Source organism: Patella vulgata, chromosome 5 (genome assembly GCF_932274485.2).
Source record: "Patella vulgata chromosome 5, xgPatVulg1.2, whole genome shotgun sequence".
Taxonomy (NCBI): domain Eukaryota; kingdom Metazoa; phylum Mollusca; class Gastropoda; family Patellidae; genus Patella; species Patella vulgata.
Window position 1 is genome coordinate 54923530 of NC_065883.2, and position 58867 is coordinate 54982396.

At 36.1% G+C, this 58867-nt stretch overlaps 3 protein-coding genes across 7 annotated transcripts; 1 reads left to right on the top strand and 2 right to left on the bottom strand.

Annotated features, from left to right (window-relative positions):
- Positions 1 to 4991: 4991 nt before the first annotated feature.
- On the bottom strand, positions 4992 to 24112 carry LOC126821117 (triokinase/FMN cyclase). 4 transcript variants are annotated; one of them, XM_050549444.2, is made up of 16 exons: positions 23843 to 24104; positions 23080 to 23190; positions 22668 to 22852; positions 22164 to 22242; positions 21903 to 21992; positions 21774 to 21808; positions 20465 to 20549; positions 19982 to 20074; positions 19755 to 19871; positions 18059 to 18199; positions 15396 to 15530; positions 14849 to 14967; positions 14275 to 14378; positions 13426 to 13459; positions 9449 to 9535; positions 4992 to 5545 (listed from the first exon to the last, which is right to left on the bottom strand). In XM_050549444.2, exons 1-16 carry the CDS (start codon positions 24048 to 24050, stop codon positions 5384 to 5386), a joined length of 1785 nt encoding a protein of 594 aa, XP_050405401.1. In that variant the 5' UTR covers positions 24051 to 24104; the 3' UTR covers positions 4992 to 5383. The 4 variants fall into 4 exon arrangements, with proteins under 4 accessions (XP_050405401.1, XP_050405402.1, XP_050405403.1 ...); XM_050549445.2 differs by lacking the exon at positions 23843 to 24104 and having other exon boundaries at positions 23080 to 23211; XM_050549446.2 differs by lacking the exon at positions 13426 to 13459 and having other exon boundaries at positions 5328 to 5545; positions 23843 to 24108.
- A 6065-nt stretch (positions 24113 to 30177) lies between these two features.
- Positions 30178 to 35960, top strand: LOC126821118 (uncharacterized). Of its 2 annotated transcripts, none has more exons than XM_050549448.2 (3): positions 30178 to 30396; positions 30724 to 32103; positions 34374 to 35959. In XM_050549448.2, exons 2-3 carry the CDS (start codon positions 30783 to 30785, stop codon positions 34685 to 34687), a joined length of 1635 nt encoding a protein of 544 aa, XP_050405405.1. In that variant the 5' UTR covers positions 30178 to 30396; positions 30724 to 30782; the 3' UTR covers positions 34688 to 35959. The 2 variants fall into 2 exon arrangements, with proteins under 2 accessions (XP_050405405.1, XP_050405406.1); XM_050549449.2 differs by having other exon boundaries at positions 30183 to 30318; positions 34374 to 35960.
- A 673-nt stretch (positions 35961 to 36633) lies between these two features.
- On the bottom strand, positions 36634 to 53466 carry LOC126821120 (5'-3' exonuclease PLD3). The gene is made up of 10 exons (XM_050549452.2): positions 53310 to 53466; positions 50367 to 50609; positions 48296 to 48479; positions 47085 to 47208; positions 46591 to 46724; positions 45956 to 46156; positions 44770 to 44909; positions 43948 to 44137; positions 43361 to 43463; positions 36634 to 40017 (listed from the first exon to the last, which is right to left on the bottom strand). The coding sequence occupies exons 2-10, from the start codon at positions 50582 to 50584 to the stop codon at positions 39842 to 39844; spliced, it is 1470 nt and encodes a 489-aa protein (XP_050405409.1). The 5' UTR covers positions 50585 to 50609; positions 53310 to 53466; the 3' UTR covers positions 36634 to 39841.
- Between the last annotated feature and the right edge of the window lie 5401 nt (positions 53467 to 58867).

Genomic DNA, 58867 nt, shown 5'->3' on the forward strand with positions numbered 1-58867 from the left:
ACAAGATTTCGTAACAAAGGCGAATAACTCTGGAACTGAAATAATACAAATTTCAAGTTGCTAACAAGATCGGATAACAAAGGGACTAGCCTTACAGTAATCTATAAATATATATATAGGAGTCTTCCTATAACGGATGGCCGTACATACAGCTGGCGGCAATATCACATTAAATTTTTTGGCATATAAAGATTAACTATTCCTGATCCCTCATCTTCTCCACCCCAAACCAACCGGTTCGATCCTACCATTGTAAATCTTAGATCGACGGATGTCAGGGGCGTGGCGACCACTGCTTGTGAGGTTTGGGGTCTGGAATTAGTAGATATGTTAAGTTATGCTTTTGGCGACACCACCTGTATCAAAATGTTCCTTGGGTTCCCTAGTGACAATATAAATCCTTCTGAGTAGTAAATTTGGGGGATAAACCCACTTCTGTGTAGGTCAAAGGTCACAATTGATCGACCACTTCCAATCCACCTTAAATGCATATCTTAGTACATACCTTTAGTATAAGCAGAAAATAGGTATCAAGCTGTACGATGCGTCCACCTGGAGAAATATAAATCCTCCTGAGTAGAGTTCAACCCACTTCTGAGTAGGTCAGGGTCACCGAACGCCTAATCTACCTTAAATGCATATATCCCAGTATATACCTTCCGTGCAAGCAGAAACGTGTATCAAACTGTTCCTTGATACCCCCTGGTGGAATATAAATTTGGGGGATTAACCCACACATGAGGATGTCAAAGGGTATCATTGGTCGACCTCTCCGAATCTACTCCCCAAATAGGAGACATGCCAAGTTATTAATTCCCGAAATGGGGAGGTGCATTAAAGATAAATGGGTGGGGCCGACCAATGATGACATTTCCAATGTCCACATTTGACAACTCAGACGGGGTCGCAAGGTACAGTTTGATATCATAAGTTTTAAAATAACCAAGGACAGAATCGGCGAGACATTACCCCCCATACCATAAGGAATTGGTTATCAGAATTTAGGATAATATTAGCACTATTTTGTAACTTGGTATTTTATGAGAGAAATAAAATACATAAACGACCAAAGGACGTCTGTATATAAATGCCACGAGAAGTCTGATAAGGGTACTTTAGTTATACCCGGAATACGTTTCTTGCGCGAAAAGACATGTCCTATGGAAATAGAGAAAAGACATCGAGTGTGAATAGCTCACGGAAGCTGAACATTTACGTCGCTTATGAAAATCGATGTTTATGCCTTCTAGTTGATGATCGCTCATTACACATCCCTGCTGGGTATGTGGAATTCTGTTAATACGTTGGTCATATTGGTGAATGAGCGAAGGTCGACTTTTACTATTAACAAACAAGTAGATTGAACACTTTTAGACGCGCATAGATCACAAATAATTATAAAGGGGCCAAAATCTTCACAAGAAACCCTTGGGCTAATTGACCAATGTGTGTATTCTTCTCATTATAACTAATTGTGTTCCGTTATTCACATAAATCTAGTTAGATTTCCGTTCTGGGCATATCAGTAATGTAATTTTGATGACGTCATAGTGTCCAGAAAGTTTACTTCTGTACTGTTGAACCGAATAATAATTGTCTTATGACAAAAGCCTGTCTGAATTTATTAAGTATGTTTCAATTTTTATCAAACACGACAACTTAATATATGATTACAGTTTCCTTTAAATTCTGATACCACTTTCTGAGAATTATTGGGATTTTTTGCTCTACTGGGTTCGTTAAACTTTGTATTTTGACGATAGTGTTATATTTTTGTCATGTATACTTGTTAAAGACATGACATTTGTGAAGGTTAATAACCCATGTTTGGCGATAATAATATGAATCAAATAACAGAAGGTTGATTTTCTTAAACGCCAATAACAAATGTCAAGATAGCCTTGGTTGGCATTCTACAGATACATTAAAGTATCTGTGTCATATTAAATTTTCCACGACTTAATCCATTCTAAAATATACCAGAATTGATTATTTAGAAACCAAATTAAAATATCAATGGTAGATAATGCCACGGATTAGATACGGTGAAGTTTATAGATCTAGAACGAGACATTAAGTAATATATTAATATTTTTGTAAATACTGAACGGATTTAAACCATTTTGGTACTGATATTCCTTTCAGAGATTTAACTTTCACATTATTGCCGTGGATTCTTCATTCCCTCAAATGACGTCCAGGTAATAATTTTTCAAAGGATCCACAGTTTAATCAGTGTCTGATTAAGCTAGTGCGGGGCCGAAAGCATGTGTTATAAAGAGGGGCTTGAATTTTTAAAAAAAAAATACGCATATTTATTAGAACGCATATTTTTTAATTGTATAGTGAGGTAATTAATTATTTTTCATTTACTATACAGCCAGATAATAAGAAACAAAATAATAACCGCAAATGAAGGAGACAGTTGACTAAAATCACTAACCCTAAATACCCAGTATGTTTATAAAAGTTACAAGTAGCACAGCACTATAATAATAGAGCATGTGCAGTAACAATGAATCGGGATTAATACCTTTCAAGAATTTAATACGAATCCCGTATGCTACTTTTGCTGCTGGTTAATTCATACAGATTTGGGAGCTTACAAAGAAAGTATTTCATGTTCAGAGGTTCCCAGTCCACCCCTGGTTCGGAGGTTTCTGATTAAAGTCGAATCATTTAGTTTTCCAAACGTGCATTTTCGATCTTTCTATGACTTACTCATCCAATTTGAGTTATTCATTCTACCATAATAGTGCACATTTCCTATTCAAACAAAATGTCAAGCTTGACAATGTTTCGTCAACTTATGTCTTCTATAACGATCGAGTAATCGACGATCGCAAAGTTAACATCTTTCATGTGGCATATAGCAGATCATGGCTCGTACTAGTATTACAATATGTTTTTCTCTGGGTTATGTTAGTTTTCATTTTTGAATGAGGTTTGTATCACTACAGGCAGCGGTTAGCCCCCGGATCCATTCACTTAATATGTTTGTGATTTCTGCGTATTGTGTCTTGTTCGTAGATTTGTTTTGTATTATTATGTGTGGTGCAGCCCCCCTGCACTTACTGTTAGACCCCCCCACCCCAAAAAAAAAAAAAAAAAAAAAAATCCACGTGTTTACGGTTACCCGACGGACATTTTCATGCGGACGTATTATGCTATCGCCCCTGTCCGTCCGTCCCTCCGTCCGGACGTCCGTTCGTCCACAATTTGTTTGTGAACACTCTACAGGTTACAATTTTGTATCCGATTTTGACGAAATATAGGTCTATCTTCCAAAGATTTCGGATTCTTTCGACATTGGCATGTATCGGACCATAACTTCATGGATTATGACCCCCTGATTGTACAAATAATCACGTTTGAGCTCGTGGACACTCTAGAGGTCACAATTTTCATCTGATTTTGGTGAAACTTGATATGCATGTTTATAACCCAAAGATCTTGGTTCCTTTCGATATTTTCGCATACCGGATCGTAACTACCTGAATTATGGCCCCTCGGCTTGTGGTCCCCCTAGAGGTCGCAATTATTATCCGATTTAAAAAAAAAACGTCCGAAAATATCACCATTACACCGTTATGTTGGTTGAGTTCGAATTTCGTGCAAATCGGACCAAACCTGCCGGACAAAATGGCGCATATCGGATCGTAACTTCCTGAATTATGGCCCCTCGGCTTGTGGTCCATCTAGAGGTCACAATTATTATCCGATTTAAAAGAAAAACGTTCGAAAATATCACCGTTACACCCGTAATGTTGGTTGAGTTCGAATTTTGTGAAAATCGGACCAAAACTGCTAGACAAAATGGCCGCCCCTCGTACGCAAATTACTGTAAAATATGGTATATCAAGGTTGTGGACCGTCTAGAGATCACAATTTCGATCCGATTTTGATGAAACTTGGAATATATGTTTATAACCAAACGATCTTGGATCTTTTCGATATTCACGCATATCGTATCGTATACTGAATTATCGCCCTTGACTGTACGTAAAATCCTGTTTTTAGCGTGTGGTCACATTTTTTATCCGATTTAAAGAACAATTCGAATATATCACCGTTACAACAAAATATCAGTGTAAAAGTATGTAATACCAGGATTGTGGACCCTCTAGAAGTCACAATTTTTATCCGATTTTGATGAAACTTGAAATGTATGTTTATAACCCAAAGATCTTGGTTCCTGCATTATGGCCCCTGATTGTACGAAAAATTGTGGATTCTCTAGAGGTCACAGTGTTTATCCGACTTTAAAACCCGTTTAAATATATCACCATTCCACCATAATGAAGGTTAAATTCGAATTTCGGAAAAATCGAAATGAAACTGTCCGACAAAATGGTCGTTCTTTGTACGCAAATTGTGTAAAAGTATGTAATACAAAGGACCCTCTAAAGGTCACTATTTTTATCCGATGTTAATGAAACTTAAAATATATGTCGATACCCTTTTCGATATTTGCGCATTTCAGGCCATAACTTTCTGGATTATGGCTCCTGATTGTACGAAAAAATCGCTTTTGTTTTTAGCCATCTCTTGCAAAATGTGGGCATATCTTGCCTGGCAACCACTGGTTAAACATTAAGTCAGCGTGTGAAGATTTCTCTGGTCTGAACAAATCTGTATAAGCACCATTCCGGCAACAGCTGTGGTCAAGCATCGCCCAATCAACATACGTAAAGAAAATGATTGAAATTCATCAATAAGTTTTGGAGAACAAGTCGTAATTAGCCCAATTTGTTCAGTCAAGTCGCCATGTCTCAGCTATTTGCTCCTCTGGGATGCCCATAACCTGTTTTCACCTATATGGGATCCAGTCCTTTTATTGTGACAAATTTTAATCTTGAACATCCTCAGAAGATTCATACAAAATTTATGAAATCAATCCTGCCATTCGGTTTAGTCAAGACGACTTATTAAAGCACATTAGGAGAAATCGGATTGGTTAAAGGCTCAATACCACTCTAGTTGTAACTGAATAATATGTACCAATCTTTATTCTGGTCAACAAATTGCACTATTTTACAATATTCCAATTAATTGATGATACAAATTTCATCTTAACACATCTAATTTAAAAAATTGGAAAAATTCAACTAAATGATTTGAAAAGCCTGACGTAAAGCTTTTCAAATGTAACTTTGATTTAAACATATTTTTGAACCCTCTGGACAAGTAAAATAAGATTTAATGGATAATTTAAGCAACAGGTAGGACACTAACACATCTAGTACTTAGAATAAGGCTATTTTTTATTTTCTGGAGCTGTCAAGCCAGCAAGAGTGTTATTGTCCCTTTAAGAAAGACAAATGACGGACGGAAAATATCATTTTAATGTCTTCAATTTCAATATTGCACATTTGGTGTTTGTTCACGAGTAATATTTTTCGATAGTGTCTGACATTGCTCTCATCCATAGTGCAACAGCCACTGCTCCTGGGTCTGCTTCCTTCAATCTGTCAGCACTAACGTAACTTGCTCGCCCGGCCCGTGCCTTCATGTTAGCAGTCTGGCGGGCTGCAAGCTCGGATGCCTGAAAAGATTATAAATAATTATCTTTATTGATGAATGTTATGGTTTCAAAAACTAAACCTGTTATTAGTTGGGGGTTTTTTTCTCTGTAACGTTGCATGTAATATAATAAGAAAGAGCAAATCAACAATGTTGTGTTATTATGAATGTTATAGCTCTACTTAGAAATCTCATTCAAAGGTATTAGTGTTATTATTTAGGTAAATGTTCTTAGTTTTCTTAAATTGCATTTTTCTTTTTTGTTACACTACGTTGTAATCTATCATATCTTCTATCACGTAACCTTACTACTACTACCACAACTAACAACATGATCCATGACCCATGGATAAAGTTCAGGGCCTAAAATAACGTACCCAGTGATTACGTTTCTAGTGTAAGGAAAGTTTTGTAATATAAGAATCTTCAATGAAAAAAATGGAATTAAACAGTTAGAAGGTTTAATGGATCCATGTGATTTAAAGCGTCGACACATGGATCCAAAATTTTCACAGTCTACAACAGAATACAATACAGAACAGCTGTATTCATCCGCAAAAAAAAATAGTACCTAAAATGCATGTACATTATATAGGTTTAAACGTCAAATGAGGTCAAATGAATAGAGACGTCTTTAATATATACTAAATATTCGTATCATCCCAAATCGACAATAAAACACTGAGAAAAAAGAAAATCTAAGTAATGGCAATCTAATTCACATAAAATTTACGACATAATGGATTCTTCAATGTTTTGATGGTGATCATGAAGAAAATAGGCCTACATCTGTTCTCAGGAATCCGATAAGATTTTTAAAAAAAAAGATCAGTAGAATTATAGATTGTTATTCCACAAAGTCGAAAGGTATGTTAGATTTTTCATTCAGTCAAGTTAGAGCGAGTTTATTGCCGTACTTTGAGCTCCAAACCCGATAGAAATGAAGGCGGAAGTGGCCATAATCACTACGTGATGGCGCTCCTGCGTCGCGACAAACGGGGCCGATTTGTCTAGGAGTACGAACGCTTCGAAATGAAAAATCCGTGCTTCGAACATAAGTAAACCGGGCTCTGAAAAAGTGTAATGTAGCTATGCCTCCTGACCCCTATAGAATGAGTGTTTCCTCTGTGGTGGAAAGATCAGATCAGTTGGCGCTCGATCGACTCCCCAGGATAAGTCGAATGAGTGCCATCCGCATCATGTTGATGTAATGATAGAATTTGAATTATAACTCAAATATTATCGTAACAAAAGTGGTGTGTTATTTTCCTAGTGCTGAGTTTTCAACATGTTGACGAACTTTTTACTCTGTATAAATCAAATCAAATCAAATGAAAATGTGTTTAACGTTTTACTGTTCTGCTCCTACTGGGCATACGCCATGCAGTGTGCTATGAGGGAAATTTTGCCTCACTCTTATTTCGAATTCCAACTGTCAGGGGTTCTTTTACGTGCACGCCAATGTGTACACGGGACGTCGGTTTTTCGTTCCATCGGAACGACTATATATTGTCCCTTGCCGGGCACTCCGTCCTACACCACTGACAAGGGAGAACCACACTGGAAAAAACCAATGACATTTATCTGCCAACGCAGCTTAGAGAGCCAACGTTCTACCCAATGTTACCGAGAAGTATTGGATACATATAATAACTTTACGCACTAAGCCATGTTCATTCAGAAATTCTATTTGCAAAGCCTGTGTCACACGGGTGTAGGTAGGGCGTAAGGTGACTCCGTGGTGACGCCACATTGATGCAGTGTAACACTGTAACACATACGCAGCTTGTACTACAGATGACGTAACCATAGCGTCATCCTGGGGTCGGCGCAAGTGGTTTTTGGTTGTCATTTGCCACAAAAGACCAGGCAAACCTGCACAAGTACTGCCGTAACAGATTGCTCACAGCTCACAGAAATATAAATATTTATATATTTCTGTGGCGTTACTATTTGCATCACTTTCGCGGTAATGCTGATTTGGGGCGAAATTTTCAAAAATCGAAGCAGCTTTTGCGACACCTCTGTGGTACTTTTACTCTACCCAACTACCGACACACGCTACCTTGATCTCACACAGCGCACATTGACCTACGCATAGGTAACGCAAGGAATTTACGCAGAGAGAGAGAGAGAGAGAGAGAGAGAGAGAGACGGGGGGGGGGGGTTGACGTCCACTCGACACAAACTAATTCGCTTGCGCGTAGGGGGCTTTAGCAGTGGGAGGAAACCGGAGGACCCGGAGAAAACCCACGAGGTTGAACAGAAGAGAGAGAGAGTTTAACTTCTCGTTCACCGTGCCTCTCTGATGCTTGAAACTAACATGTATGTATACAGAGAGAGAGGGGGGGTTAACGTCCACTCGACACAAGCTAGGTCATTTCGGGAATAACATATGGTTCAGTTTTATTTCAATAATTCGCTAGCACATAGGCGACCATACTCCCTGTCACGTACAAACGGGGAATTGAAACCACGCCATTGACTTAATGACAGACCTTAAACCCCCCTTCCACACACACACACACACATACAGAACAGTGGGCCAGGCTTTAGATGATGACTCATTCTGCACAATATACATGTAGAACTATCTATACATTGATAATAGATCTCTGTCCTACAATGTCGCCATTTTAAGAAATCAGAATAAATACTTCTGAAAAGTATACTTTGTTTTTCGACTAAAATGCCGGTCAGCTAGCCCTGTGACTATTCTCAAATCGAGCTAATTGTGAAAAGTCAGTGTAAGTTTCGTATGAGGATTTCTTTGCGTTTCATTCGTCCGATTTTTCAAGCCTGCTGCCAGTGTACGGGCGTAATGGTGAGATCAGACCTAGAGTTCATAAAGCAGTCTCAGAATTAAAGCGGCATTATGGAAGATTAGATAATTTCTCGCTATAATAGTTAAAAAAAATAGATCAAGTAATGGGGATATGCTGAGATTTTCAGTAAAATTACTTCACTCTAAGCCAAGAAATCCTCATTTTAATAACACTATTGCCTCGATTGTCATTGTTTCAGTTGTTACGATAATAAACAAACTCTCGATTATCCAATTTTACTGTTAATAGTCAACGGCCATTAAAGCGCAGATCGGATTCAAATCTGTGGAAAATCGGAACCATCAGATGGCATCGAGCATTATTGATGGTCTTGACATGATAATAAATATCTAATTAATAATTTAGATAACATTTCAGGCCTAAAGAGAGACCTACAATAGGCAGATTTAGCTCTTGCATAATGCATGTTTAAGTTAAGAATTTAATCACTGTTTAAGAGAAATATCTTTGACCCCGAAACATAAAACTTTGTACATAGTTTCTTATTCGAGTCCCTTGTTACAAATGGCGCTGAAACGCATTATGGTTCATGATTCGTCTACCAATGGTAAAATGTTTAGTTTGTCTTAAATATTGGATACCAGAAACCCATCTTTTCCCGGTAATAATTTGTGTTTTCAAAAGTCAAATACTTTGGATGATATTGAGTTAGAGAATTGGCTACTTTAAGTCTGGGAATGCTTTGCGAACTCGGGGCCTGATTTAATAGCTAAGAATAAACCGTTCTAATCACTTTACTAATATATTCTTTTGTGTTATTTGCTATTCAAATTTGCATATTAGCTCTCGGCAGGTTTACATAATTAGAAACTGTTGATAAAAATAGCCAAAGAAACCATAATTAATTGTGTTTAAAACAATGTATTCTCTACACGAGTGTTTGCTATTATATTATATTATAGCCTTCAAACTATTTCTTTTCAAATATTTCTCCTCATATACTATAGTGAATACGAACTTATCTGTTTTTGCTCACATTAATTTCAGACCTATTAACAATGCAGAAAAATTGGACGTCAAACCTCATATTTTCATTTCCCATTAACAAATTAACTATAATAATTTCATGAAAAACTTACCTCTGCTGCTCGTTTTAAAACTGATACAATGGAATCTTTACCCATCCTTTCTTTAATTACTTCACTGGCTGCATAAAGTGGGTCCAGCTAAATATCATAATTGAAAAAAAGGTAAATTATAAAATATTACGGAGAGACAAATGAAGCAGATGTTTGTATAATTAGTATATAAAATTTTTTAATGATTGTCTCGAATTTCGCAATGTTTCGTTATTTTGTATAGGTTTCTTTAATTTGTCATTCGATTTAGAAGAATCTAGATATAATTCAAATTTTAGTAGAAATGTTTCATATTGTAAAAATAAGCTATGATGAGGCTGGAGTTAAAGTAACGGTTCCAATAAAGCTCAGCTCTAAATCATCAATCGACGGAAAGTGGTCGCTAGATTTGCTTTACATGGTTGGGAATTCTCTTGTAATCATGATGGTTAATTGCCTTGTGCGTCTATATATTCAGACACGAATATCCAGGCGCTTGGAAGTTACATCGAATTTTGAGGAATTCAAAGGTTGTATATTTTGTGAAAAAGTACCACGGCGCTTCATATATAGATGCACATGCTGAGGATAACGGTTTCCAGGCATTATACACGCCGGATTAACTTATAAAAACCTGGGAAGGCCCCTTTAAAGAATTTAAAGAACGGTCAACTTTATTTATCTGTGAGTTTCGCATGCCATCAAGTGTTACAAGACGACATTTCCTGTACATAGTACTATTAAGGACAAGGTAAAGTGACACCGTCTTGTTGCAAACTAGTCTCGACACCATCAATGCTGAACATATTATATTTTTAACACAGAATAGTGGCCCTTGGATACAAAGGGCCAGAATATATACTCACTATACACTATTTCACCTTCAATACCCCTTTAAATCGTACACCCGCGTGTTATCATGTAAACGAATATTTCAATTTTATCACTTTCTTGCCCAATCGCGATTACACCTAGAGATAAAACGATAGAAGTTGGGGATAGCTATTATCTCTCTATTGATACCCTGGTCTATGTAGTACAGTAGTCGAGTCTTAGATTTTCTAATTGCTTTCCTGTTTCCATGAAGTGTGAGATTTCCACGTCCTTGAAAATGGCCCTTCATATCTTTAGACGAGTGATGCGAATAATCGTTAAACTGACAACGCTTAACGGATCATTATATCTATATGTAAAAGTTTCCTTTACTTCACCATACATACAATTATGCCGTATTCCGTTTACGTGTAGTAATAAAACACTTCACCGTTGTATAAATGTAAACACTGTTTCGTAGGTAGCTTTCGTCTCCGAATATTTAGTATGCCCTTGACCTTATGCTAATATCAATGAGCAAAGTGTTAGTTTTAAATACAATTTTTTTAATTTAAACAACTGCGGATTAAGATTAATTCATATCAAAATACAAATGAGGTATCATTTACGGGATTTGATAATATTAAAAAATAAGTCATGCGTGAACTTATTGATGCGAGCAACACTTTCGGTAAAGCGGTAACCGACACAGAAAGGTAAATAAATATACAGTAAATACTTTTTGACTTATACTATCACAATTATCGATACACCGGGTGGTAAAATCGTAATACTATATAATATAGACTTTGCGCTTCATTTGCAAGTACTGTCACATCTTTTATTATCAACATTATTCATATGGACTGTTCTTTAAATTGATGAAAGCAGAACTGTCAAAATCTAAGCTATCATGTCTTCTGTTGTCAAGTGATGGTAAATGTTAAGGCCCGGTCCCAGTGGCCGATGGATACAAAACGTATGCAAAAAGGACACAGCGGACGAGCAAACTTTCGGGGGTGGCTCCATCCGTTTTCATCCGCTCCAGAAATGGACAAAATTGACGAAAATTTGCGAAAGCAGAACGGAAAAGAACGAACGTGGGAAGTATGTAGCGGGGGTGTTAAATGGATGTTCATCGGAAGCCTAGCGGATGAAAGCGGATGGAAGTGGATGACAACTCCGACATCCTTCAATATACCAGATACATCCCAGATACAAACGCTTTGTCCGTTTTGATACCTTTATATACGAGATGCATACGCTTACACCCTTTCTATTTCCGTGCTACTAACGATGTATAGACGTTCCATGTACCTTATCTTTCCTCCCTCTTTCCGTTTTCATCTGGAGCGGATGTGAGTTTCAAGGATGCCCAGAGGATGCAGAGAGGATACAGTGGACGTTTAACGGATGATAACGGACATGGAACGTTTGGTGATCGTATATGTCGCGCATTTACATCGTACACGGCAGAAAGTTCATCCGTTATAAAAGTTTTGTGCAGCTCAAAACTTTTTGCGCGGATGAAATCAAAGTGAACGGATGCTCGATGGATAGAGCGTATGAAACACGTATGCAATGAGTACACAACGGATGCATGGCGTTTTCAAACGGAGGGCACGTTTTTCTCTCCCCGTTTTACATCCTCTTTGCATCCGTAAGTGCAGTGGGACCGGGCCTTTAGCAAAAAGGCTTGTTTCTAAATTTTGGATAGATTATTATTCATTTATATTAGAATAATAATCATTTTGAGGGTTTGATATAGAATATGTTACCTAGATATAATATTTGTGGGACAAATTCTTTTCTATCAAGTGCCATTTGCAACACATCGTATTTTCCAATCAATATTCAGCTGGACCTTTCCACATTTAATAGTGGAATATTAGAGTACAATCTAACAGTAAGTGCAGGGGGACTGCACCACACAAAATTTACACAAATACACGGACAGGACATCATACTCAGGAAAACACAAACATACAGACAATATAAAAAAAAAAGTGAATGGATCCGGGGGCTAGCCGTAAGATTAAACAATGTATTGGATGTGAATAGATATTGAAAAAAATTTATAACAAAATATTTTATGTAAAACTTTACTTAGTAAATATGTCCAATGTTTAATTGTTATTCTATCTTTATGCTCCAGGCACAAAGTTTCGAGGGATGAATTAAGAATGTATATTCATTATAAAAATTGCCGAAAACAAAAGCAGTTTCAAGGAAATATTGTGATTCAGTATTTATTATTTTCCATACTGACCCGAAAAATTTGATTCAAATAATGTTTATGATGGTACTCCATACAAAAAGCCCGAAAGAGGTCTTTTGAAAGAAATGGAGGATATTTCAAACAAAAGAGTTTGATTAAAGTTCATAAAGTTATTTGAAAAGAATCTACATGTGTGACAAATAATCTATATGGAGGTGAAAATTGGGGGCGCTCTTCCAAATGGCCGCTAAAATCTATTCTAAATTAATAATAATATGTCCAGTTATACAGCGCCAAATCCACAAATCGTGCTCATAGCGCATACAGCAAATATACAAAAGTCTTTTGGCTGTACGTGTTTGTGTCATTAAGCTTTAAATAAGCATTACAAAGTGTAATATGTATGTCCAGATAGTAAGTTAAAATTTTGGTAAGTTGTTTCTATATGATCACTGAATAGATGTTTGACATGTCATTCTTGAGAGAGCTTAAAGGATAAGGGCTTATACTGAATTGCCCTTACAATGTATCCTGGTATGAAAAATCACTCAGAATGTTATATTATTAATTTTCAAAGTCGCTCAGATCACTGAATTCTGAATTGTCCTTGCCCTTTACCTTGTCCTTAAATGTCGGTTATGTACAATGTACAGTTTATGTAAAAATCGTATTATGTACAATGCATTGAAATATTTTCTTCATATTTATGTTCTTTTTGCTTATAAACACAATTTGCCTAATTCTAATCCATAAAATGGTTTTGTTAAACACTAAATCTCAAAACTTTCACTAGATGAAAAAAAAATATTAGATATAACTTTTAGTGACAAAATGAAATACGAAAGGTTAGTAAACACAAAAGTATACGCCCGAAAGATACACAGTTCGCAAAACAAAGCAACACATCAAATTTAACTAAATCAACATTTTAAAACGAAACGAGGGATGTTTCACGTATTTAACATACCATGGTTCGATCACCAAGCTCTGCCCCGCCATATCTGAAACATGGAATTAGTTCGACTTTAGCCATCATACAATGGCTTGCTGTTTTCAATGACATGACATCAATCTATTACTACTATAAGTGTGTGGTTTATTGAGAACCCCCGTACAGGTTATCGTTTATTTGGAAAGAAATTTTTAATGCAGTTTCCGAGACCCACTGGTAATATGAATATCTTTAAAGACGACTATTCGATAGCAATGAATTCATACATAACCAGAAAGAACAGTCTCGCAGTTGTGTTAACATTTAGGGAGACTACATTTTGTTTTAGGTGATTAAATGTATACTTAGACGATCGCGATGGTTGAACTAAATCAGGTTTTGGCGAAATGTGTATGATTAAATTGTCAAAGGGGCGCATCTATGCGTGCGATGCTACAGTAACTGTACAGAATCGCTTTTGGGTTCAAGGTCGAATTATTATATCCTCCAAATCTGTCACTTGGCATTAAAAATCTGCTAATATAATTAGCGTATAAAGTAAAGTAAACAAAAGGTCGCGGTAGTACAAATACGTGTTCAGAAATATAATTTTAAAATGTTATGAGTGAATGCAGTTGGCTTTTAATTATAGCTGTTGGCCATATTTGTTTAACATTCGGGTCAATGAAAATTGTCACCCGCCATGGTTTTGTCAACATGTTTACTGGTCTTAAATAAAACGCAAAAACTACGTTTATTCAACTCATACGGTTAGAGTACATTCTCGATTGTCTAACTTCACAAACAAAATGCGACAGTCTAAATTTTGCTCTGTAATAACAACGTGTCAGAAAATGAGGTTGATCAATCCTAATTTTTCGTTACCTTTTAATAGTATTGATGGCCGTATGTAAGGCTTGGTGCCATGAAGTTGGTGATATGATGTCTTTAACACAATTGGCTCCAGATGTTAACATCAGGCTATATAACTGTAAATAGTAATATAGCTTGTAAAAAAAAAAATAACTTCACATTCTAGGAAACCAATCATCACCCCCCCACCCACCATCACCACACACACACACACACACCCACACCCACACCCACACCCACACACACCCACACACGGTGCTCTGTTTTATCCACCCGTGTAACCTATATTGTAAACGATCGCCAATGTACAGGTCGTTCACATAATTATCTCAGATGTAAGAATAATATACTATTTTAGTATGCAATAACCACGTCCGGCTATAAACAATACCTCCATGAAGAATGACCCGACATCGAAAACGATAAAATAAGTATTATTGTTCTATGCGATCTAAGACACAAACAGATTCCTGTGTTTAATTGAAACCAAACCCTTTTTCTTTTTTTAAATAAATATACTCTTGATTGCACATCGGTTTAAAATCTATATATAAGCTTTAAAGTTTATCTGGTACGTAAAACTCACTGCGCCTGAAGAACCACCCATATAATTTTCTGCTATATTAGCTACAGATAAAGATAATAAATAAGGGCAATGTACAGGAAGTCCGGGATTATCTTTGGAACCAAGCATGGTTAACAAGACTGAAAGACATAATATAAAAAAAATGGCATTTATAGGCTAAGTTTATTCTAGTTTCCTGAGTAATTTCATGTTAATGATTCAACAATTTTTTGCTTCTATTGTCGCGAATGAATCGAAACGTTATAGTGTTAAACTCGGCGTAAATTTGTGCTGACCAATTACATCCGAATCTCGGTGATTTTTTGTATAGCAATTATGAATCTCTGGTTAATTAGGTAGTTGGTACCCTATTAAATGTACTACGGTCTATAGGCGTAAAAGAGAATCATCGGTCGAAATCGTTCATCATTAACTAAAATCACACTGTTTTTGTTTATGAGAAGTAAGCTTATATAACAAACAAATTTGTCAATCATTAGAATTCTTCATACTTTGATATTTTCGGTGTTATTAATCTGAGTGCAATAAAAAATAGCTTTTTGATTACCTTGAGCTCCTTTAGATAATGTACTACCACAATCACCATCACCGCCTTCTGTATCAAGAAGGTTTAACCTAGCTTCTGATGATATCAAACTCTTGCATATATTATTTATAATATCATACATCAGATAACTGTCATCTGTAGCACAAAAGGCAAAGATATAAACTGAGGATTAAAATAAAATATATCAAACTACTGTTTTCTAAGGACAATAAGATGAAGAAAGTCTTAAAAGCGGTAAAGGTAACACCTGCTTCATAATATCTCCGGTGATATGGAAGTATAACGTTGCCAATATTATTTCATTGTTCACGGTGCAAACTGCAAATGTCAGTAGTTCAAAATACGTATTTTAGTTTTACAATTTGCAATTTCCATTGCTCAACAATACCAATGCCACGGTGTTAAAATACAGAATACACTTTTCAATAATACAAAATACAGTAGAATAGTTATTTTGCACATTACACTTCTGCATTCTGCATTTTGCATAGTAGACGAATGCATAATAGAACCTTGCATAGTAGAACATATACCTTATATGGGATCTACGACGAACGTCATTTGCATACGGAAAAAAGTCCGGACTATGACTGAAATTAATGATTTACGCGGTAAAGCCATCAGGTCACCTGGATACGAAATGAAGTTAGCACACATATTCCTAGCGCCAATAAAAACCTAGATATAATTATCACGAAAATAATTGTTACCTTTATATTAGAAAACGACATATTAATGCAAAGTATATATGTAATAGACCCCCCCCCCCCCTCCTCCCTCCCTCATGAAAAAAAATATTATTACCGTAAACATACTAAAATATCGCACACTAGGCTAACTGAGCACACAGAAAAGGCGTGCGCCCACGCTGCATCAAAAAGGCACCGAAACCAAGTTTGGTGGCAAAATTTTTGTTTGTTTCACAAAATCAAGGAATGAATAAACTACTAGACAGCACAATTTCAGAAGCCTCCTCCGTTGGCTTTTCGAGATATATTACCGTAAACGTACTAAATATGTGAGGGAATCGGGATAGGGTAGGCTCGCTGCGCACACAATAACTTCTTAATTAACTTTGGTGGATCCAAGATCTTTATTTCACCAAATCGACAGATGCATAAGGTGTGAACATGCCAAATTTCATTAACTTTCTATGTTGGGGTATCGAAAAGTTCTCAGCACCGGATTCGAGGCGGGGTTCGTGGGTACAATAAACAAGGGGTACGCCCACGTTTCATCAAAAAGCACCCGAACCAGCTTTGGTGGCAACATGTTTTGTCTTTCACAGAGTCAAGGGATGGATAAACTACGAGAATACAAAAATCCAGAAGCCTTCTATGCTGGCTTTTGACGATATATTACCGTAAACTTACTAAATATGTGCGGAATCGAGTTAGGGTAGGTTCACTGCACACCCAATAGCTTCTAAACTAGCTTTGGTGGCTCATCATCATCATCATCATCATCGGAGAGGCCTTTAGATAGGTCAGCGACCTTTTGGCCGATCAGATTTTCTAAACAGGAATTCACGGCATTTATTAGATCTTTATTTCAGCAAATTTCTTTGGGGGGAGGGGGGGGGGTCTATTACACATTATTATATACTTTGCATTAATATGTCTTAAAATGCTATTTTCTAATATAAAGGTAACAATTATTTTCCTGATAATGATATCGAGGTTTTTATTGGCGCTAGGAATATGTGTGCTAACTTCATTTCGAATCCGGGTGCTGGAATACGGGTGAGAGATTCCGCTCGGTTACTATAAGATTCTTTAACCTTACCCAAAAAAAGGGTTTTAGAGAGCTGTCAATTAAATAAGATATTCAATTTAATTTTTAACAAGAAATTGATTCACTTGAAATATCTGGGGGTTTTTTACCGATGAGAACAAATAAGAATAGTCTCGTTAAACCAGACTATTATCTTTCAGAATCCTCTAATCGTCGAACAGATTACATTATAGAGTCTGGACGTTGAAGACTAACAAAATCGAGAACTGCCCCCCCCCCCCTTCTAATGACCTCGGTCTTATGGCTTTATCGCGTAAATCATTAATTTCCGTCATAGTCCGGATTTTTTCCGTATGTAAATGACGTACGTCGTACATCCCATATAAGGTATATGTTCTACTTTGCAAGGTTCTATTATGCATTTGTCTATTATGCAAAATGCAGAATGCAGAAGTGTAATGTGCAAATAACTATTATACTGTATTTTGTATTATTGAAAAGTGTATTCTGTATTTTAACACCGTGACATTGGTATTGTTGAGCAATGGAAATTGTAAATTGTAAAACTAAAATACGTATTTTGAACTACTGACATTTGCAGTTTGCACCGTGAACAATGAAATAATATTGGCAACGTTATACTTCCATACCGGTGTGTCCTATAAGTGTAAAATTAAGGGACTTCTGGGTGACATCTTGATATCGGTGGGTATAATAGTAATATCTAGTAGTAATCTACTGCTTATCGATCTAGCCGTTGCTCGAATAAGCTTAAATACGTGACTATCAAGCAGTATGGTCTAGCGTAAGTGGTCTCTTGCCCACTTGGTGCCTTGGATTCCCGGAAGAAGGGCAAAATAATCTTGGCGAATTGCATAAAACTGTACGAAATAACAAATGTTTTAAAGGAATAAACCTGAAAAGCAAACCTGGTGTTTTGAATACTATGGCGTCAATATCTCTGGTTTCAACCTCGACATTCTCCAGCTCAACATTTATTGGTCGCCGATCATCTTTCTTCACTGACGACAAGAGATGATGCGGCCAGATAGGAGCGTCAGTTCTTGCATCTTAAATATACACATTGTTGACAAGCAACGAATATAATCCAACAACAGCAATCTGTGACGCTGAATTTCGATACGGCTAATCTTTACAGCTAGCATAAAAAGTTAATCCATGGGAGTTTATTGTTGTCCGGGCAATTAATAAAGGTTGTCTCTATTTGAATTAAGATATTTTTCTAGCTAATAGTCATTTGAACAAATTTAAACAATCGCAGTAAATTTTGAAAGAGAAGTGCTAGAAATTATCATCTTCAAAACCAGGAGAGAGAAAAAACGTGAATGTCTGTCGAAGTATTGTCTAGTCAAAGTAGCAATTTTGAAAAGAAAATCAGATATCTACACCTCATTACTCGGTTGAGAACTGTCCTCATTGTACCTCGAGTGTGTACGAGTATGGCAATTGACCTTTGATCAAAGGGATGGGGGGTGGGGGGTGCTCCTGAAGTGTGAAATATTCAAAATCGACAGGCACCATCTCTATCGCTGAAATTCAATCAATAGCTTAACTTTACAGAGTTAGTAGAACAATGTGTTGACGGACGGGCGAGCAACATTTCGTCAGGTCATAATAAATGACCATTTTAAGCTTTATATGAACATGACATCAAGAAACGCCCCATATGCGAGACGATCCTCTCACTTGTCTGCGATATCACCCTAGGTGGAAGCGGGCGTTAAACCTTAACAAACGATCGAACGAAGAAACATCATTCAACAGACAACCACCATCAAGACCGGTCGAAAAATTCTATTGTGCCTTTCTTATATTCAATACCAAGTTTTTTTACTCTGCTTTATTGTGATTTTGTTATATACAATTGGAGTGAAGCCTGTGTCAGTAAAGGCCCGGGACTGTACAGGACAGTGGACGATTACGCCTGACCCATTCATTTGATTTGATTATTTTGTTATTTTGTCTTTCTTTGTCCGCAGGTTTGTCTAATGGATTTGGTTTACGTGCAGTGAAGAGGTTCCAAATCTGATGGTTATCCTCCTACTCTATTTGGAATTCCTAAGTTTCTTCTTTTTTAAATGAACTGTCAAATGTGTAAGCTGTTTTTACTTTCAGTTTGAAAAGCTAGACACCTAACCCCGTTGTTTCCACTGACATTATCCTCGCCGTCATTGATCGGCTTTGAAAAATGCTAACGGTTCTGTTGGATTAATGCCGGGATTTTTTGTACCTTAGAACATTACCTATTAACATGACTTTCATTAAAAACGACGTTTTTTTTTCTATCAAGACAGATACAATATTGATTTTTTTTAAGGTATGCGTCTGGAGTATTCTTGTCATATGGTATTTTTGATTACTTCCCCTTTTAAATAAATACTGTCTTGCTTGCATCTGAATTTGCTTAAAAATATTCGAATTGTGATTTTCCTGAAATTAAAACCCATTGTACACTTGAAGTCCGAGTTCTTTGTGTGTTTTAGACTATCATTATAAATTCTGAATGAGTGTGTGAAATAGCTTTATTTAACTCCCGCTTCCACCGAAGTGGTATCGCCGACAAATTCAGAATGGATGAACTTTTTTTCTTTAAAATATTCTTACCTAACAATCCAATAAGAGTATCGTCAACATGAAGAAGCGTTACGATAAATCCACACATTTCTTGTGAAGTTACAAAACTACCAGAATACGCTCTCTCTACAACAACCCCCATTGTATCTTGAAAAAAAAACAACATTTTTTTTCTTTTTTTTTTTTTTGCATTATACAAAGAAGATAAAAATCAGTTAAACAAGATTTGTTGTAAATAATATGACACTTTAACATACCTTTAAGATAAGTTAAAATTTCTCCAGAAATTATGTTCATCTCCATGTTTGTAGTACCACCAAGGTTGTTTATAAAACACGCTATTCTATCACCTGTTTAAAAAAAACGTTGAAAGGGTGCTAGTAGTTACGGAATAATAGAGTATGGATGGTGTTTAATGTCGCTTGAACACAAAACGTTGGACATCTTGACACTAACATATGTGTGCAATGCTAGGGAAAAGGATTTTGATCCTGATCGTCGTTTTTCTGTCTACTCCAGTTTTTAATTTTGTGTGCACTCCAATGGGACCCATGTGGATAACAGTGGTAAATTTCTATGCAGATTGCGGATAGGAACAGCGTCGTTTAAGCCTGCTCTCCTTTGAATTCAAACGATCATACACCGAAGGTGTTCTCGGGTCATGCCTTCATTCGAATTCGTGACAAAATCTGATAGGACTTTTCATTGTCGATTGTTAACCAAATTGACAACAGACTTACGGTTTGATAATTTAATATGATATCTGTTTTCTGGGTTCGTCATATGCTCTATCACTATTTTGACGGATTCTTTAGCGGTTTTCAACTGCAATAGTTTTTTGAAAAAATATCAAATATTAAATTGTACGTCAATTATCATAGTCATTAAACAATGGTGGTGATTTTTAATTGGTCAATCACGTTGGGTTGCCAAGTAATCAAAACCAGGAGACAAGGAAACATCCAGCGGCTGCTAGGTAGATACGCCCACATTTTGCAAGAGATGGATAGAGAACAATCTAAACAAAAAGAGATTTTTCGCACAATCAAGGGCCATAATTCAGGAAGTTACGATCCGATATGCGCGAATATCGACAGGAACCAAGATCTTTGGGTTATAAAGATATATATTTCAAGTTTCATCAAAATCGGGTCAAAATTGTGACTTCTAGAGGGTCCACAGCCTTGATATACCATATAATTACACTAATTGCGTACAAGGGGCTGCCATTTGTCGGCAGTTTTGGTCCCATTTTCACGAAATTCAAACTCAGCCATTATTCGGGTGTAACGGTATTATATTCCAACGTTCTTTTTCAATCGGATAAAAAATGTGATCTCTAGAGAAACCACAAGCTAAAAAACGCGATTTTTCGTACAATCAAGGGCCATAATTCAGGAAGTTACGAATATCAAAAGGAACTAAGATCTTTGTGATATACATGTAGTTATTTTGTATGGCAGTTTTGGTCCGATTTTCATGAAATTTGAACTCAACCATCATTAGTTTGTAACGGTGATATATTCAAACGTTTTGGTTTTTTTAAATCGGATAATTCAGGAAGTTACGATCCGATATACGCGAATATCGACAGGAACCACGACCTTTTGGTTATAAACATGCATTTCAAGTTTCGTCAAAATCAGAGGAAAATTGTGACCTGTAGAGTGTCGACAAGCTAAAAACGTGATTTTTCGTACAATCAGGGGCCATAATCCATAAAGTTATGGACCGATTTATGCCAATATCGAAAGGAACCCTGGTCTTTGGGAGATAGACCTATATTTTAAGTTTCATCAAATTCGAATAAAAATTGTAACCTGTAGAGTGTCCACAAACAAATTGTGTAAGGACGGACAGGGGCGACGACAATATACGTCCACGTGAAAATTTGGGCGTATAAAAATGAAATTGGTCTTAACGGCCTGCATTTGTCTACCAACCAGGCCAATGAATTGTGCATAATAATATACGTCATGCAGTGTGCAACTTCTAAAATTTGTGATTAGGCCAATTTTGATTTAAGGTTAATATCTCCATTATGCTCACCTTAAGCGTTTTAATACCTGCTTCTCCGTGCACACCTGTGAAAAGATATTATTGTTTTCTGAATGATACAGATTTATGATACACATTTATATTTATAATGATATAATATAGATAAATTAGTGTGCATACCTAGCCCAAGCTCCATTTCATCGTCTGCTACGGTAAATGTAGCACCAGATCCTGGGATTGTACAGGCTGTTAAACTTAACCCCATCGAACCTAAAACAAAATGATGTATCTACAATTTGGGTATGGTTGGTTGAAAGGCCAAAATAACTCAAATGTCAAAATAGTACATGACCGTTGAGAATATTTTGCTCGATCATATTAATTAATGCATAAACATGTATAATAAAAGAAACATGAGCATTAAAGAGCACTAAATATTACCCATGTTACAGATGATGTTATTTAATAGAGGAATCATTTCTTCTAAACTTCGTCCTTCTTCTGACAGTGCTCCAGCCAACTTCAACAGAAAGAAATCAGTGCCATAATATGATTGTAGATGTTTATTTATGTAAAACTCATCGCAAGTAGTAGGGTAGTGTTAGTAAACATAAATACTTGTACCCATTATGAACCCGTTGACGTTCACAACATGTATGGATCACGAAATATTCTGAATTTTGACGCCATTTTTCCTTTCCCCTGAATGACCGACATTATCACTTGGCAATTTGTCCTGTAGCACATTTTGAATGTCAATAGGGTTTTTCCTTATGACAAAATACACAACCACTGCAAATTGGAAAATGTAGGGCGTTTACAATAAAAGTTAAAAGGACCAACGGACGGCGGTCATAGGTGATGACAATATGGTCAATAGAAATTGAAAGGAAAGAATGACGCAATAGTGTCAGTAGATTTAAAGAAGAAGATTGAAATAAGAACCTTGAAAGTTACACTGACTCCTACTAAACCACGTCTTCCGGCTGATTTATCTTGTGATACGAGTGCACAGTCTTCCCCTACAGTAACAGATCCGACTCTTATACCTTCCTGTCTAGCTTTCTCCATAGCTACACCAAAATTCAACTTATCGCCAGTATAATTAGATATAATCAACAAGCAGCCAGCTGAAAATTAAAGCCAATTGATATATTAATAAAACATTTTGGTCGTATATATTAGGCAACAGAAGGCGGTAGCCATTCGACTGTGACATACCCTAATCTTATCTTTGTCTTTTCGCGCAATGTAGGCGGACTAGAACCGTATACAAACGATTTATAGAAAAGAACATAAATTATTCTAGTAATTCAAGGTTTTAATGCAGTAAGGCGGCCAGTTAAATATTACTAACCTGGATTGTGTTTAGCTACTAATCTAATAGCTAATAATATTTCTTGTGATGGTGGTGATGCAAATATAGATCCCATAATACAGGCGGTTAACATTCCTTTACCTACAGAACCTTCAACAAATATTATTATATATAAAACTGTTCGACTAGGTGTACAACAATCCCGTGATTTCCAGAAAGCTGTGGTCATCTATGAAAACAGAGAGAGAGAGAGAGAGAGAGAGAGAGAGAGAGAGAGAGTTTAACGTCCAATCGACACAAACTAGGGGACTAACATACGGTTCAATTTTATTTCATTAATTCTCTTGCGCGTAGCTGTCTTTAGCAGTGTGAGGAAACCGCAGGACCCGGAGAATAGCCACGAGGTTGGACAGGCGACTCTAATCCTAATCCTTGTCACATATGACCGGGAACTCGAAACCACGCCAATTGACTCAAAGACAGACCTTATCCTTATGATGCAACGCGCACGCGCTAACCATTGGGCCATCCCACCCCACCCCCAACTACTTAAAGAAGGTAAGTCAACAACTAGAGAGCATTTAACATCCAATGCAGAACAACACAGCGTAAGATCGCCCAGAGTCGACACTATAGAATCAGAATGTCAAAGTGGGCCAGCTATTACCAGACAACATTCTCTTCACGGATGAGCATTGTGGCAAAATGTCCTTGTCATCTCCATGATGCTGAGCCGTGTTACAAAGAGTCATATATGTGGGGTCTCTGGATATAAATTTCACAATTTATGCAAGGAACATACCTGTAGTTTGTGGTTCATGTCCCGATCCACCTCCTGACACAATACTGACCTTGCCTTCTTTAATAACATCTTGATAATCTTCTCTGACCATGATACGATGACCAATAACACGTCGTATCCCAGTGTTTATACTTACAAAACCATCTAAATTCTCATCAACACAGTCTTGTACCGAATTGATCAATCGTTTACTATGCGACGCCGACATTTTGAGGATAGAGACTTGGTAATATAATATGTATCCTATTCTACTTCAGTATGGTTAATTAGGGTTTCACACTGCGTACTATTGTTTTTGTTAAAATTATTATTAGGGTTTCACACTGCGTAGCTTGTGTGAAACACTATTGTTTTTGTTAAAATTATTAGGGTTTCACACTGACTTAGAGGATAAAGCTATTTTGAACGTTCTGCGACAATGCGAAATGTCCGAAATCACCGAAGCTATCGTTTTTAGAAATATTGCAGTAATTTTAACAATAATCATTGGATTTTAACTTTCGATGCATTTTGGCATAGCCGGAGACGGGGCACATAGCTACGCTACTTTTGATTTTTGATTTTCGGCAAATCTTCGCAGATATTAGGCGCTAAATTTAGAAAATTTAAATTTTTACAAAAAACTTTTTTATTTATGAATATTTTTTAATCGTGTTTTACACCTTCCTGACTTGGGCAAAAATGTGAAAATTTTTTGTCTCGGTAATTTTCCTTGGCCCCCATTGGCTAATTCAGTTTTTCAGTCCTAGATTAATTATTTATTGTTCGATTTGTATAAAACAAAGTTCATATGCCCCGTTGTCTCAATTGTCATTTTTTTTGTTACGAATAGTGTTATCTGTCGGCACCGGAAGTGGCGTAAATTGACAAAAAACTACAATTTTGACAGTTAGGTACCATTTTTCGAAAGCAAATATTATTTTTTTCAAATCTGGTATAACTGAAATTGTGTTATCTGTGTTATCTGTCGGCACCGGAAGTGGCGTAAATTGACAAAAAACTACAATTTTGACAGTTAGGTACGATTTTTCGAAAGCAAATATTATTTTTTTCAAATCTGGTATAACTGAAATTGTGCGCCCTTTAAAGGCGCACAAAATGTTGGGACCATTTTTTTTAATTTCGATTCCGTTTTCGGGCTATTTCGATTAAAAGGTGAAAAAAGGTGTAAAATTAAGCTATTTACAACCCATCCAGCGTTTTCATATTTTAAAATATTACTTCGTAACTTTCATAAACTCGTAGCAATAATCTATACGGAGAGAATGTATGTGAAAATTAATTTGTAATATGCGCAGTTGCCGAGAAATGGGCAATTTTGCATGAGTCACTTTTTACGCTAGTTTGCCTGTAAAAGAGTCAATTATTATTCGATTTTCATAAAAGTGACACCATTTGATGTGTAATGTCAATTTTAACTAGGTCAAACCAATTTAACATTTTCAATATCACCGGAAATGACGTAATTTGGGCAAAAATTGTATTTATAGCCTTCGAAACCAGTAATTTATTCAAATGAGTCATATTTGTTATTTGTTTAAAATTTTGATATTTGATTCAAATCAACTAATACAATGAACCCTTACGATCATATAGATATCACAAAATGGTTTCTAACTTGTTCAGTTGCGGAGAAATAGGCAATTTTCAACAGGTCACTTTTTAAGGTTTTTTTGTCAATAAAAGTGTCAATTATTATTCGATTTTCATGAAATTTTCACTGTGTGATACATAATGCCATTTACGATTTCATACAAGTAATTTAAGATTTTCATTATCACCGGAAGTAACGTCATTTTGGCAAAAACTGTATTTTTAGCCTTCAAAACAGATATTTTATTCAAATGAATCAGATTTGTAATGTTTTTAAAATTATGATATTTGATTCCAATCAACAAATAGAATGAACTCATTCGATCATACAGATACCTCAAAATGGTTTCTAACTTGTACGGTTGCAGAGAAATAGGCGATTTTCTACAAGTCATTTTTCAAGGTTTTTGGTCTATAAAGGTGGCAATTATTATAGGATTTACATAAAATTTTCAACATGTGATGATGCTATTTCTGATTTCATAAACCAATTTAACATTTTCATTATCACCGGAAGTAATGTAATTTTGACAGGATCACTGACATGTAGCAAATGAATTGATTGCTGGATTTGGTTGTTTCTGCGTCCATTTTATTTCATGTGTGCAATGCTTATGTGGAAACCTGTTTAACGGTTTCATTGGTACCGGAAGTGACATAAGTTCAAGGGTAACGTGGCACCGGTGAAACCCGTCATTACTGCTTCGCAGTTCTAGTTATTCTTATTATTATTATTCTTCTTTTGTTTTGAGTAGATCTCAGCAACTGATTGTCGGATCGTTACGATTTCTTCGGTTTTATCGGAAAAGTGGGTGTGACTTAGAGGATAAAGCTATTTTGAACGTTCTGCGACAATGCGAAATGTCCGAAATCACCGAAGCTATCGTTTTTAGAAATATTGCAGTAATTTTAACAATAATCATTGGATTTTAACTTTCGATGCATTTTGGCATAGCCGGAGACGGGGCACATAGCTACGCTACTTTTGATTTTTGATTTTCGGCAAATCTTCGCAGATATTAGGCGCTAAATTTAGAAAATTTAAATTTTTACAAAAAACTTTTTTATTTATGAATATTTTTTAATCGTGTTTTACACAAATATAACGAGTCCTCTGACTTGGGCAAAAATGTGAAAATTTTTTGTCTCGGTAATTTTCCTTGGTCCCCATTGGCTAATTCAGTTTTTCAGTCCTAGATTAATTATTTATTGTTCGATTTGTATAAAACAAAGTTCATATGCTCCGTTGTCTCAATTGTCATTTTTTTTTGTTACCAATAGTAATAGTGTTATCTGTCGGCACCGGAAGTGGCGTAAATTGACAAAAAACTACAATTTTGACAGTTAGGTACGATTTTTCGAAAGCAAATATTATTTTTTTCAAATCTGGTATAACTGAAATTGTGCGCCCTTTAAAGGCGCACAAAATGTTGGGACCATTTTTTTTAATTTCGATTCCGTTTTCGGGCTATTTCGATTAAAAGGTGAAAAAAGGTGAAAAAAGGTGTGAAATTAAGCTATTTACAACCCATCCAGCGTTTTCATATTTTAAAATATTACTTCGTAACTTTCATAAACTCGTAGCAATAATCTATACGGAGAGAATGTATGTGAAAATTAATTTGTAATATGCGCAGTTGCCGAGAAATGGGCAATTTTGCATGAGTCACTTTTTACGCTAGTTTGCCTGTAAAAGAGTCAATTATTATTCGATTTTCATAAAAGTGACACCATTTGATGTGTAATGTCAATTTTAACTAGGTCAAACCAATTTAACATTTTCAATATCACCGGAAATGACGTAATTTGGGCAAAAATTGTATTTATAGCCTTCGAAACCAGTAATTTATTCAAATGAGTCATATTTGTTATTTGTTTAAAATTTTGATATTTGATTCAAATCAACTAATACAATGAACCCTTACGATCATATAGATATCACAAAATGGTTTCTTACTTGTTCAGTTGCGGAGAAATAGGCAATTTTCAACAGGTCACTTTTTAAGGTTTTTTTGTCAATAAAAGTGTCAATTATTATTCGATTTTCATGAAATTTTCACTGTGTGATACATAATGCCATTTACGATTTCATACAAGTAATTTAAGATTTTCATTATCACCGGAAGTAACGTCATTTTGGCAAAAACTGTATTTTTAGCCTTCAAAACAGATATTTTATTCAAATGAATCAGATTTGTAATGTTTTTAAAATTATGATATTTGATTCCAATCAACAAATAGAATGAACTCATTCGATCATACAGATACCTCAAAATGGTTTCTAACTTGTACGGTTGCAGAGAAATAGGCGATTTTCTACAAGTCATTTTTCAAGGTTTTTGGTCTATAAAGGTGGCAATTATTATAGGATTTACATAAAATTTTCACCATGTGATGATGCTATTTCTGATTTCATAAACCAATTTAACATTTTCATTATCACCGGAAGTAATGTAATTTTGACAGGATCACTGACATGTAGCAAATGAATTGGTTGCTGGATTTGGTTGCTGGATTTGGTTGTTTCTGTGTCCATTTTATTTCATGTGTGCAATGCTTATGTGGAAACCTGTTTAACGGTTTCATTGGTACCGGACGTGACATAAGTTCAAGGGTAACGTGGCACCGGTGAAACCCGTCATTACTGCTTCGCAGTTCTAGTTTACCCTTGTTATCTTTTTGTTCTATTTATTTGCCAACACAAACATTTTGTTTATTTCAGATGTTCATTACGCCAATCTGATAAGAGCTGTTGGAATTATCCTACATAAAAATAATGAATATACATGTACAAATACACATGACATCTATTATCGAGCACATGTAGATAAATATTTATGGCCTTGACCTTGGCCTAGAATTAAACCATTGATGGGTTTTTTTAAAAAACGAAAAGTTGAGCGGATATTTATACTTTGATGTGTTTCAGTTGATTTTTTTTTAACCAAGAAATTAAGTATTCTAACATATTTGAAATAACTTATTCTTAAACTCTCATAAAGAAATGTATACAACACGATGATACATGTACCTGAAATCTCGTGGAATATTATCTAACTCACATAAATGACACTGAATGGTAAACAGAAATGAACGGATAGGGGTTAAAGGCCCCACTTTACGCACCAACCGGGAAAACACCATGTACACATGTACACATGTATTATGCGGCATTTAAGAGGCATTTGACAATTGGCTTATAATATAATACTAGAACACTTGGTATGGATACAATCACCTTTTTTTTTATTAAACTGCAATGTTTCAACATGATTTCACAAGCCGTTTTCAAACACCTAATGTACAAATGAAACATACCAGATCTATTAGTGAAATTGTGTCCATACAGCGGCGTTTGCGCCTACTCTTATGTTAAATTAATGAGGAAATTAATGTTCTGAGATGAAGTTATTTCTCCAGGTTAGATATAAAAATGGTCGAATTTTTGTTATCGTCTCGCTATCATTGAACCAGTTCATTTTTCAGATTAATGTAGCGGGGTAGTGAGTCCTGGTGGCGACAATTAAGAATAAAAGACGGAAAAGGTTAAACACAAGCTGTCTCCCTTTAAACAAAAACTTAACAATTACCTGATAAACTTTAACTATTCGGGTGACTCATAAATGAAAGAGGGGAAGTGTTATATCCTAAACAAATACTTAAATACTTCGGTCATTTTGAGACGAAAATGGGTGTTGTTTGAGGGTGGGGGATGGGGGGGGGGGGCTAATGACGGCCCACGCAGCTTGCCAATGCTATAGACGCTTCCTCTTAGTACTCGCCTTAGGGTTTATTTTCGATGTACACCCCGAATTATATTTCTATTTTTCGCCGTGAAACCGGTTTTTGTGTAAAAAGAAAAAAAAAGAAAAAAACAAAAACAATTTAGATCGGTACCGTTAACTTAAATTTTCCGATATTGGCTAGTAGGAGGCTGCTATAAATATGATAATATGTAATTAGTCTTCTTAAAAAATATCTCTGCAGTTTGCTTAAAAGGTGAATTTTTCAGAGGGTTTGTCATTCAAACATTTTGATTACATTAAACATGCATCGAATAGGCTTATCTGTGAATTCTCCCTTAAAACAGGAAGTTAACTTTTCATTAAAATCAGAATATCTTGTGTGTGGTGTTCTGTGCTTTTGCTGGACTATAATATCTATTCCATTCAATAATCAATATATTTGTTGGCACATAATGTGCTTTATACCACTTTTCCATATCCATGTATTTAAAATTGGATTCTTACATTTAACACACGTATTTGCTATACGTTTGTATTCAAACCCACTGAATCAGAAACGCAAGGAAATTCGGCAGCACAATGTAAATAAGTGTCATAAACATCTTAGTAGATGTAGAATTTTGACAGTCTTATTATTTCAAGTATTATCAAAATCTTAGTAAATATTGAATTAGTAATTGATTAAAGTTTAAAATCATTTTGTGAAATAACGCATTCGATAAAGTACGTGTTCTTGTTAAACTCCATATCAATGCATAATACTTGGTTGTTGTAAACTTTATTCTTGAATTGCTATTTACATAGGCTTACACAAGCAAGCACACTTATCTATGAAGTGTCCAACTATATACATGTATAGAAACACATTAATTTATTACATAGGTTCACTCTCTTATATGCACAATCTTTCGACTATTCAGGGCTCGCTATCGTATCAAAATAAATCGAACGATATAGTATTGAAAAGTCCATTGTTATATTAACGTTGTACATTAGTACCATTGATAAGCGATATTGTGTGTCACCAAGGAGCCCCTATAACTCCTATACTATTAGTAACAGTGACAGATGATATAGATACGCTATATAAATTATATTTGTTATTATGAGTGGGTTGTTATAGGGACCCTCTTTGAGGTTAGAATTTCACTAATTTCGGACGAATTACTGACTATGAAAAGGTTTTATTTTATTGTTAAGATATGTTAATTAATGGTGAGTTCATTTGCTTTAAAATATAAAGTCTTTAAAGATTTAATATTGGGGAAAATAAAGCAAGAAGAAAACCTTTGCTTCATGGTGCGCAGGGGACATTTAAATGTATTTACCATGTTCGTGATCGTTGTTTACGTAAATTCGCAATGTTATCTATTTAAATTACATTTTGTATTTTCTAGATTGTCCTCAAAGCATTTCATTATGTTTTTTAAATGTATTTACCATGTTCCTGATTTTTGTTTACGTAAATTCGCAATATTATCTATTTAAATTATATTTTGTATTTTCTAGATTGTCCTTAAAGCATTTCATTATGTTTTTCAGCGTGAAAGTGATATAACGATTATTGCTATATTGTCACATCTGTCTAATGCTCTTAGAAAATGCCAAGAAATAGGCGTTCGCAAAAGTATATCAGCATGCCACCATATTCCCGGGAAGCGGAGTACAAATACATCCTAGGAGTTGTTCATAATGTTTTAAATGAAGTGAAAGAATTTCATAAGTATTATGTACAGGGTGTTAAAATAGATTATTCAGCGTGTACAGGCTGTTTGGATAAACTCTTGGACGATTGGGAACGTGATAAATCCTATTTAATAACCTGGAGAGACTATATGGACATGCTAAAACACAATGCTGTGGATAGAAAACTCAAAGAAAGTGACGAATTTGCGGACATTCGTTTCATATGTGAGCGCACCAGTCATTTTGAAGGTACATTTGATGAACTTGTTAATAAGTTAATAAGTTGTGTTCACGATCATCTGTATCGCTATTGTATTAGTTTTCAAACAGCAACTAAAGGGGTTGAGATAGCAACAGTAAAAGGGTACGAAGAAGACATTACACGATATCGAACAGATCTGGACACCCAATTTAATGAAGTAGCTGATAACTTGAATCAGTATGGTGAAACATTGACGCCTTTCTATGATTTGGTGTCTATCGGGAACGAACATGGTTCCATCATGGAAAATATCTGCCACGTTCTGATTGATATTTGTGGAACAGTTAAATCCTGGATCAAAAAGGACAGGGGGTATTCCGATCGTATCTGGCAGGAGATGCAAACCTATATGTCCAATCGAGATCAACTTCGAGAAGAGGAAAGCAAAACCATCAAGCAGCGTGATGATGTCCTTAAAAAACTAGACCAATTAGAAAAGCAGAAGAAGGAGGTGATAAAAAATTATGAGAAGCACAAGAAAGAGAAGGTGAAGCTGAGGAATAGGATAGAGGTGGTGGAGTACAAGATTAGTCGACTTGAGGTTACTGTAGATCGTAAAGAAGAGGCTTTCGAAAAAACCAAGGAATACAGATCATTGGACAACCCACTGACTCCTAGAAAGCAAATAACTTATAACAATACACTTGAAAAACTGTTGCGTGAAATAGAGGAATTGGATTTACAGGTCGACCCCACACAGAAACACATGGAAACACTGAAGAAGGAACTGAAAGCAACAACGCACACAACTTACGAACTAAAAGTAGAGGCTGCAACATTGGACAATGACCAGCATGATATAAGAAAGGAACTACCAGATCTAAATATACAGCTAGAATCTACAAGAGAAGGTATAGCTGCTAACAACAACAAAATCAAGGCCATGGAGAAGATTAGAAATTATATCGCACTTGCTGGGACATTACGAAAACTGCACCGTGATGAGGAGCTAGAAAAACCTAATTCTGAAAATGGTAGGTCCATTTTGTTATCCTGTGAATTTCGCATTCAAAGATGCATCATATCGGTATGCTAACGGTTATACTTCGTTGAATAAGTGTCGTACAGGACACGGGTATACTTACTTTTCTAGAATACCATTGATTTGCTATCGTAATATACTATTACACTTATTTGTCATATTGTATTTATGAGCTTTGGGTTTGCTCCCCATTAGAATCGATGGTTCTATATTTATCTATGAGATTCCAATCATCGAGAATTTTTTAAAACTATATTTGTTATTAATAAGAGATAACAATCTCTGAATTGTGGTACCGTTCATATTTAACAAAAACATGTAGTTCCTACTACAAAAGTACAACATAACTTTTAGCCTTTCCCAATTACTAAGCTTCCTTGATAATCAGAATAGAACAAGTTAACCATTTTCAAGCTTACCATAGGCCTACTATCTTCATATAAATTAGTTACACGCCCACTGCAATAATTCAAAAGGCGCTAGTGGTGGGAAAAGCTCATAGGATTAGATTTTTGTTTTGAAGATTATGTGGAAGTATATAGGAGAGGTACGGAGCCTTATCCATACTAATCAGCAGTAAATATGTTCTATTTTGTGTAAATGGGTATATAAAATGAGTAAAAGGCACCATACTGCCCGGACCAGTAACGTCTTATGTAAACAATGCATGCGCCATTGAGCCAATGATTGACGCCGCGTGATGTGACGTCACGTGTTGAAAGCAGTCATCTTTTACAGAGTTATTAGAAGACTGTCGCAATCCTCTGTGAAACAGATTGGGCCTTATCCATCAAGAAAGCTAAATAAAAAAGACCTTCACACATAAACCTCGACTTCGCTACGACATAAAACATCCGTCGGATCGTGTCTGGGAGACGCGTGGGCGTGGCTAGATCTTTGTGGGCGTAGTATGGGCAAAGTGAGGTCATGGCAGGAACGTGGAGAGCGGAAAAGGCCACGACCCCAGTACGCGGGTTTGGAACATACACCATACCAGCATAGGGAGAAGGTGGTGGAAAAGTGTTGCGAGAGCGACCATTCGACACAAACTAGGCCATTTCGTGACTAACATAGGCCCTATATGGTTTAATTTTATTTCAATAATTCGCTTGCGAGTAGGGGTCTTTAGCAGTGGGAGGAAACCAGAGGACCTGGAGAAAACCCACGAGGTTGGAAGGTGACCCTACTCCTTGTCACGTAGCCTACAACCGGGGAATTGAAACCACGCTAGTTGATTCAATGACAGACCTTATGATACAGCGCGCACGTGCTAACCATTCGCCCCCCCCCCCACCCGACATGTGTGAAGGTAGTTCCTTTATGAACGATCTCTGATCGGACGATGCCCCCTGAGTCTGCCCGTTCCTTTTCGTCTTTATTAATCTGCAATATATGAAAATATCACTCTTCACCACCTCTGTTCTAAGGCTATTTTGGAATCCTTAAATTTTCAGCTTAATAGGGACGAATAGGAACGGTCAGAAGCCGTTCCTTAAGGAACTATAGTGTGAAGAGGCTTTACGAAAAACGTGGGAGTGCGATGAGAGCGTAGCGCCGTCTGTTTGGTTGCAGAAAGATAGCGTGACTATGGCCGTTCTCTCAGCTCTGGGTACGCTGCCAACGCAGTGTCCGCTCTCGTTATGCTATTGCATGTTCCATACCCATGTAGTGAAGTCATGGCCTATCACGCATTCCAGATGCCTACCATGACCCCCCCCCCCCCCATGGCCTTACTACACTGACAAAGACCCTGTCAGGTACATGCCGCTCTCAGCAACCATTTGGCTCATTTTTAAAGTAGTAGTGGTGTCGTGGTTTATGTGTGATTATGGGTATTACTAATTTTCATTTTTGAATTGACTTGCTGTGTCGACAGTGGAACAAAAATCGGTTATATCCCAACGCAGGTTTAGACATTTGTTATCCCACAAATCAATTTCCGAAGAGAATATTCTTATTGTAGACAATGCTGTTTAAAAAATCTGAAACTTTTGGTATTAACAAATAAAGTGTAAAATGTTTCATGACAGTTTGGACATAATTAAATGCCAAGCCGAATACACTTATATATTTATAAGCCAATATATGTGTTTGGACAACTATTTCTTGCCGTGACTACTGACTATTATTCGGGAATTATTATATACATTTGTAAATTTTTTTCCCAGATTCTTAATGGAATAATCTTGTGTTTTTAAAAACATAGTTCAGTTAAATATAGTTAGGATTTCGCTGGCAATTACTATTTGTTTATATCTTCAGATAATAACCTTACCGAAGCTCTTCAAATTGTGGCTCAAAATTTAGGAAGGGATTGGAGAAAGGTTTATCCTAAGCTTCCGTTTACTCCACCTCGTGAACAGTGGAAAAAACATAAAGACATTCAGATACTAGACATGGTGGCCATGCGATGTGATCATACACACGAGGAGCAGGCACTCAAGGCGTTTGAAAAATGGTTGACTTTCAACAGACGAGGAAACCTGCGCCAGCTAATTAGAACTCTTCGTAAAAGTCAAAAAGTAGACTTAGCTAATGAATTAGAAGAAAGATATATGGTAGAAAATGTTTACTGATTGCAATCTGATTAAAATACAGATCTATATTTTCATGTGGACGTATATTGTCGTCGCCCCTGTCCGTCCGGTCCGGACATCCACAATTTGTTTGCGGACACTCTCCAGCTCACAATTTTTGTCCGATTTTGACGAAACTTAAAATATAGGTTTATCTCCAAACGATCTCATTACCTTTTGATATTGGGATGTATCGGATCGAAATTTCATGGATTATGGCCCCTGATTGTACGAAAAATCACGTTTTTAGCTTGTGGCCACTCTAGAGGTCATAATTTTCATCCGATTTTAATAAAACTTGAAATGCATGTTTATAACCCAAAGATCTTGGTTCCTCTTGATATTGGATCGTAACTTCCTGAATTATGGCCCCGATAGTATTGTGCGAAAAATCGCGTTTTTAGCATGTGGTCCCTAGAGGTCACAATTATTATCCAATTCATAAACCGTTACACCCAAACTGGCGGGCAAAATGGCCGCGCCTCGTACGCAAATAGTGTAAATACATGGTATATCAAGGTTGTGGACCCTCTGGAGGCCACAATTGTGGTCCGATTTTCATGAAACTTTATGTTTATATCACAAAGATCTTCGTTCCTTTCGATAATCGCGCATATCCGAACGGAACTTCCTGGATTATTGTCCCTGATTGTTCGAAAAATCGCATTTTTAGCTTGTGGACCCATTAGAAGTCACAATTTGTATTCAATTTTAAAAAAAACGTTTAAATATATCACCGGTAAACATCAATGAAGGTTGACTTCGAATTTCGAGAAAATCGGACCGAGACTGCCGGACAAAAGAGACTGCCGGACAAAATAGACGCTCCTGATACGCAAATAGTGTTAAAGTATAGTGTACCAAAGTAATTGTAGGCCCTCTAAAGGTCACAATTTTCATCCGATTTTGATGAAACTTGAAATGTAGGCTAATAACCCAAAGATCATAGTTCCTTCAATATTCGCGCATATCGGATTGTAACTTCCTGTATCATGGCCCATGATTGTATCAAAAGTCACTTTTTTTTTTAGCAAAATGTGGGCGTAGCTTGCCTGGCAACCACTAGTCTTTTCATGTATTTGTGATCTATTTCTCTATATATAGGCTCTTAGGTGTTCTTGGTTACCATTATGAACCAGCATTTATAAATTGGGAATTAAAGTAGTAATTAGTTTAAATTTCGAGAAAAAGGTAAGGAAGGAAGTCCACTACATATGATAATGATCTTTCCTTATTAGAGGATATTTATTTTCTGCAAAACGGTATTTGTATATATTAGACTAACAAGAAATAAAATATATTTAATTGAAAAAACGGGTTAAATGAAAACAGTAGCCCCCCTTCCCACTAGAGAAGCGTCATCGAATTCCAGGGGAGTATCAGAAACTGTCCGGTATCAGAATCTGTGTAGAAATTCTTGAAAACTATCAGAAGTTTGGAAAAGAACCTGACAAAATAACAGAGTCTTGTAATTCTTAATCTCTCAGGGAAGAGGGGATCACGTGGCTAAGTGGGTAAGACGCTAGCTCGCTAGCCTGGAGGTCGGGTGTTCGATCCCTGCATTGGCCGAGAAAGTTCATCCAGATTTTCCGGCGTGGTTCCCCCTTGTCAGTGATGCAGGACGGAGGGCCTGACAAGGATAGCTGTCTAGTCCTTCGGATGAGACGAAAAACCGAGGTCCCGTGTATACATTGGAATGCACGTAAAAGATCCCTTGGCAGTTGGAATTCGATATAAGAGTAGGCCGTAGTGCCGCTGTCCGGGCAAAATTTCCCTCATAGCACACTGTATGGCGTATGCCCGTCTTCATTAGCCCAGGTTAGGAGCAGAACAGTAGGACGTTAAACTCCATTTCATTTCATTCATTTTATTTCATTTCATTTCATTCACTCTGGGAAGAGTGCAACATTTTGGAGTTAACAGATACTGAGTAGAAGAGAAACAGGAACATGTATATATCTTTATTTCAATAATTGGTCTGTGTGCATGGGTCATTAGTATTGGAGAAAACCATCCACAGAGGTAAGCCTACTCTTTGTCACTACAAGAATGAAAATAATTCAAAAAATATGACACATAATAAGCAAACAAATATAACAAAATATAAAAATTAAGTTAAAAAAAAAATTATGGAAACAAATATGACAGATCACAGAAAATTTGATTCAAATGGTCGTTTGCTGAAATCTTAAAATTTCAATGAAAAATGAAGAGCACTAACTAATGCATTAACCAATTGCAACAATAAAACAATTTAGTAAAAAATATACACAAATAGTTGAGTATTTACATATTCATTATTTTAATATTTAAAATAAAATAAACAAACCAACAGTGAGGATGATATCTTCATCACAAAATAAATGGATAAATTGTTTAACATTCTGATTAACCTTACCAGAAAATGCTCATCATCGAACTCAAGTCGAACTTGTAATGAAACTACAAATCAACTTTCATCACTTTTACTAAATTAGAATCAAAGTTATTGTGTCCAGTGGCTTATCTCTACTTAACCATAGCAGAAAATGCATCAATTAATCCCTACACCAAGTTTGAACATTCTACCAAAATTAGAAACAGAGTTATTGTGTTCCAAAAAGTGTGAAAACAGACAGATGAACCCATATTAATAGTCCTCAGTTTTCTTCGAAACCGGGTTATAGAAAAAGGAGAAGGATCTCTTTGCCCTGTCTACATATTCTGGTAGTCTTAAGAAAATTTAGGAATATAAATATACTGTACATTCATTACAAATAAAGCTAAAATGAATACATAGCACAGTTTAATTCATGGCACATTGCCCAATACTACCCATATATACAAAGGGATTTTAATAAATAAAACTGGTGTATAGGCTTGCATTAACAATTTTAACTGTACCGGACAACCTTTCAGTCACTATTGAAGCATTATTAGTGGACTTATTATTTTTAAGATAGGTTGCCAAAGCAACCAAGTCATCTGAGCAGTCCACAGAGGTTATCATGTTTTTATTTTGTTGTAGGTAATGAAAGGATTTACAAGACACTAAAAACTAATCAAGGGTAACAAATCATACAGTAAATTTTAGAAACAATTGTCATAGAAACATAAACACTGTATAAATCTCAGGTCAATTGGATGATAACTCTATCCTCTAGAATGTCCACAAAATTTTTCAAATAGATAAAAAGCCATAAATCTGAGAGTAATTATTGGAAATCAAAAGGCTCCTTTGTCTCATGAATTTAAAGGAGGCAAGTCTTTAAGTCAATAAGAAATGAAATGAAATGAAATGGGGTTTAACGTCCTACTGTTCTGCTCCTATACTGGGCTAATGAAGACGGGCATACGCCAAACAGTGTGCTGTGAGGGAAATTTTGCCCGGACAGCGGCACTATCGCCTACTCTTATATCGAATTCCAACTGCCAAGGGATCTTTTACGTGCATTCCAATGTATACACGGGACCTCGGTTTTCCGTATCATCCGAAGGACTAGACAGCTGTCCTTGTCAGGCCCTCCGTTCTGCACCACTGACAAGGGGAAACCCCGTCGGAAAATCCACCTAGCCACCGTGGCTCCCCAATATTTAAGACAAAATCAACATTTTAAAATTGGCTCACGAATCGTGTTCCAAAAATGCTTTTGAGTGCCAATTGAACATTTTAGAATTGGCACAAGAATGGCGTGCCAAAATGCTTTCGAGCACCATTTGTAATGAAGCTACTCGATCAACAAGGCTAAACATATCCCACAGGAGAATACCACCAGTGTAGACTGGAATAACCAGATGCCAAAGACTGCCATTCAATTTGGACTCTTCGCATATTTCACCTAACATAACTGATTAGAATTTATAGTAAAAAAACAGGAACAATTGAATGTAAATCAGTTTTTATCCATTCGTATAATATTATTGTGACCTATTTGTATCCATTTGTAGGTGCCAAAGAATAGAGATTTAGCTTCTTTAAATACTCTGTATATATTTACAGTCAATCGAATGATAACTTTAGCTTTTGACGTGGATGTATATAAATTGAGGCCAAAATGACAGGCACTAGAGGATTTCTGACTTCCAAATTCTAATTTTGTGCCTGTATGTCTTTGACAGGTGACTTATTTCGTGGTAAGACAACATGTATTAAAATTTCAAAAGCTGAGCAGATATGAAAATAAATAACATTGTTTCTGAAATTCTAAGTGATATGAACATGTTACTATAATAAAATATGCTCAACATTTATGTTTCTATATAAATATTCAATATTCTACTAACATATCTAGGAAAACAAATGAAGATAATAGAAGCTCTATTCAACAGAATAGTTACCATTGTAGTATCACGTAACTGAGAGTGTTAGAAACTTTGAATAACATGTGATACCAATCATTTTTGCATATTCTTATCAACATTTAATGTAGTGGATGTGAAAGTGCAGCAGTTATTGGATTAAGGGTAGAGCACAAATCCCAACAAGAATTAATTTGGTCAATTAATATTTACATCAAGTTAATCGACAGTTTATTACTAATAAAAAAAATTCAAGACATGGTTTAAAAATAAACCATTAAAAGGTGTTATTGTGGATATTGGCAAGGTGTGTGAAAAACATAAATTAGGTCAAGACATATACTTGCTGCCAGTATAAACTAACATAATTAACAAGTAATGACAGCTAACCCTTGGTAGCTTTGGCATTTACAAAAAATTGTATGAAATGAAAATAAAATGGATTTCATTTTGTATTTTTGTGCATCAGTTGGGTTTAAGGAGAAAGGTCTAAGTCATGGCAGCGTATCTTTACCGTGCTTGCCAATCACACATAGACTGGAACTTTCTTGGCCAACACCGACACAATTAGTGAGCCAGTGCTTTAATCAGCAGGGCACTCAAAATTATTAGATCTGGATAATTTATAACCTTAATATATTTACACAAATCTTCTATGATTTCTTGTCATCACTAATGACACTACATCTTCCCTGAGACTGAATAAAGCCACTTTAAATTGATAAAAAGAAGAAGACACTTAGAATCTGATTAATCAATAATATAATTACTAATATTACTGATTATCCTGTAATATATTTATTCACTATACAGTGTACTGTATTTACTCACTATACAGCACCATAACTAATGATAACACTGTAATATATTTACTCACTATACAGTAATATAATTATCGAGTGGATGAGAATAAATAGAATACCAGTCTCTTTCAAATACATTGTGTAACTGTAGTCGTAGATTATCACTAGTTTTATTAATGTTGGTTTGGTTGAGAATAAAACCAATACCGCCTGTGCTGATAAAATAATCTCCTGACCAGTTTGAAGTTCCTGTGAAAATCATAATACAAGAACATTTCAATATATTGAATGATGGATGTGAAGAATAAAACATTGGTACAAGAAATTAATGCAAACAAGCAACAAATACCTTAAATGGGATTAGGCCTACGGATTTGCTATCCTGAAACTAGTGATATTTTCAAATACATGTTACAACCCTCAAAACAATCAACCTTGATTAATCAGAAGATAGGTTAATCAATTTGGTTGATAACAATGATATCATTATGGTGTCACACTTGTGTTAAAATAACAGGAAGTTATTTATTTTAGAAAATACATATTTATCTCCACACACATCCTGTTGCATACTTTCATGACCATGAATGTCACAACACATTAAGTTTATGACACATTAATTTCTTAACACATGACACATTTCATGATAGATAAATTTCTTGTCTTATAGTACACTATTTGACCACACACTATCAAAGTTATATTCCTTAAAGCGGGCGTCACACTGTCCCAGATAGACACGATAGAGTAAATATTTAAATTCGGCTCTGATCGTAAAAACATCAGGCCATTCATAAGAGCATCTTAAGCCATTGTATGGCTCCGGCAGCAACTTCTTGAGGGCTAGCAAAACTTCATTTTTGTTTTGAATTCGTGTACCACTGAGCATTCTTATACACCCACGTTTTCACCCAAAGATCTTGATTCCTTTCGATATTATCATGGATTATGGCCCCTGATTGTACGCAAAATCCGTGTTTTTGGCATGTGGTTCCTCTAGAAGTCTCAATTTTTATCCGATTTAAAAAAAACAAGCCAACAGTGAGGCTGATGTCCCCCGCCGAAATCCTCAAATAAATAGATGACACATATTAATAAATCGCACATCTATTTTTTTCAAGTGTCAAGCAATCAAACTGATTATCAACTATACACTAAGTTTCATCACTCTCTATCAGATAGAATCAAAGTTAATTTGTCCCAAAGCATCGACCAAGGAAATTGCTTACATGTATCTCTGCTTAGCTTTAGCTCGATATGTTAATCATTGAACTCAGTTAAGACGAACATCTATATTAAGTTTAAACATACTACCTCAATTAGAAGCAGAGTTTTTGTGTTCCAAAGTCTTGACCAATGAAAATGCTTTTTGCTCCTTAGCCTAAGCAGAAAATTCTCATCATCGAACTTAGTCAAGGTATTGATGTAATGAAACTATACACCAAGTTTCATCACTCTCACTTAATTAGAACTAAGTTATCGTGTCCCAAAGCATCGACCAATCAAATTGCTTATCTCTGCTTACCCTAAGCTGAAAATGCTCATCTTCACACTCCATCAAGGCATTGACCTCATAAACACCTACACCAAGTTTGTACATTCTAACTCCATTAGAAGGAGAGTTATTGTGTTCCAAAGTCTCGGCCAATCAAATTGCTTATCGCTCTGCTTACCCGGAGCAGAAAATGCTCATTATCGAACTTAATCAAGGTATTGATGTAATGAAACTATACACCAAGTTTCATCCCTCTCACTTAAAGATACATTATGGAAGATTCGATAACGAGTTGGCAGTTCTCACTATAATAATTTAAAAATGCTCATCTTCGAACTCCATCAAGGCATTGACCTAATCAACACATACACCAAGTTTGAACATTCTAGCTCAATTAGGAAGAGAGTTATCGTGCCCCAAAGTATCAACCAATCAAATTGCTTATCTCTGCTTACCCTAAGCGGAAAATGCTCATCTTCGAACTCCATCAAGGCATTGACCTAATAAACACATACACCAAGTTTGAACATTCTAGCTCAATTAAAAGTTATCGTGTCCCAAAGCATCAACCAATCAAATTGCTTATCTCTGCTTACCCTAAGCGGAAAATGCTCATCTTCGAACTCCATCAAGGCATTGACCTAATCAACACATACACCAAGTTTGAACATTCTAGCCCAATTAGGAAGAGAGTTATCGTGTCCCAAAGCATCAACCAATCAAATTGCTTATCTCTGCTTACCCTAAGCGGAAAATGCTCATCTTCGAACTCCATCAAGGCATTGACCTAATAAACACATACACCAAGTTTGAACATTCTAGCTCAATTAGGAAGAGAGTTATTGTGTCCCAAAAAGTGTGACGGGCAGACAGACGGACAGACAGACAGACAGACAGACAGACAGACGGACGAACCCATTTTAATAGTCCCCTGCTTTCTTCGAAAGGCGGGGGACAAAAACATTTGAATGTATCACCGTTACACCACAATGATGGTTGAGTTCAAATTTTCTGAAAATCGGACAGAAACTACCGAACAAAATGGCCGCTCCCTGTACGTAAATAGTGTAAAAGTATTTAATACCAAGGTTGTGGACCCTCTAGAGGTCACAATTTTTATCCGATTTTGATGAAACTTGAAATTTTTATTTGTAACCAACCACCTCGGTGCCCTTCGATGTTTGGGCTTATTGGACAGTAACTTCCTGGATTATGGCCCCAGATTGTAAGTATAATCACATTTTTTTTAGCTTGTCCATCGTCTGCAAAATGTGGGCGAATCTTGATTGGCAACCGCTTGTTCTCCATACGAAGCAACCAAGAATCTTAAAAAGGCAACACACGACTATATGAAACCCTCGCAATGCCCTCAAAATGACCTTATCAAGGACAAAATGAACACACAAATCCAACATAAAAATGATTTTCCCAGTGCTCACGAAGTTGCTACCAAAGTTTGAAAAACTTCACAGGCAATCATACGATGGCTTAAGATGTCCTCACGAATGGTCCAATGTTTTTACGATCAGAGATGAATTTACTTTATCGTGTGGCTATCTGGTGTCAACTTTGAGAGATTGTGACGCCAGATACTCTGCAGAGCCATTGTGTAGCATTCGTGTGGCCTGCCGGTATAAACTACTATATAAAATTCACATCTTCATATTACCTTCGTGTGTGGTTTGGGTGCCATAGTATGACATTCTGTACGCATTACACTTGTTTCGACTGTTGAATGTTTTTTTAACCAGGTTCGTGCAAAATTCAAAATTCCATATTCGTATGGCCATCTGCTGTCAATTTCAGGACAGCGTGACGCCAGCATTACCGAGAAATGACTATAGCACCATTAAGTACAGATAGTAAGAAACTCTGAAAATCGGATCAGGCCATACATGTAAATCTTTTTTGCGTTACCGATTACTCCACTAAGTTTTACTCAAATTTTAATTGCTTCTTGCTGATGTTTATTGACAGACCATTTCGATTCAAATAATATGTTGAATCTGTTGTACTGACAAACAGGGTTACATCAATAAACTCCCACATAAACTGTTTGCTTATAAACATTTATTTAAACATCAAATATTATCTCACCAATATAAGCATGTTTATCTGTCACCATATACTTATTGTGATTAACTCTAGCATATGGTATTTTACGTTGAGATTCTGTATACACAGGAACTTCGAAGATTTTCTGGGGAAAAAAAAGAAGAAATTAATGACATTACATACTTATTTTGAATTTTCTTTATAAAGGAAAGAAAACAGAATAACATCACATTTGTGTCAGACAAAATTTATGTAAATATGATGTTAATTTGAATGTTAATACCATGTAAGTAATATATAGTTGCTATGTAAGTAATATAGTTACTATGTAAGTAATATATAGCTACCATGTAATTACTATATAGTTCATTACTATAATAATCTAAATGATTAAAACTAAAAACCTAGGTTAGATGTCATTTTGAGCTTAATGTGTTGTGTATAAGACAATAGAAAGTTATGCAAACTTTAAATGGCCATAATTAACCCTAGGATTGTCAATATTATAAATTGTCTGACTAACATATGTTATTCGTAGACTGTTTATTTATTTTTTTGTTTATGGTATATTATTGTCTTTTCATCTGGAATATTTTGCCATTAGATCATATTAAAGTATATATACTAACCACTTCAACATTGACATGTAATGTTTTGTTTCTTTTCCCTACAGGTATATGCATATTTATACTCTGTAGTGATCGTAAAAAGTACAACATATCTGGTGCAGTATGATTCCAGTAACTAGCCAATACACGAACACTCACATGCCGATTAAATGCTGCATCACGTAAAGCATCGTCAATAATTGCCCAGTATCTGAAATAATTATAGTATTATTACAACACATCCACAGTTTGTTTTGCCAACTAAATATGATATGGGGAAAATTGGAAAATAGTAGTAAAATATTTGATTCTATGGTAATGTTGGGACAAACAGAAAAGTTAGTTTTGTTGCAATAAATTCCAACCATATTACAATCCAATATTACTCAACTTTGATATGTAATACAAGATCTTCACAAGTTGGAATTCAAAGGCAAATAGGTCGAAATGCCAAGATCCCAGCAAAATTTCCCTCATCGCTCATAGCTATAGAAAAGTAGGATGAGTTTATTTCATTTCCATAAGGTTCCCACAGAAAGACTAACTTTTATTATTCTATGCTACTGTCCATCAAAAATTATCAACAAAACAAACAAATGTATTTCCTTTCTATGAAATCTACTTTTAAGTATTGCTTAACAAAACAAACAAATGTAATTTTCCTTCATTGAAATCTTCTTTCACTAATGTCAATAGTATTGTTTACTCTCTATGCACTAATAATGTATATAGATATACTGTACTTACATTCTGTGAAAAGTATAGTGTGTTGTAAGTACTTTCTTTGAAATGTATACACTGTGGTACTTACTTTCTGTGAAATGTATATCAGGTAGTACTTACTTTCTGGGATATGAATAGAGTGTAGTGGGAAAGTAATCCATTACAGCAACACTAACAAAATATTTAGCATTTTTAATAACACTTAATATAGAATCAATATCTGTAGTTCTACCAGGTGGACACAGCTGTGGTGGTGAACTCTATAAAACAATACAAAAACTCTCAGTTCTTCACAGAAATCAAAGAGGCCTGTCCTTTTTATACAGGTTATTGCAAGCAAGCTTAATTGAATAATGTAAAATCAAAATGTTAGGTACAACCAATGCTTTTTTTTTTAGGTTTGGTGTGAACTAGTGAAATGAGAAATGGTAATCCTGTGAACAGACAAGAATAGAGAAATAATGTCTAATATACATTAATTTGCTTGCACATGGAGGTCTTAAAGCTACATTCCCAGAAAAGTATTTATCGGGTGGTTATTTCCAATAAAAGTATGGAAATTTTGGTATATATGGAAAGTAGAAATATCTAATCTTACTACAAAAATACTGGATTCCCTGAAAAACATTCATGGAGCGCATACAGGACAAAAAATGTAAGGGTTTCCCTAATCGACAGCCCGACGATTTGGAGTGTCTGCACGCGTGACATCGAAGGTTGCACGCGGAGACTGAGCGCTTGATGTACATTTTTATAAACTTTATGAAGAATTAGACGTACAACACTTTCTGAGATAAAAATCACGGAAAAAGACGCGGGCAGTGGATAATCCGAAAATTTAATTAGGCTTCGATATTTGTAATAAATAGTCAGCGATTAAAGACAACATCGTCTTGTGGTGTATGCAATGAATTCTCCTCTGACATCGCTTGCGTTGCTAGGTACTGAGAGAGGTAAGTCACGTGACACAAACATGACCTCTTTTGATCGATTTTTTATAGCCAGGGTATTCCCGGACAATTGCAATGTTTTGAGAAGGATTTGAAGCAAAATTATGATAAATTAATTAGTTCGAATTTGTTTTTAGTCCAAATATATCATCAAATCGCCCAGTTTGTACCCGGGAATGTATCTTTAAGCAGTTGCAGGAAACTGGAGAACAGGGAGAAAACCCATGAGGATGGACAGGCCACCCGACTCCTTGTCACACGCAAGTCACTTGATGCAATGACATACCCTATGACCTAAAGAGCTCTCATTAGACTAAGTAATTACTTAACCCACTGAACAGACAAAAGAAGCTTACCGAGAGATATAAAGTACCCTTGGTGTTATTATATTGTACAAATTCTGGATTAGCATCATTAATAAATGTAGATAATTGTGGATTCCATTGTTTTGGTATAGTAGCATCATTAACAGCTAGCTGCCAATAAACATCAAAGATTTTACCCATATCTGTAGCTAAACAAGAACAATTTCTGACTATCACACCTAATTCTTTCACCTAAAAATATTAAAACAATGATTTTAGAGTTTAACTACATGAGTCGTGTAAATGAGTTGGTAACAAAGTGATGATTGGAGAAAAGACATCGCAAAATGCCATCCAATACAACAAGAAGTGCAAGATAATTAAAGTGTTTAAAGTATTGACATGTCTGATCATGAGTTTGTTATACTAACATTTTGATAACTGATTGTTTTTGTCAATATCTTTTTCTGATTTGACTTTAGACTCACATTGTGGAAGCCAAAATCAGATTGTGCCAAAACATCTTCCTATCTATTGCTGAGATACAAGCATTTTTAGTTAAAATGAACAAATAACACACATTAGGTTGTGGATGCCGAGGATATAAACCCTAGTACAATTAATCTTAATAAGATACAATAAAACCATAAACTATCAATATGTGTCAGTTTGCCAATATGTTTTACCTGTGTAAGAGATCTCCAATCTAAATTAGCACTGCCAACATAGAAATGCTTTCTATCTATTAACCACATCTTGGTATGTATAATACCACTTCCTATTAATCTAGTAAAATTAATAGTTCTTACTTCAGCTTTACCTGTTCAAACAAAATATTTCACTTAATATTCCTTTTACAATTGGTAACAAAAAAGAAAATAGTTCTACTGTGCATACATGTACTGGTATACTCGTTTCAAATATCATAAAAATCAATTTTTAGAAAATGCTAATTTCAGTGGTATGTAAATTCACTGACAGGTAAAATTCTCAAGTCCGTTAAAATATATTCAAAAACTTACAATTGCATAATTCTGACCATTGAATCCTCAGTTCACATTTAAAATGATTTGCAAATTTGACAATCTGATTCTTTTATTAATAATCAGAATATGATTTTTGTTTTAGAGTGATGCATAAATCACAACTTCAGCGGGTAAAAGTCTTAATTACTATCTACCTTGACTTGCTAATAAAGCTGTATCATTATCATTATAGTCTTTAGACGGAACATTCTGAACTATCTTTAATTTAATATTTCTATTCTGACCAGCATTCATCAAAGCATCAAATAATCTTTCACCCTGAAATAAAAAGTTTACAACTACCACATATACCATTCATGTCACACATGTAAGTAGAGCGAAATGGAAAAGCATGTAATTTATAAATATAAATAAATACATCTACAAAATGTTTGAACAAAATTTTGCACTTTAATAATGTTTCAATGGTTATGGGAACAATTTGAGGGGAATATTTGTTGTTTACTCTTCTTCAGGTTTTTTTATACATGCACCCCAATGTGTACAGGGATTGAACCTTGGTTTTCAATACCATCCAAATTACTAAGAACACTTTCCATTTTAGCCCAATAGGTGCTGTCACTAACACCTGAGAACCAGGCTTGAACAATCCTATAGGTTCTACTCTGCTCATGTTGGAATTTGAACCCAGAACATTCTATTACAGAAGCTGTTGAGTCTCATACAAATTGACCACTTATAACCCCCAAATGTGACTGTAGCTGAATACACAATAAAAAAATTGTTGGATCAAAAACTATTATAGCATCTACTGCTGGCTTGTTTATGTACTGTGACTAACATGATGATTTAGCCTACAAAATGTGCATTACAGATATCATTTCAATACTAGGCAATGAATAAAATATAAAAAATGTGAAACTTCTGACAATCACATTCTGGGCATGTTTACCGGCACTTCTATTTCAAATAAATCCAACTGTCATATAGGCTTTGGGCTGTCTGGATACAGGCCCGGATCCAGGATTTTGTCGAGGGGGGGGGGGCATACATTGGAGCAAAGGGTAATCATCAGAGTGCCGCATGCATTAGTGGTTTGGTGTAGTCCCCAGAGTCTTCGTCGCGGCCTCATTAAACAGAAACTAAAATCTGGGAATCCCATTGCTGGCTGTAGGTGCTGGTCTGAACAGTGATGACCAGTCTCACTTAGGCTGGGGGGGGGGGGGCACGGCCCCCCTGGATCCGCGTCTGGGATAATCAAAACATTTAAAGAGATTTAATGGAATTTTCAATATCAATTGACCCAGAGTTTGAGTAATACTGAATATTGAATGAGTCACTATTATATAGGGACACCAAAACAAGGGGAAATAGAATATCTGATAATAGCTTTGATGGCTCTAACCTCCTTTGATGTATCATCATGATAAGATAAATCTATTCCTCTTAATGTCCAATAATAAGATGCTATTTCTATAGTGTGCTCAGCTATATTAATCAAATCTAACAGAGACTGACCAGTTGGAACATGGATAGTTTCATTCTGTCCGAAAGTAAGATTTTGTGGAATGGTTTCGACCAGTGTTAATCTACAAGAAAAAATATACAGACCAGTTGTAGGCATCCCCGTGATAATCTACTTGTAAATGTATTAATTAATAAATCAGTCGTGGATCTTGGGGTGATGCTCTTATTAAACCATATTAACTTACATAAATGTATGTAATGTTACATGTATCCATTGTACTGTATTCAAATGAACAAAACTAAGATTACATCCCACTTCTACCCCGTTGCCAGTGGCAACCTTTGATAAAACTGCCCTGTTTATTTCCAATACAGGCATAAAAGTATCCGTGTATCAGAAATGAACAGTACGCTTTACATAAAGAGTACTGTACATTTCCGACAAACGAACACTTTTATATAAGCAGGATGAAAACAAACGCCTAGAAAGTCATTAATTTTATTACAAATAAATTTCAACGGACCAACCATCCACCGATGCACACTTCACCAGGATTCACACGTTGTGCAGTGCCCTTTACATTATGTTTAATATAATTGCAGTTCTCTACGCCAGTGATAAGCTGTTTTGACGACGTGGTTGGCTTAATGTTCACTGACTTCGTCAAAACAACTTCGTCTTTCAATTCGGAGTGGCAGTGCAGTCTAAAGAAAAACACGTGACTGTTTTACGCTCAGGGTAACGCACGTGTAAATACTACTCATGTCGTTTCTCCACTGCGAAATCATTCTACCGCGAAATGTAACGTGAGGCACAGAAAGGGATAAATGAAAGAGCAGAAAGTATTTGTCACATTTCGCTTGACACGACTCGATAATAACTACTATTTTTTACATTTCGCTTCACAATACTCGATAGAAATGTGATGTAAGTGACTTACTAGCACCTTTCCTCGGTGTAGCGGTGCAGATCAGGACAGTTTTGGTCGGGGATCGCCTCGGCTGGCCCCTCAACCAAAACTGTCCTGATCTGCACTGATACACCTCGCAAAGTGTGCTAATAACTACTACATACAGTACTAAGATTTTAGTTTACAGCCTATATTAGGCTCCATATATATACATTTCTGGGTGACTCTGAGACCAATTATTAACAAACCCAACCCATATAATTAATCTAGTATCTTATATATGTACATGTACATGTTGTAGGAAATCCGGGTGGGAACGGGATATGCATGTTAATATTAACAAGTCAATGCTGAGGCTGATCTGTCCCGCCGATATCCCAAAATAAATAGATGGCACATACTAATTAATTGCACATGTATCTTTTTAAAAAGTACTAAGCAAGTTTCATTACTCTCCATCAGTTACAATCAAAGTTATCTAGTCCCAAAGCATTGACCAATGAAGTTCCTTAGCTCAGTTTATCTTTAGCAGAAAATGATAATCATTGAACATCTACACCATGAAGTTTTATCGTTCTACCGCAATTAAAAGCAGAGCTGTTATGTTCCAAAATCTTGACCAATCAAATTGCTAATTAGTACTTAGCCTATGCAGAAAATTATCATCATCGAACTTAGTCAAGGTGTTGATATAATGAATCTATACTCTGAGTTTCATACATGTTGACAGTTGAAATCGAATTGCTGTCTGGTGAAAACTTTCATCATAGCATAATCAAACTGTATTAATTAGCCTAGTTGGTGCAGAAAAGTGGGTCGTCTACATTAGCTCAGTTGGTGCAGAACAGTAGGACATTAAACCCAATCTCATTTTTTCTTAGAAAAGTAGGATGTTAAACACCATTTAATTATGTCGTAATATTTATGTATTTACTGTCATGTTTGTAATTGTATGCTGCCTCTAGGAGTATATAGATACATGTACAATTAAATGAATTCTTTTCTATCTAGAACCTCAAGACTGGTCTTACATGTATTTATACTGTATGTGATTACAAATTTGCAACGTAAATGTATAAATAGATAAACCATACTTACGTACAGAAATCTGTACATTTATGAGAAGGTACATGATGTGCTGGTTGATGACGTGGTAAATAATAATTTAATGCTAAACCACAACCTACAGCCAATGCTATCAGAATTAATGGTATAACGCATAATTTTACAGTACGATTGCATAAACATCTATGTTGCCCAGAAAATTCAACACTTTGTGTTCCTAAAAGGGTTGTTTTCTCCTGTTGAACATTCATTTTTCATCTGTAAACTTTATGAATACTATAAAAAAAAGAACAAAAATACAATGAAAAAAAATATACATTAAAATTACAAAGTGATTAAACTACATGTAGTGGTGGTTCTATTCTCAGTGTTTTAATATTTTCACCAAAAACAATAATCACGGGAGAAAGTTTGAATTACAATAATTATTTTAGTGAGTTTTATTACCGATTGATTGAAAAAAAATATATATGCATGTCTGTAGGCACATCATTCTTTTATTTTTAAAATGTCACTTCTGTGATGTCTGTAGTTTATAATTTATTAAACATACATTATGCAAGAGCTAAATCTGCCTATTGCAGGTCTTTCTTTAGGCCTGAAATGTTTTCTGAATTATTGATTAGACATTAATTAACGGATCCAGGTCATAATCAACTCTCAATAGATTAGAACGGTTCAGACATATTTTGATTTAATCTAAAAATGGAGGAGCGAGACTTAGCTTTGAACAAACAGTACGGTGGTTGAAATTATTGCACAGGTCTTGTCAACCCTTCAAAGGCTAATATCTTCACTTGCAATAGAGTAATTTGAATTAAATTTTCAAGTTATTCATTTTACATGATCTATTTTCGAACTATTAGAGCAAGAATGGCTAGCTCTTTATCTAAATCTTACATAATGTATCTTTTAAGTTTTTTTTCCACAAACTTTCTGTGGGTCCATTAGTGCTAATCATTGCCTTTATGAAATTGGTTGATTCAAAGGAAATAGTTCATAAGAAAAGGACTCATGAGATTACATAAAGGAAGGAAGTATTTGTCACTACCACTTTTGTTTGTGCACTCAGAACATTTTTTGGTAGTGGGGCTACAAACATAAAATACCAAGCAGTCAAAAGATAATACATTATACTTACTCCAACTAGACAATATGATTGAAGTATGATTCAGAATCATTTGGTGGTACAAAATACAACAAAAGGCCTACACAAAATTTGTTACTTTCTATGTCAGCATACTGATTTTTTATTATTTTGAAAGTTATACAACTTTTTGAATCTTCATTTTCGGTTTAAACTCAGAGATAGTCCGGATCCACTCTAATGTATCTCGAAATTCGAAAGTTTCCGGAGCAGGGAAATCGCATTTTTGGGGGGAATTTTGACACAAAAACGTTGCTATTATAATTTCAAAATGATAATTTAGCATCAAGACCAGTATATTATCAAATATCGATATAAATTACTGTGATATGAGTTAAATTATTGTGGATTTGGTTACAGCTGTCAAATTTGCTGTGAAGTCATATTTTGACTCATTGAGGGGCATTTTGACACCAAAATGTTACGATTGTAAATTACAAATGACAATTTGGCATAAAAAATGGCATATTATCAAATATCGATATAAATTATTGTCTTACATGTAGAAGTTGAAATAATGGTGAATTTTGGTAGGTTTGGGTGAATCATGCTACCCAGACGTGTGTACTGCACGTAATAAACTAGTAGTAATGTAGTAATGATACTATGCCCATAGTTACTGACCTGACTTGCCATTTCCATAATAAATTTGTTCAAATTAGTGCTGCTGGCAGATGTAACAGATGCACCATTTGATGAGAATAAGATTTTTTTTTTTTTAATTTTTATACCCTGAATAAATATAATTTTAGATATATAGCAACTAAGCTGAAATACCTTGCGTGAGAACTACCATGGACCTTATAATACATTAATAAGGTCCATGGAACTAATAAGTACGGTCTACACTCGTTTTTATATGGAGTGTCTAAACTTTGGACCAGTCTGCCGGGAGGAATTGAATTTAAATAATCTTAATTTTTATGTAAATGGGACATGGATTCATGTTCATTTTCAAAATAAACTCCATGTTGGAGTGAGTGTAGTAAGTATTTTTCTATATTTGCTTTTCATTTGCTATGTTTAAAGGAGTCAAGTCTTTAACTCAATATCATCCAGTCTTCGACATTGCAAACTTAACTTATTGGTCAATTTAAATTCCCATTGATGTTATTCTCGTGAAAAGATGGGCTTCTGATATTTAAAACACAATGAAAATTTGTAATGAAGCGACTCAATGAATGAGGCTGAACATATCCCACAGGAGATTACTACCAATGTCGACTGGAATAACCAGACATCAAAGACTCAATTCAATTTGGGCTCTTTGCATATTTTGCGGAACATAAAAATGATTAAAAATATAAGGTCAAACAGAAATGATTGAATTTTTTAGGCTTTATTCATAATACATTATTATATGTGTTGCAACCCATTGTGTCCATTTACTTGCCAGAGAATAACATTTAGATCTAGCTCCTTTAATAGGCCTAAGTTTGCTTCCTTATTCTTTTTCTTTTTTAACTTTTTTTTTCTGTAGGCTAAGTTTTATTTCTAAAATTGCTTTTGACATGCATTGCTTTGTGTAACTTTGTACTTTGTGTTTGTTTTATGTTTTGTCTGCATGATCTGTACTATATATTGATGTATTATTTCCTGTAAGTCGATTTTAAAAGCTGTTAGATCTTATGTTGTTGCACTGTTGTTTTATCGACTTAGTATTTATAAATAAACATTACATTAGCCTATTTGTTTGTTGACTCAGCTGCTGAGCCAATTTCTTGAATTTGTATATATTTATAAGTCGGTCATCAGCTGAAACAAAAGGTAATAATGAACATTAAATTATTATCATGTAAACTTCAAAATGTATAAATAATCATACACACCTTGTATGCCTACGGGCATTAAGTTGTGTTTTGTTGAAAAAAAGGTTGGCGAATACTTGGCTTATCTGTGTCTCGCAATATGACGAGTATTTTTAGCGACCAGAAGATTGACAGCTGTCAGCCTTCACCTTGGAAATATCAAGGGAAATAATTTGAACAACTGGAGACAGACCACATTGACTACGAAACGATATAAATTTCAGAAACCCGTTTTCCTGCTATAGACTTAATTTTATCACACCCTTTGACAACCTTGTTTTCAACCTTACGTCATAAATGATTCCCCCCCCCCCCAAAAAAAAACAAACTTTGAAGCACCGAATTAAAATTAAAATAAAGCTAGTGTTTATTTTAATTTTTCTATAGACCCCCTCCCCTTCCTAACACACACACATCATATTTATATCTTAGACTGGCTCTCACTGTAGGATTTTTTTTTTATTTAGTTTGGCCCCCACGACATGATTATTTATTCAGATTGGTCACCACAACAGTGGTTTCTTCATTGGTCACAACAACAGTGGTTTCTTCATTGCCGTCATTGGTCCCAACAACAGGATTTTCCTTAGAAGTTTTTGTTCATAGCCCCCACAGCGGATTTTTTCTGTAGATAAGCCCTCATAGCAGGGTTTTCCAGCAGATTCCCCCCTCCTCACAGCAGGAGTTTTATTCAGATCATCCCCTACATTCCTACAACAGGAGTTTTCTTTAGATTATCCATCACATCAGGAGCTTTGTTCAGTTTGGCTCGCCACAGCGGGATTTTCTATAGTTTGGTTCAAGCAGCAGGATTTTTCTTTAGATTATCCATCACAGCAGGATTTTTCGTCAGATTAGCCATGATAGCAGATTATTTCGTCAGAATAGCCACCATGATAGCGGGAGTTTTGTTAAGATTGGTTCTCATAGCAGGATTTTCCATTGATTGGTCCCAAGATTATCCATCACAGCAGGATTTCTCTTTAGATTATCCATCACAGCAGGATTTGTTTTTTTTTTTATCAAATTAGCCGTTACAGCAGGAGTTTTGTTCAGCAAGATTTTCTATAGATTGCTCCGAACATAAGGATTCTATATAGATTGGTCAAACAGAAGAATTTTCTAAAGATTGTATTACCGTAGTAGGATTCTTTTTTTTTATGTTAGACTAGAAGAATGCCCGGCTTCGCTCGGGGGTCATCACCCCTAAACGCCACCTGACCTATGTTACTCCCCGGTCCGAGCTACCCCTATACCCCAAATTTCAGACTCGGGGCAGACCTAGTGTAGCCGCCAACCCCGAACAGACAGACAGACAAACGACAGTCACAAATATTATACTATTCAAAAAAAGTAGGGGATATTTGATTTTTAAGTGTTATTAAAGTCACCTAATGAAACTGACGAAGAAACAAATGACAAAATGAAATGAAGTTCACATTCATCGATTTATTCCAAATGATCGTTAGACTAAGTAAGGCACAGACTGACCATTATAAGGGTAAAATGATACCCGGGGTCAAACAGCAAAGTTACCACAGCATCACAACCAAGTCAGTAACGGGTAAATCCTCCTCTGTTTGCCAAACAAGCATTGGTCCGACGTGGCATACTCCTAATGAGACGTCTACGGTCATTTTGGTCCAGATTGTCCCATTCCTGTTGCAACGCAGCAGCAAGTTCTTGGACATTGGCAGGACGTTGTTGACGTTGACGTAACCTCTGTCCAAGCATGTCCCAGACATGCTCGATGGGGGAGAGGTCGGGACTCAGTGCTGGCCAAGGTAATGTGGTGATGTTCTGTTGTTGGAGGTAACCTGTAACGATCCTGGCCCTGTGACATCTTGCGTTGTCATCCTGGAAGATGAAACGGCGGCCATGACGTCGTGCGAACGGCACAACATGGACTGCCAAGATGTTGTCCCGGTAGTACTGGCCTGTAACACGACCTGCAACAACAAGTAAAGCCGTTCTTCCAGCAACAGTGATGCCCCCCCACACCATAACAGAACCACCCCCAAATCGATCATGTCTGATGACGTTAACGTCTTGGAAGCGCTCGTTTCGACGACGCCACACCCTCCTACGTCTGTCCAAAAAATCAACAGTGAACCTTGACTCATCTGAAAACATCACATTGCTCCAGCGTCGATTATCCCAGTGTTGACGATCCCTACACCAACGACGTCTTGCCTGAATGTGATGATCTCTCAAACAAGGGATCACGCGAGGACGTCGGGCGCGAAGGTGACCCCTATGCAGTCGATTCCGAATCGTCTGGCCACTCACTCTCACACCAGTGTCTGTTTGAAGACGAGCGCTGATCTGATTTGCTGTGATGACACGATTTCTCAAGGCCAAGGTACGGATAAATCGATCCTGGCCTTGAGTTGTCGCCCTTGGTCGACCTGAGCGTGGTCTGTCCTGTACAGATTGTGTATCACGGTATCTGGACCATAGCCTGCTAATGACAGACTGAGAAACATTCATCGTCCGCGCCACAACCGCCTGTGTTGTGCCGATCTGTAGCATGCCAAGGGCACGTAACCTTTCATTTTGGGTAAGCCGACGCATATCAAAATTTGTTTTCTGGTCACTAAAACAATTAAACTGATGTTTCCACCCTGGAATTCAATGCCACAATGACTGTAACATTCAAAGTCAGAGTCGAGCAAATCTTGGGTTGGACCCCCATGATGATCCCAAGCATCACATGCATTCCATGCGGTAGCTATTGGTGCGTTTGGGCGTCACATGTAACTGGAAATGTTTCTTCTGTTAGGTTCTATAGTGACTTTTTTCGTAGTCATTTGCATATTTTAGTATTATGCCCCCAAAATCAAATATCCCCTACTTTTTTTGAATTGTATAGTATAGATTAGTCCCCACAACTGCATTTTTCTTTATTCTTTATATACTCTTCAAAAAAAGTAGGGGATATTGAAATGCAAATACCTATGCAGGTTGTGATATGATTAATAGTCATGGACGCTTGACATGCTTTGAGAGTATGTTCACAGATGAAGAATTTGTCGCGCCAACAGAACCACTGAGCTGCACGTGCTACACGCAATAGCGCCATACACGTGGGAGGGGTTCATTGTCAATTTGACACTTTAAGGAAGGGTTGGTGGAAACTGCTGCGTGCTGGTTTTCCCTATCCATGTTTGCTTTCATATCGGTTCTTGCATAAGATTTACTGTTAGGCGTATCTTTGCTTTAGTGTGTTACGTTTAATTTTTCAACATGTGCAGTAGCCGACATGAATGCTGAATGTGTCACAGTCTGTGATCAGCAGACTGTGGAAACGGTACCAAAAACACACAATGCCGATGATAGACCTCGCTCAGGTCGTTCTAGAGCCACTACATATACACAGGCCCAGGATCGATACATTCGTACACAGGTCCTACGAAAACGAAGACAAACGGTCAATCAGCTTTCTGTAAACTTGTACCAAGTTACAGGAATTCGAGTTAAACCCCAAACGATTAGAAATCGCGGCTACATGCAGCCCATTTGCATGCGCGACGACCGCGTGTTGTGCCTCCATTAACTCGCCAGCACAAGGCAAACAAGCGTCAATGGTGTAGGCAGCGTAGAAATTGGGGTAGGGGAGACCGGGGCACATTGAACCAGTTTTTTTTTCACATACATGGTTGTCCTCCTTCATTATCAAATATTTTTATTAGAAGATCTCTTTACTTTATTGTATTGTTTGAAGACATATCATAGTTGCTATTGTATATCAGATTCAATTAAATTAATTTTTACCTTTTTTTTAATCCACTTGACCGTAATGGTTCAATGTATCCCGCTGTACAAAAATAGTCGGGGCAGGTTTAACCACATAATGAGGCACATTGAACAGTGGTAGAAATTCCATGTTAAACATACATGTAGATCTGGATTTGGATCACAATCCTCGTCATTTGTTTCTTCGTTATCTAATTAATCTGCAAACACTCAGTGTTTCACAGATTTGACATCCGTGCAACGATCGAAACAAGCAGGAGTCCGGATTCCCTAGGCTCCTACAAATCGCCGTAAATTGCACTTAAGTTGGCAGTTTGGTGGGATAGTGGTATCCCAATCAACTTTTACAGTGAATCAAACCAAGATTTGTCCAATAGTCTGTCTAAATTCGGACAGTGGTTCAATTCAATCTGCCACATCACAGTTTTATGATCAAAATTTTAAAAAAAATCAAAATGGATCATGCCCTTGTTTATCTGGATTGTAGATTAGACATATATGAACTGATTGTAAGTACAAGAATTTCCTAGGCTAAACAAATTATCAAAGGATATATAGTCTATAATTCACTGGGGTACATTGAATTTGAACCATCACCATTGTTCAAAGTACCCAATGACAGTGGTTCAATCTGCCCCATCACAGTTTCATGATCAAAATTTAAAAAAAAAAAATTCAATATGCCCTCTATAGATCAAGCCCCCGTTTATCTGGATTGTAGATTAGTAGACATAATATGAACTGATTTTAAGTACAAGAATTCCCTAGACTAAACAGTTTTAAAACATGTATGGAAAATAATAAGTGGAAGTAGTGCATTTTCACTTTTAAGCAATCTTTTGAAAAAATCATTGCCTAAAAAAATAATAATTGACAGCATGTAGCTACTGCTTATTGACGGAGAAATAGGTCTAATAAGTAATCTCACTTCTGTGTAGTCTTGGGTTGTCTAGTATTATTTATAAAGGATATATCCACGGTGGTTCAATGTACCCATATGTTCAATGTGCCCCGGGCTCCCCCAATCGTCGATGGGCTCGTATAATGTTCTCTGATGAGTCCAGATTTACTCTGGATTTCACCGATAAGCGTGCTCGCGTTTGGAGGCGTGTAAATGAACGTCATGCTAGCGATAACGTCAGACAGCAGGACAGATTAGGGCGTGGGTCTGTTATAGTGTGGGAAAGAATCACCATGACTGGCAGAACGGACTTGCATATTGTCCAAGCAAGGGTCACTGGTGCAGTGTACTACCGTGATCATATCCTGGCACCGATAGTTCTGCCCTTTGCTCAACGTGCAGGTCGACGTTTCATCTTTCAAGATGATAATGCTCGTGCCCACCGCGCTCGTGCCGTGAATGACTAAGCCTACCTCCAGCGTCACCATATTGCCCATATGCATTGACCCGCCATGAGTTCTGACCTTTCCCCAATAGAACATGTCTGGGATATGATCGGGAGACGTGTTCGTCGACGTCAACGTCAACCGACAACACTGCAAGAATTGACCGTGGCACTGCAAGAGGAGTGGGTCAGATTTCCCCAAATCGTGATTGGGGGCATGCCACGACGAATTGCCGAATGTCTGAGGATTGATGGAGCAATTACTCATTATTAAGACAAAAATCAAAAACGTCCATTTTCACTTTTGACAGTGTATCTCTTTGCGAGTGAAATGGGGCCCTCAGATAAGCCGCCCATATGAACTGTTTATGTTCATGTGTAGGCAATTGGCCTGTTATTAACATACACTTGTTACCTCTAACAAAAACAGCAGTGCATTTCCGCAGTTTTGTATTGTTTCTGAATACCATCTACTTT

Bases quoted from the DNA above. Each gene is read 5' to 3' on its own strand.
- LOC126821117 (XM_050549444.2), bottom strand. From the start codon at position 24,050: ATGTCGGCGTCGCATAGTAAACGATTGATCAATTCGGTACAAGACTGT. The intron at 20,075-20,464 runs GTAAGTCTGTTG...TTTTTTAAACAG, and splicing joins TCATATTAAATTATCAAACC to GTGATAGAATAGCGTGTTTT. The intron at 9,536-13,425 runs GTATGTTAAATA...TATGATATTTAG, and splicing joins AGCTTGGTGATCGAACCATG to CTGGACCCACTTTATGCAGC.
- LOC126821118 (XM_050549448.2), top strand. From the start codon at position 30,783: ATGCCAAGAAATAGGCGTTCGCAAAAGTATATCAGCATGCCACCATAT. The intron at 32,104-34,373 runs GTAGGTCCATTT...TTATATCTTCAG, and splicing joins AAAACCTAATTCTGAAAATG to ATAATAACCTTACCGAAGCT.
- LOC126821120 (XM_050549452.2), bottom strand. From the start codon at position 50,584: ATGAATGTTCAACAGGAGAAAACAACCCTTTTAGGAACACAAAGTGTT. The intron at 46,157-46,590 runs GTAAAACATATT...TAATATTTTTAG, and splicing joins ATTGGAGATCTCTTACACAG to GTGAAAGAATTAGGTGTGAT. The intron at 40,018-43,360 runs GTGAGATAATAT...TGATTTTCACAG, and splicing joins AGATAAACATGCTTATATTG to GAACTTCAAACTGGTCAGGA.